At 41.3% G+C, this 72089-nt stretch overlaps 3 protein-coding genes across 3 annotated transcripts; all 3 read right to left on the minus strand.

Annotated features, from left to right (window-relative positions):
• Positions 1-14431: 14431 nt before the first annotated feature.
• LOC134846519 (GTPase HRas-like) lies at positions 14432-18071 on the minus strand. The gene is made up of 4 exons (XM_063863899.1): positions 17759-18071; positions 16646-17642; positions 15918-16141; positions 14432-15440 (listed from the first exon to the last, which is right to left on the minus strand). The coding sequence occupies exons 2-4, from the start codon at positions 16916-16918 to the stop codon at positions 15221-15223; spliced, it is 717 nt and encodes a 238-aa protein (XP_063719969.1). The 5' UTR covers positions 16919-17642; positions 17759-18071; the 3' UTR covers positions 14432-15220.
• Positions 18072-24873: 6802 nt separating this feature from the next.
• Positions 24874-29472, minus strand: LOC134845525 (ras-like protein 1). Its single transcript, XM_063862455.1, has 2 exons — positions 27960-29472; positions 24874-26816 (listed from the first exon to the last, which is right to left on the minus strand). The coding sequence occupies exons 1-2, from the start codon at positions 28170-28172 to the stop codon at positions 26460-26462; spliced, it is 570 nt and encodes a 189-aa protein (XP_063718525.1). The 5' UTR covers positions 28173-29472; the 3' UTR covers positions 24874-26459.
• Positions 29473-36514: 7042 nt separating this feature from the next.
• LOC134846070 (phosducin-like protein) lies at positions 36515-39546 on the minus strand. Its single transcript, XM_063863263.1, has 3 exons — positions 39205-39546; positions 37706-37838; positions 36515-37138 (listed from the first exon to the last, which is right to left on the minus strand). The coding sequence occupies exons 1-3, from the start codon at positions 39438-39440 to the stop codon at positions 36656-36658; spliced, it is 852 nt and encodes a 283-aa protein (XP_063719333.1). The 5' UTR covers positions 39441-39546; the 3' UTR covers positions 36515-36655.
• Between the last annotated feature and the right edge of the window lie 32543 nt (positions 39547-72089).

Genomic DNA, 72089 nt, shown 5'->3' on the forward strand with positions numbered 1-72089 from the left:
GGGATGATCGGGGGATTTTAATATTGATCCACGACGCCAGTCAGGCGGAGTGTGCCTAGTCTTTTAAATTTGAAAAAATAGATAAATATCCCACTGCTCTGAATATTAAAGTACCTAAAACAAGTAAGAATTATGAGGTTCCCCAGTGAAGCTAAATATTGATTGTTTAATATTTAAAAACATTGAAATCCAACGTCTACCTCCTGATCAAAATCCTCCACTCCTCTAATTAATCAATTAGAACTCCCTTCCCATTGGTAAAAAAATAACAATATATGAACCGTTGTGCATAACCTTTAAACAATTCTATTTAATCAAGCCTTTTAATTTATCTGTTTAGATAAATTAAATGTTAACTGTAGAACCAGATCGAAAAGGATCTATGATATAATCTAACCCGAAACTTAAAGCTTTACTTGCTAATTGAAACCAAAGGATCTATCAACGACCCAATGTTACTTTCAGTATAAGTGGCGCGACCGGTGAGGCTCGAATTCACCACCTGAAGACTTTGAGACTTACTGGTCGCACCAGTTTTACTTAAAGAGAAACATTGGGTTCTAGATGTTTCTAGAAGAAACATTGTACCTCTTGTTATTAGATAAAGCTTAAAGCAAACTCTCCATTTGCGAAAGGCACGTTCCCAATTTGTGGGCAGTTTACTATCATAAAATTTTGACAGAACGCGATATCTGTAAATTATGCCATACGTGCATAAACAACTGGAGAAGTAAATGCGCAAATTGTCAATCACAAGTTCAATTTTAGTAACTTATTTAGTAGCTAAAACAATTTTTTTTATTTAATAAAATGTTTGTATTAAGAAAAGTGCACTCAAAGAAAGGATCCGGTTGAAGGATGAAACAGACCCTTAACCTTAATCAACAAATTGTTTTTAGTATAGCGACCATATAATTGGCAAAAAGAGGAAAAAACTTCATTTTGATATCAGCCTCGAAGTTGAGTGTAACATAGTGCTACACACCTATGTTAGTTACTCTCGCCAAATTACCTTAATTGGAGCGAATTAGACGCTTAATAGTTTAAATTGTAAACTCCTATTATGCCAATTACGAAATGTTAAAGTATAATTGTTCAAAGTAAACAATAATTAGATCATTAGATCAGTACAAAAAGAGAGCCAGTAATACTGAGACAATTGAACTTTCAAAACTCACTTTATTCAATCTAAGAAAAAAGGGGGTAGCCTTCACACAGCGCATCCCTGAGTTCAGGATTCAAAAGCCTAGACCGCACATCCAACATACATACTTCAAACTTCATCACTCTAGAATACAAAGCAACACTTAACGCTCAATCAATGATTGCCATTAACTGTTCAAATTTGGCTGAAGCTCTCCCCTCTAGTGTCGTTCAGGTCAACCTGTGAGTCCCGTTTTCTGCTGACGTTCCCCATAGAGGAGCAGGCTGAAGTTAGTTGTGATCTGTCGGCTGGCGTTGTATGAGCATTCAATTCAATTTAAGTCACTACCATGTATTTTTCACGAAGTTTGGTCCCTTAATTTTGGAATTCCTCGCAGTAAGATGCTGCCACTGAGAGCGCCGGTCGAAGTGCGATGTTTCCATCCTGTCCTTTCAGAAATTTTGGGGTCAATTTTCTGAAGATGGCAAATCGGTGGTAGAGATACATGATGAGTGCGTGTAAGACTAGGTTGCCGAAGAAGACTACTGCTGTCAGTGTAAGGGAAAGTCGTGATGGTACGTACTGCTCCATTTTGTCCACAAGGCTAGGCTTTAGCAATCGCATATTGTGTGCAATGGGTTTGCGATCTCGTTCAGCTGATCGACTTTTGTCAGATGTGGACTGTCGATGAGTTTCGCCTTAACTTCTCTTAGTAGTTTCACTACGGCGTTAGTTTTGGATTCGTAGTATGGGAGGTCTGCCAAGTCCGGTAGCTCTGAGATCAAATGTGCTAACAGTTCCGGAAGCAATACGCTGATCCGTTTTGCAGGGATTTGGGCGTGTTCAGTTCATCGAGACTGTTACTCCCGTAAAGAGAGCGCAGCACTGGCTGAGGTGATTGGCCAAATTCCGTATCCAAGGTTGGTCGCTTTCTCAGGTGTTGTGAGAAGAAGTTTTTCAGTCTCGCATACCGTCAAGGCTGTCATTGTGGAGTGGAAGTATAACGTTGCCAGGCATGATGATTGTCACAAGTGTGTCTCCATTGTTTGGTGACAGATCCGGTACGTCGAGGTTTCCAAGCAGTTGGCGTAATGGTCTTCTGTCAGAATTGTTGTCTCCATGGAGTCCTCCGATATGGCCAGATAGGGTCCTTCAGTGACCCATTTTATGGCTTCGGTTGGATCAGCTTGAGGCATAGGTATCACCTGGGGCCGGTACACCTGGAAAGCTGTTTGAATCGACGCGTACGGTATTGCCAGGTTGACCAGAAGTCCTTCCTCAATTGTTGTGACATCGCGAGGCAGCTTCGCGTCATAATATGAGTGGATATCGCTTGGCGGTATCGCAAGGGTCAGTCGGTGGTTTTCCTCCTTTTGGCTTTTGTACACAGCGTCTATGACCGCCAACAAGGATTCTCGCGGTACAAGGGGTATCCGTAGTCGTTGGTCCAGCAGAGTTGGTATCGAGTTTAAGACGTTTGTCTTAAGGGCATAGAGTGCAGTTTTATAGCTTGTTATATCTGCATAGACAAAGTTTAGCAGTGATGCTGCTGTGTCGAAGTTGAAATTGATCTGTTGGTTTGAGAACAAGGTTTGTGTGCAATCTCGCAAGATGTGGAAATTTCCTTGAATTGTTGCGAATTGTTCTTCGAGTATTTTCCAGTTTCGGTTTTGATTTTCGATGGTTTGTTGTTGAATTGCTCTGATTTCAGACACCTCATTCGAAATCGCGAAGAACTTCTCGTTGATCGATGTTTCAATTTCTGATACATAGTCCTTAAATGCCATTGAGTACTGTTCCAATGTCTCGATGTTCTTTGCATTTGCTTGGGCCTGGTCCTGGCATGATCCAAAAAATCCCATAATTCCATATCCTCCTGAATTGCCCATCATTATACCGAATCCGAATAGACCAATGCCGGCGATGGCCGCTGCTGCAATTAGTTGAGCTCTCCTGTGGGTACGTGATGAGTCTAGCGGGTTTTTGTTGAGGAAGCGGGAAGTGTCGGTTCTAATGGCCTGGGCTTCTTGCTTAGCTGCTTCGGCCTTATCCTCGATCATGTCCAGCAGCCAGTTGAGATTGAATGGGTCTTTCGTTGAATTGAAGTTCTTGGAAAAATCTAGAGGGCACTCGATAGAGGCTGTTTGCCATTTCTCCGATATTCGTTGAGGTAATTCCTCATTGCTGTCTTCATCGTGAAATTGTACTTTGTGAAAGGGATAAGAAACTGGACATTTACAAACTTTTCTGCCAGGAGGATCTTTTTTCTTTGTGGAAAATTATCCCAGAGGAAAGAACATCGTCGTAGGATGCCAAAGTACGACCTATTTGTAGGATGAGTAGCAGTAATATCATTGTCCGTCCGTGCTTGAGAGTAATGCTCATGGTTGGTTTTGACAAATTATTGGGTGACCTCAGGCACTGGTGTCTCGTAGATGATTGAGTGGTCGTTGTCTTGGGAGTACGAACCAAACGTTCGACTGTAGTTCGTGGATCGTACTATTGAGAGAAAATTGTTGTAGAGGTTGCGTGGTTTTCGCAAGTCGTGGATCGTGAACTGTCGTTTTAATTTGTGATTGTGAGTTTGTGGGGCCGATGTGATATTTACTTTGAATCGGGTAAACGGGATGTTTACATTGCGTTCCAAATTGAGTGATCTTGGTACTTGATGAGTTGATATGACCAAATTTTCCATTTTCCATCTCCAGGATATTGTACTTTCTTTTGAGGACGTTTTGGTCGATTATGTGCCGCCTCTTGTGACCGCGGGGCTGCCAGTTGTGTCGTTCTTTGTCGTTTCGAATGCGGCCTTTGTTGATGTTGTTCGACATGGGGCTGCTCCCGAGCTAATGCTGCAGTTGGGTGTTTTCTTCGAACGGCAGAACAAAGATGCCGGCCTCATTGCTGAGATTTATGGTGTCCATTTGAGGCTAATTGTATGAATATTTAGATAATATTTAATCGTTTTATGAATAATCGTATTTAGTTTTGTAATGGAGCCGTTGAGCAATTGATCGGTAAAAGAATATTTTGAAAGGCTATAAGCCAGAAGCAACTTTTAGATTTTTCAAATAAAAGGCCATAAGCAAGTGCTAGAAGCAACTCTCTCGTTTTTTCACAAACACTCGATAAAATAGTAATTTCAATCTGTGTGTTTTAGCTTTTCCATTTCTGCTTTTCCTTGAGCTAGTACAACAGGTAACGTGACGAGTTGTGTTGCTTTTGAATGGATGTATGAATGTATATAATTTTTTCAGTTGAAAATGTGTTTGCCGAGGCTTTTGGCCGGTTTCTTGTGTTCTGCTGTCTCAACGGTAGCTATGTGTGGAGTTTAGTGGCCAGCGTGTGTGGTCAGAGTTGTCTGCGGCGTGCCCTCCTGTGGAGGACGTCTCTAGAGAGTGATGGGAGTTTTGTAGTCGGTCTCTGGGCCGGCCTGTTCGTGTGCCTGGGCTGTTGCCTCTTGCGACTGGTGGCTGCTGTCTTGATGAGTATCAAGAAGTGAATGAGCTTTGTTTGCTGATTGTTTTAGAACTGATCAGGATGTATTTTTAACTTTGTTTTAGATCTTGTACTTTTAAATTCAGACTGTTTACTTTTTCATAAGATCATTGGCGAGTGCTCAGACGAAAATGTCGTTTTAGATTTGCGGAGTTTAGGTATAGTACATCATGTATCGTACAAACTTATTCAGTTTCCGTGAATGGTATGCTTTTCAAAAGAAATTGTTCCGGTCCTTTTCGTCGCAATGTTAGGCAATTAGCCTGATTTGGATTCACAAGGATTTTTCACGTTTCAATGGGCTGATTAGTTTTTCAGTTGTGAAATTAAACGTGCTGCAAACATCAGCGGTGCTAATCTTCTAAACGGATCACGCGTTCTATAGACGTAGTTGATCAAACTGACATTCACTCGGTTGCTGAATTCGCCAAGAGCCTCCCCCAGGTGTTGACGTTGCGCTCTTATGATGGACTGAGACGCGACGAGCCTGCTCTACTTCAAGATTTCGTGGCCGTAGAGTACTCTGTGACATTTAGTACAAATGTCAGGAATTCGAACTTTGAATAAATGCTGAAGGCGTATAGTTGAACTGTGATGATTTGAATAAATTGTCATACGATTAATGTTTGTTCTATTTGTTCGCTTATTTTGAGATTACTGTATAAAGACAAAAAATCATTCCACCAACATCAAGATCAGTTGGTTGGTTTTGCAATAAAATTATAGTACTTATAATTATGTTTTTGTCATCGTAACACCAAGGGGACCCCAGCACGAGCCTAATATGCATCTGAAGTGATTAAAGTCTAAGTGACATATTACTAATAGAGGATAGCCTTAATAAGCTATCCGACATGGTGATACGAGTGGAATGTCACGAATTCGCGCAACACTTTCTAATCATGAGAGATCTTGTTTTTGATCGATGGAAATTCAAAAATCTGTGAGAAAATTTTGTATCTGGAAAAACCCAAAAGAGAAAAAGTTGGAGATTTATTCAGTAGTTGCTCGAAGGATGAGTGACCGGAACACCTAGCAGGCGAATATCTTTGGGAATGCGAATTAATTATTGATCGAAATCATGGACGCTCAGAACGAACAGTTATTTATATGCGAATTTTTGTTTGGGTTTGGTTTCTATAGATATGGCGATTGATTTCTAATGCCGTGGCAAATCAAAATCTCCGCTGTTCGAGGATAAACGAAAAGCTTTGAGAAAAAAGATGAATCAGTTAATAAATCTAGAATTGTCCTTATCAGTTGTTACTAGATGAACATGTTAACGAGAAGATCTGAGATTTTGAACACTGAAGCGTGAAAATGAAGTGATGCGCATTTTCTATGGAGACTCTGGAATACCTTAAAACAAAAAGCGGGAAATTTTCTTTAAGGGTGGTAGTGTGACATTTAGCACAAATGTCAGGAATTCGAACTTTGATTAAATGCTGAAGGCGTATAGTTGAACTGTGATGAATTAGATAAATTGTCATACGATTAATGTTTGTTCTAATTGTTCGCTTATTTTGAGATTACTGTATAACGACACAAAATCATTCCACCAACATCAAGATCAGTTGATTGGTTTTGCAATAAAATTATAGTACTAATAATTATGTTTTTGTCATCTTAACACCAAGGGGACCCCAGCACGAGCCTAATATGCATCTGAAGAGATTAAGTCTAAGTGACATATTACTAATAGAGGATAGCCTTAATAAGCTATCCGACATACTCAGATAAAAACCAACGAGTAAGTGAAATGGTCCTCATTCATTATTGGCATTCGTGAAGTGGGCTTCATAATTGTTTTTTTTTCAGCGCCTTCTAAATGGTTTTGTTTATGCTGATCGTGTCCTGCGTAGCTTCAATGTAATCGCGACTCGCATTGGTCCTGTGGGAGCGAGAACCCATATGGATGTTGTTCCCAAGAATGCCAAAGAGGTCGCAAAATTCCTCAACTGCTGGGCTCCTTCGAGGTCGCAGATATCCGAGCACTTATATGGATACCTTATGGTTACTGAAGGTGTAAACACTGGGGGAATTCACAATATCTCTAGGCCGGTCTCGCTCGCTATTTCACACCCTCGCAATATGTTCCCTTTGGTACTGAGGTCAGCGGGGCAACCGATTCCCAGTACTGTTTGGTGGTTGGCTGATCTGTACTGTACTATGCTGCTTGCCCCTCGTTTTCTGCTCCTTTGACTGTATCTCGCCCGTCAATCAATAGTCGATCGCAACAACAATCCAATAAAAAGAATGAATTAAGAAATGAATATAACCAGATACACAGTACCCTATAACTGGCTGAAATATAAATTAATCGTTCAATTGAGGAAAAGGGTCTGCGATTCTTATTAACCAACTAACTGCCTCCAACGGTTTATCAATATTCCACTCTTTACTTTCTTTCCAGAGTTATCCCTCTGAACTACACTTTATCCCCGAAAGTACCTAGAAAAATCACCTCACCCGATAAAATAACAACTTTTACGAAGTTGTTCCTTTAAGGCTTTTGTAACTTTTTCTAACCGACTTACTTAGTCTTCGTCAACTTTCGTTCTGACTCCATAAAGGTCGTCCGGATCGTTCGTACCTTAAGTCTATTTATCCTGAGTTTTAGTTAGAGATCCGACATTCCGTATAAGTCTGAACATTTACTTATGTGCCTCCTACGCAGCGTTCCAGTTCTTTAACCCAACAGGACTACATTAATTTAAATGCCAAGTTCCAAATGCCAATCAAAGCAATGCTAAACAAATAACAAGTGCAACTCCAACTTAATTTAAGCTATGTTTACATATCAAAAAGCCCAAGGACTTTATTTAATTTTCCCGTATCTTTTCCCTCAACCCGTGGCTAGGATAAAGTCCCAGTGAACTTTATTTCCCGTTCAACAATCCAAAAATTCCCATACGTAACCTATTCAAATTTCAACCTAATCGACCTTCGGGGTAAGCCGTTCCCTTAACTGGGGTACAACCCTTCGAAATAGGGGTCCGGCTTTTTGCATGCCCGGGTCAAATAATCTCCAGTATCACTCCACTAATTTTCGTAAAGTCCGCCCCGGTAGGTCCCGAGTTGGGAGGGACTATCCGGGGATATTCCACCACCTAATTTTACTAAGTGAGGGGGGGTTAATTCCCCACTGCTTGAGCAAATACAAGTTTAATTCGATTTACTTAGCTACTTGATTATTTACCGGTCGATCATCAAGTTGCGTACTAAACATTCAATTTACCTTATTACATATTAATCAATTCATCATAGCTACCATGGATTTTGAAACATATACCAAAATTTCCCAATACTTTCAAGCCGATTCCAAAGGGAAGGATGATATTGTCCGCCTGCTTTCCCGTAACCAACGGAAAGTTTTCCGCTTAAAGATAAAGAAATTTTCCATTCTCGATCGTACCCTATGCCGAGACGGGAAAATCGTTCTACACGGAATTAACGTTACTCCCGTGTTGCGAAATTTACATAAATCGGTGCCTTCATGGAACTTACTACGAATTACACCAGGAGGCACGTTCCAAGTATTATATAGAAGGAAACCTCCGTGCACTCTGCCGAGAAGTTTGTTTCGAGTGCTCCGAATGCACGAGCAGAAGAATGGTTTTATACGACGAGGTCCCCAAGCGGCACTTAACGGCCAAGACACGCGAACGAATATGCCGAACGATTATGCCGCCAGTGAAGAAAGCAAAGGGAAATCGTTCGCATAAACCTCGCGTCCCTGTCTTCGTAGGCGGGAAGAAGCCTATCGCCATCCAGGACGGCGATAGCGCTAACGTCCTTACCCACGAACCAATTACACTGCACGCTTTCTTCCTGTTTACTGGATTGCGTACATTACCTCATCACCGGGAGAAAGGTACAGTCGTACCGCCTGCAACGGGCCTTAGAGGATCGGCAATCGCGCGAACGAAAGCGGTTAGACTCCTTCTATTACCCTTTTCACGATCCCGGCAAAACGTTACTATCCCGGGGGTCGTCGATTCCGACATGCACCTGCTCGCCGAAACCCTTGGGTTACATATATACGAGTACCGGACCGACCTAAGTCCCCCTAAATGGAATTGCATCGCGGGGAATAAACACGGCCAAAACGGGGAGGAAGCTATCTACCTTCAATACTGGCTAGAGGGGATCCATAAGGGGGAGGGACATCTAGCCATCATTACTAGGATGCGTCCAAAAATGTCGTAATATCCACCTCATTTTCATCCTGTTATTTAATTTCGACCAATTTGGGTATCCGTTATACAGATGCTGCGATTCGTTCAACTCTTGCAAATATTAACTACGAATATTTACCAGCTTTTAGGACGTTCGAAATTGAGCTGTGCGAATCGTTCTAATCTTCGAATCATCGCTTAAATCAGCTAACTCAAAACGTAAGTAAACTTCCGATACAAACTATCAATAATTCGTTTTGAATATTTTGTAACCTGTATTTTAGCCCATCTTTTTACTTAACTTAGAAACAACCTTACTTGTCCTATTTAGAACCCCGATCAACATCAACATGCCGTATCGTCATATTTGGTCCTTAAACTTCGAGGGGGTCTGGCCGCGATCCGACCCATTCTTCTGGTTCAAACACCCCGAGAAGAACGAATTTCCTCTGCGCGTCCTAACTATCCGCGCGGCCGCTTACTTGGGGGACGTTCGGGGGGAATCCGATGTTTTTCCCCTATGGATAACTTACATCCACGAGGGAAAAGAAGACTACATGTCCCTGAATCCAGGAAGCCCCGTGGCGAGAGAGCTGATGAACCAGTTAAAGAAGTGGGCACGAAAACTCGGCCCGGGACAACAAAATTTGGCGGCCGACATCGGCGAGGTCGGGTCACTCGTTGACCTGGCCTCCGAATTCAACGACATATAGATGGACCCGAAAAACTGACTAAAACTCCCTATTGTGTGTATAGTCCCCTATTATAATAGTAATCGGATTTAAAATTTAAATTTAATCATGCGTTTTCCGGCTATATAAGCTTAGGTAGAAATACCTATTCTACAGAAGGGGAGAAATTTTGCCGTTTTTATTGCGACTATGATGAGACTCTGGACATTCTGATTACATTGTATGGCTGTGGAACAAAGATCTGGTTCTTTGTAAGGCTTGGGAAATTTGCCCGACAACTGGAGATGCAGTACACTTCACTCGGCAGCCTAATGGAGTGTCTTGCAGTGCATGGGCAGAATTTGCTTTGTTGCACCCAAGAGGTTGGCGACTCCGTATATCTTCCATACGGGCGAGCTCACTGCGTGGTGACCCTAGGTAATATCTCCCCTGTTGCGTCCCTGTTGTCGGTAGGTCTGAGAGTGCCAAAGGAAAGAACTGATCAAACATGGAAGGCTGTGGCGATGCTTTTGCCTTTAGCAGGTGAGAGGACAAAGAAGTGCAATGAAGGACCCAGATGCACAGATTTCGAACGATAAAGATTTGATGTGAGTTTAAATTGACTTGACTGATTTCATAAGGTTCTCGTAATTTTTCATTTGTTCGAATTCAGTATTTGATGTGCTCCATTTGTTTTTCGACTGTTGGCACTTTCTACGGGGGGATGGAAACTGGGTGATTCAGTGCACCTTTCCTATGAGAGCTATGCAGGGCATCCGCGGTGAAATTTTCGGCTGGTCCTTTCATGAAAAAATTTCGGGTCCCAAAATTGTGCTATCCCTGATCTTAATACGTGGGAGTTTTCTGCATTTTTCGAGATCTCTAGGAAGATGATTTATGCTAGTTAGCCGGCTTCGTATACTTGTCGAGTGGGCGTTGGAAAGGGGATCCGCGGTGAAATTTTCGGCCAGCCGACAGATCACGACTAACTTCAGCCTGCTCCTCTATGGGGAACGTCAGCAGAAAACAGGGCTCAAATGTTGACCTGAACGACACTAGAGAGGAGAGCTTCAGCCAAATTTGAACAGTCACAGACAATCATTGAATTCACAGTCATAAATCATCTTAATGACTGACTGAGTGGCTTACATTAAACATAAATGTATATATTTTGCTTTTCTCTAATAAGAGTCTAATAGTATCTTAAATTCTGGGACAACCCTTTGCGTATATTTGTGTCCCACTTTAATTTAATTGCAAATATAACCAACTTAGTTTAACATAAAAATTATTTTAAAAAACTTTCAAAGCAATGTTGTTTTCAAAAATTTGAAAGCAGCAAACTTCATTTAATAACCGCAGTAAACTTAATAAAGTGTCCAGTTAATTTATTGATATATCTATATAACCACTTGTGCCTTCCCACAATTATACCCGCCAGGAAAGAATCATTAAGTGTAGTTATGTAACAGTGCTAAACACCTATGTTAGTTACTCTGGCCAAATTACCTTAATTGGAGAGAATTAGACGCTTAATAGATTAAATTGTTAACTCCTATTATGCCAATTACGAAATGTTAAAGTATATTTGTTCAAAGTAAACAATAATTAGATCATTAGATCAGTACAAAAAGAGAGTCGGTAACGGTATATTACATTGAGGAAGTCCCAATCCAATTAAATACTATTTAACAAAGAAACTCCCGCGTTCAAACAAAGCTGTGAGAAAAAAATGACTACCGAGTGTCGTATCTGCTTTGAGCAGAAACCAAAATTGCAGATGAGAAATCTTCATGAAAAAGACCAAAACCAAACTTTTCACATAATCTGCATCCAATGCTACCTTTAACTGAGATCACGAGAAGATTTCAGTTGGACAAACTTGCCTGTCCACTGTGTCGAAAAAATGTCCATGTTATAAATTGGCAAAAACGGTATTGCCATCTGTGCATTGAAATATTTTAATGCCATTTGGAGCCCAAATCTTCTGTTTAGGCCAACATCTGATCAAAGGATTCCTCTTCAACCTTCCTTCAAAAATGGAATTGTCCCTTGTCGATGAACTCATTAAATTTGTATGCTTCCCGTTTAATCATTAACTTCATACCATTTGCAAAATTTTTCTGAAACCTAGCAAAAACAATCCCTCAACCAATATGCCAATTATGTTAAGAACACAAATCCACACAACCTCTCCTTCTTATTTGTACAGACTGCGACGAAATACAAAAGGAAAATTTCTTCCAACACGGAAACATTGTCTGCCTCAATTGCCGTACACCAGTCTACACATTGTCATCTTTCTATAAATCACCGTGCCAAATATGCCACGATTGGGCAAAAAATGTACAAGGCGAATCCTGAACTAATTACATCACAAGTTATCGACACTTGACGGATAATGATCCGTCTCACAAAAATTGCAATACATTCTTACCGCGCTCAAAAATAGAGTACCCCATCTGTAAAATCAACTATGACTTCTCCGACCCTTGGAGTTAAATTTTCCAAAAGCAAAGATCTAAAAAACTTTTATGTTTTTTACACAGTTTTGTACCTCTATAATTATTTTCCATTCCTTGTTTATGTTTCACATTAGTTCATTATATGGAAAACCTCTTCCAAGGAGGACCAACGCAACAGCCAACAGAAGAAAACTCTGTAAGCTATAGCTAATCGAAAGCCAAAAATCTTTCTTTTTTTCATCGTGGTGTCAGTTTGTAATACACAGATAATACGACTTAATTTGATACAAAATTAAACCAAAAAAATTGGAAAAGGTATATCCCTCCTTGTTTTTTTAGTCCCTTTTACCACCAAAAAACGGGACCCATGGTAAGCCTGTGGATGACCCCAGCTAGCCATAAAATTGAAATTGGGGGTTAATGATTGCCCAGCTTTCCATTTTTTTAATTTGAAAAACAAACTCTTTACTTTGATTTTATACAACCCTTTAGTATAAATGAATACGACCCAGTATCAAACTGAAATTGTCGAAATGCAGTCCCGGCACCAGAACCGTTAAAAAGATCCAGAACTAGAAGACGTAGAAAGAGCCACACAAATCCAGCCTGAGATTGGTTAATTAAAAATAACTCAGTTTGGAGGTGCAATTGGACTTGATATTTGCACAACTTAGTTAGAGATACCTATAATGAAATTGGAATTTAACACTACCGCCGTCAGAGGAAGAATTCAGTTAAGACGTTGCAAAATGGTTCCCAAAGAAAATGCCAATACTTGAGGGGACGACAGAACTCTAACTATAACTAAAACTCAAATAAACATTATAGAGAATAACAAGCGGCCTACCCTCAGGCAGAACAGTGTGAGCTACTATTAAGAGTAGTTTATTCTCATTAGTTAGAGAGCATTCGATACTGAATGAGAGTCTGGTTGGTTCTCCGAGTTAGAGAATCAGGAATCGCGAAGTTAGGAGATCAGTCAAAGTACCTCAAAGGAATAGTGATCCTTAGCGACACTATTAATTTTAGCAGTTCAGACTGAATGATTGAGCGGAATTACTGCGTCAATTGGTTAATTAGGATTCACTAGAGAGGAGAATTGTTAGCTACGTTAGTTAGAATTTGAATCGCAATTAGGCAATTGTGTTGATTGATCGCGGACCCCTTTCTTAATGATTACATTACCAGATTCTATTCTGGCCGCCTAAAGCCTCCTGTATTTGGGCTAATGTTTTATTTCAATTTCTATTACAGCTAGAATTTCTTGCGATCGGTGATAGCGGACGAGACAGCCACAGGAGAACTATCAAAAGGGGCAGGTAACAGAATACAGTACAGAATAGTTGCCACCAACTTAACTCTTTCGGGATTGTGGATAGTAGTGAATCTCGGTCGCCCCGCTGAAATCATTACCATAGGAACCACTTTGCGATGCCGTTAAGTTAGAGTGTGTGAACAAGCCTAGAGAAGCAATCCCCGAAATCTGCAACTGCAATAAAAATAGACACTGCCCGAAGTTCTACGATAGTACATATTTTCATTTTAATTTTTTATTTGAAAAAGAAATACTTGAATTGCAAAAAACTAGTGACACAACGCACAAGAACCTAAAATTTTCTAGGGGCGCCGTCAGCGCCAGTATATGCTTATTTTGAACGAGATCGCGCGCCGAAAAAAAAACAATTTTTTGGTCAAAATTTTCCAAAGTGCCAAAAACCAGCTGTTTTGACCTGTTTTGCCGCAAATTTTTGATCAAATAGGGTCTTTTATAGTGTTCTGGGAGCGCTCGGAAAAACCACGCGGTCGGCTTTAAAAAAAAGAAACAATATTTTTGAAATTTTCTTGATCATCTCCCCTCAAGAAACTCCTAGATCCGCCCCTAGTTGGTCGGATACTCTTTTTTGCTTTCGCAAAAGAAATCTCTTTACCTCGTGATAACTTTTTAAAAAGGTTCAACAATTCCATATGAAAAACATTTCGAGTCGGAAAAGAGTCAATGAACGCAAGTAATAAAAAAAATTGACTTTCGAATTTCAAATCAACAGGAAAAAATAGATGCCCTTCCCTTAAAGCGCTTTGAATTTCCATGACAATTTATGGTAGGCACATTTTAGATCAATTTACGTTTTTGGTGGCCTTTACTTTTTTCTTGCTGTTCGAAAGTGGAGTACACATTCCTTTTAATAAAGGAAATGAACTAAACTTAAAAAGAAATCAAAAAAATAACACCGCGAAAAAGTAAATTTGAGCCTGGAAAAATTTTCCCGAAAAAAATCATCGCGACCTATATAAGAGTCTCAGCTCCCTTTATCGACTCTTATATTTCACCATCGTACTGAAAGATCTTTTAAATAGCTTTGAGCTGCTACAAAACCCTCGCATATCGAACTTATGCTCTGATTTTTGTTGCCCCAAAACCGAATCGAGGCGCAAGCACGTGAGTACATCACATTTCAGAAATCCAATTAAAATTGATTTTATCATTCAGCTCAAATTGAATTCTGAAAAGATCACGTATATAAAAATAGAACTACAGGAAAGAATGCTTGAGCTATTTAAAATTGGATTTGGACATCACTCTTCTTTGCAAAGCCTCTCGGAGCTTCAGCACTTGGTGGGCGATAAATACTTTTTGATTCGATCGCTTTTCTTTCAACCAATCAACCAACCAACCACCTATCTTCTGATAACTTTCGTCTTCCTGTTTCTTGGGATATAGAGGCACAATCGACCAGTGTATTATGCAACATCTGATTTCACTGACTTGGCCGACACCAATCCTGCTACCAGAAAACAGAATATGGTCCGCCATTTCAAATTTCACGCCAAATCGGACTGCTTGGCTTTTGTTTGTACTATTCAACACGGGAAGCGAATAACCCATTTTTGGGTAATTCGAACTAAGGTTCCGATGAGAAAACCTTGTGATCTGTCAATCAAACACTGCTTATACGAACGACATTCTTTGTCTTCCGCTGTCGTAATCAAGTTCTCTGTCGTCAATATATCCACTGCATGTGTTTTTCTAGTTCCGGGATAATAAAGCTCTTTGGTAGAATTTGTCGAATGCCTCATTCAGAAATCTAGATCATGTTTTCAGTCTTTGTCCCTTCGAAAGTATAGATGGCTTGCTGAGCTGTGAGACTACGCGGTCTGGTCTTGGCGCGACGTTCGACTACTGAGTAATTTTTGTTGCTTTGTTGTATTTCTAGTTCTATTTAATAATATAGTATTAGGATTGATGAATTAATTGTGTGGATACGGTTATGAAATAGCACATTTGTTCGAAGCACCGCTCCTTCCGCCGTTGTGGTGGTGGTGACCCTTTTCCTTTCTGCTCTTCTTCTGAGGTCCTGAGGAGTCTGGGGTGGGCTGGCTGTGGAATATTTTCATCGACGTTTCTCTAATTAGTCGCTCGAATGCCTCTTCCACGTTCAAAGGAGTCTTGGCTGATGTCTCGAAGAAAGGAAACTCAAATTGTCGCCTGAAATAAAATTTAAATATTTTATTTTACGCTGCCTTAAATCACCAAAACGTTATATGAGCAAAAAAAAAACACCGTAAAATAGCTATTTTAACATAAACCTTAAGCTATTCTTTCGTACTAGGTTATTTCGACCAATCATTCATGCATTAAGCTACAATTTTTCAAAAATCTCAGATCAACTTTGGGTCGGATAAGTAACAGAAAAGACCCCAAAACTAACATAGCCAACACCGGACAGCTGGAAAAATGAAGCGAAGAAAAAGAAAAAAGCACCGTAAACCTAAGGGCTATCCGAAAAATTAATGGCTAATCGGTCATAAACGAAGTCATACTTTATTAAATGATTCTTTAAAAACGAGTCACAGTGAAACAAGAACCATGATTTGGTTATTTTGACTATCAGTAAGGAATTGCGACCGTTCTTAAGCAACAGTCCTAAAAAAAGTCGTGTGCTATGATATCGAATTTAGTTACGTGAATCTATCAATGTCGTTTTGCGTCACTTCAAACTGGTCGGCAGGGAGGTCGACTTTGTTGCCCACAATGACACATGCGATGTGAGGGTGGATGGGTTCGGCTGAGTTGTCCAACAGGTCCTTACTCCTCGCCACCCGCGTGAACATGGTCTGCAGTTCGTGTAGGGACTCCTTGTTGCACAAGTCAAACACAGCCAGGAAACCGTGTCCACTTTGGTAATACTGAAACAGACGACACGTCAACACTCATTTTTTGATCAGAATGATGGAATAGACCGATCATCAGAGAGTCACATTTTTGGATTTAAGGTGGGTCTGTTTTGAGTTCATAATCAGTCAACTTGTGACTATTTCTAGGGGCCGGAAAGATTTTGCTTCTGACTTCAATTGAGATACATTAGAAAAAACATATGCCTGGCATCACATCAAAAACCAACCATTTGAGTCAAGTTTCATACGTAAAAACCACTTTCTTTTATAGTTAATATCAAATTATTTTGCAATACCCTTGCTTATCGCAAGGGTGAAGAAATATCCTTCTGGGTCCTTACAAAGTTAATTACACTGACCACATTTGCTTAACGTCGGGCATCAAATTTTTCACACATTTAAGCACAAAAAACAGTGTCAAAATACTAATTAATCTAAAAAGCATCGGTTTGCGAACAATTGAGGTGCTCGAGGTCAGCGATTTCGCAAAACACCTGGTATTTTAAAAAATCCTACCTGTTCGACTAAATACTGGAACTCCTCCTGTCCAGCTGTATCTATGATCTGCAGTGCCCATGGCTTCCCATCTACCACTCTTTGTGTGAAACTTGTATCTTCTAGTGTCGGCTCGTGGTTCTCGTCAAAACTATGGCTGATGTACTGCATCATCAGACAACTCTTGCCCACTCCCTCTCGCCCGATCAGCACCAGTTTCATTTCCTGTTGTTTCTTCACGCCCCCACTAGCGCCACCAATCGCCCCATTGGCACTATTTTTGTGCTCCCCCATCGCAGGACGAGATTTCCTGATTCCGGGAAAACTTGAAAATTCCCTTGTTTTGATTATATTTTAGTTTATGTCCAAATCTTAGGTACGAGGATGTATTACTTTCAAAACTCGGTTCGAGTCCTGTAAAATTGATTTGCGACTCTTTTGTTGCGATATCGATTCTGATTCGTCAAGTTGTTTTAGGAGCTGTTTTCAGTGAAATGATTAAGTCACTTAGGCTATCAAATCAACTGGACTTCGATTGAACCTTTGTCTTGAGGCTGTACTTGCATGGGAGTCCAGATTCTAGGCACTGTTCAAACAAGATCTGAAGCTTCTAATCGTTCAGGGCATCAGCCAAATTAGGATATGAGGGTGCTTTCGAATTAGTGTGCGTCCTAAAATGGTTCGAGGCTTCTGAGTAGTATATGTAAGATATATGTATCTAGGCGTTACTTTTCAGTCTGGAAGGGTTGGCTTGTAACTCGAATGTCAAAGTCTGAACTCTGATGCAAATGACGAATCGTTGGTCACTTGGGTTTTGCCACGTCCAAAATGGAAACCAGGCAAATACAGAAATGATTGGGTTATTTTTGAACTGTTCTCAAAAGAGGTTTGAATTTTGACGATGTAGCTGCTTGCTATTGTGTCAATATTTCCGATGAAAGGGTCAACATCAAAACTGCTAGCAGCAATTGAGGCCTAATTTTGAGTGACTCATTTCTATATTTGCACACGCATTTATCTAAAAGCAAAACTCACAGTGAGGCAAGCAAAATTACCAAGCGCTTCAATCCACAATCAAGGTCTGACTCTATTTATATTAAATAGAGTTGGTATGAAAAAGTGAAAATGACTCACTAAATACTGGGGTTTGATTTGAGGACTTGTGGGTTTAATTTAGGGCTTCACAGTCAAGAAAAATCGGAACACATCTAGGCAAGTCAAGACACGATTGCTCCAAATAATGACGTTCGAATCCTTGAAATAAATAATCGGATTTGAAATAAAATTTATAATAATGTTTTTAGATGGCATGATCAAACAAGTAATCGTGACTTAACGATTTGTTTTAAATGCAAAGATTGTTCGAAGTATCAGCAATGCTTGCGTGTTCAAACCTGGATGAAAAACAAATTTAAGCGTTTTCTAGGCGCGCACAAAGTCTTCGTGAGTTCATTAATTACTATCTTCAGTTTCACAATACTGCAAACAATAGTTGAACTGTCTCAAAAATCACGAGGTCCCGTCAAAGTCAACACTAATTTGAAGCCACAATTGAAAGACAGAAACGACCTTTCAAAGTAAACATTGAAACGTGGCCTAAGACCGTTTGATCCAATCAACTAGTTAGAAGGGTCCACCTAGATACACCTAGAAAGTCATCTACTGACTGCGATCTTGATCATTAGGAACTCTGGGGTGATATGTCAAACTAGCAAAAACTGCAGAAAAGCATGAGATACCGAGAAATTACACTTTGATTGGCAGTTCTTATCATAAAGAAACCATAAAGAAACTATTGACCAACTAACTTTAACCCGGCGGCTAAATCATAACAAATTCAAGGGGAGAAAATTGGGACCTGTTCCATCACAGTCTCCTCTAGCCTAGTAACAAAAACCTGTAGTACCCCTCGGTGTATTGACGTATAACGAAAAAATCGTATAACGTATATTCCGACTATCGTATAACGTACATTTTTGCTTTCGAATAAAAAACGAACTATACATTTTTTATACGAAAGCCAAAGTTGAAGTCAAAATCCTAACTGAATTACAGCAAGTTTTTTTAGATTTGGCTGCTTTTATTGTTTTTGCTGCTCGGTTACATTTTTTTCCGGACAATCTTTGATTGTTATGAAAAAACATTTAATTTTGGACTTGAGCCGCCCCTAATATTAATCAATCTTACAGTATTCAATGAAAAAACCCTTGTCTCACAAAAAAATGGTTGCCAATTATCGTTTTTGTATAATCGCATAATTTATCGTATAATCCTATAATCTTATATCGTATACGGTTTTTTTTCGTATAATTTATTGTATATCGTATAACGATGCTATAATTTGATGGTGGATAGAATGGGATGACCCGAAAAATAAAGAGAGATCAAGGAAAGCGATGCAGAGAGGAAATAGAAATCAAAAACAATACAAAGCAAATAAACAAAATAACAAGGATACCCGGCTATTGTGCAAGTAGCACAGAATGTTCCGACCATAGACTAAGTACAAAAAAAAAAGTTTTTTTTTTTCAAATAAGTGTAGTTTTTTTCGGCGAGGTGTGAAGAAACGATCAAAACGAAAAAATGAAATTAGGAATATTCGACAGTCACAGTAAAAATGGCAAATTGGACAACACTTTTGATGAAAGATGACTAAAAAAAATTATTTAAAAAAAAATCAAATAATTTTCAATTTGTGAAGCTTTTAATTGCCAAATGGCGATTCAAAAATATTCCACAAACAACTTCACTTGAACAAAACTAAGATTTAACGGCCTGAAACAAGCAAAACCAAGCTATTGTAAGCCTACTCGATCGCATTATATGCTCGAATTTAGACTAAAAATCAAAAAATGTAAACCTGTTTCTCTCGATACTGGGACAACTTTTTGGAAAGTTATTTAGAGTAATTCGAAGCACGATTGAAAGGGCTTGAATATGATATATCACTCAATCCGTTCCCATAAATAATTATGGCACCTGATTATGCGAGGAAAACACACAAAAAAAACTATAACACACCCGAACTCGAGGTTCCTCCCCAAATTTCAATTGATCGGGAAAAAAAACCAGAAGGAATCATGCAGTTGATTCCATAAACCGGATTCATAAGCGCAAATTTGATTGGTCGGAACCGGTATAACCCGAGATAGTTTTTTCGGGAGAAGCAATAAATAACAGCTCAGAAAAAAAACAAAGAAAAAACAAGCCTGGTAAGTTGGTTTTTCACCGCAAAGATTGTTCTTTTCCTTCGCTCTACATTGCTATGAAAAAATTCCAGTTAAGTTTTAAACGAATCAGGAAACTTAAGAAAATATTGCAAATTTAAGCTCTTAACAAGATATCTCATTCGCACAAAAAAATCATCACCAACGAGCAGTAGCAAAAGTTTCGACGACCTCAAGAAACACACAAAAACATAGCCAAAACACAGTAGAAAAGAGTGATTGAACGCCACGAAAATAAAAAAAGGATGGATTATTTTTTGAAAAAAAAAACAACTTAAAAAATCAACTTAAAAATAAAACAACGAAATTTGGGACAACTGGAGAGTTAGGTAAATTCCATATTTCGCTAGAAATCTATGAAAAAAATTCCACTTTCGAAACCAGAAATCGACCACGTTTTTTTGCGCTATATTTTCGTAAATCAAGAGCGTATTTTGCCAGCCTTCCAGCAAATGAACTATAATTCTATAAAAAAAATTAAATTTAGTTTTTAATGACACTGAAAATTTTTTAAAAATTATTTAACAACTCGAATAGCAAACTTTAACGAGATATCTCATTCGACACTATAGAAGAGTCGACAAACTCAAGAAAACCAAAAAAGAAACAGATAGAAAGTGAATATAAAACACAGGAAAAGCAAGCCACTAAAACTTAAAAAATTCAAAATGTTGTCTGGAATCCTGTTCTTTTCTGTAAAATCGTCCAGAAACACAATCGACAGCAATTAGTAAAAAATGAAAAGTAAATAAGCAGAAATTGAATCGACAAAACTTAATTATTTTCCCGTAGAACCGGAAAAACAATTGTTGTCAAGCAAAACTTTGAACTATAAATTCTTTCTCTGAAAATTTTAGCATTTCTTTCGATCCGAAACAAAGCATTTAACTTACGCATCCCTTAAAACGACCCCAAATTAGGTCGCTAAGCCGATAAAATAAAAGCTGGAATCAATTAAATCGAATACTATTTTTAAGCGACAAAAAAACACCAAATTATATGAAGCCAAGACTAGTGAAATTACAAATTGCAAGAGTAATTCAAAACACTCAGAGCAACTGCATTAAAAATTGCGTATAAAAAATCAATTGGACAACGTGGCAAATAAGCCGACAAAGCATAACAAGAGAAACAATAAGCCGATATTTTCCGATAGTATTTTCCGAGTTTTTCCAGTTTGAAAATGAAGTTACTGGTCCGTTTCGAACCCACAAACTTTACCGTCCCAAGCGTACTCTCCCCCTCCGGGCTATGAACCAAGACAAAAAGGATTCAGTTAAACAAATTGTTAACCTGAAAAAGGTCTATAATCAGATTTGATAATGCTTGCTAATCGCAAGCGTAATAAATACAACTAGCGTTTAACGCACCTCCGGTGCTTCGAATTTTTTCGTCAACTCATGAAAAACCGCATATATTGGGAACAAGATCTGCAAACTTTTAGTGTACTCGGACTGCACTCAATTACAGAGTTGGTAATTTCAAAACTTTATTTTTTTTAATTACCATTTTGAAAAATTATAAACAAGAAATTGGCCTCTGGAGAAATTTTTAGGCCAGATTTGCAGCCACTGAGAGTCCTTGAGAGCACCCTACTATAGAGTTGAAAATTTATACCTGTTTCCCGTAAAAAATTGAAAAAAAAAATCATAAAAAACTTCTTATCTCGGAAACTAAAAGGATTTGAGCATACATATTTAGATGCAAGATTTGAGTCGCATGTAGCAAGATTTGTAACTCTGACAGCACTCAACTACAAAAATAGGTATTTCAAAATATTTTAAAAAAGCATTATTTAAATTTTCGAAATTTTTTCAAAAATAAACACAAAAAACGTGTATCTCGAAAACTACAAGGATTTGAACAGTCATATTTAGAGGCAAGATTTGCAACTCCTTAGAGTACTCTGACAGCACCCAATTACAGGGTCAGGAATTTCAAGATTTGTTTCCGAAAATTTTTTGAAATCACAAAAAAACGTCATATCTCGAAAACTACAAGGATTTGAGCAATCATATTTGGAGGCAAGGTTCGGAACCCCCTGAGAGTACTCCGATAGCCCCCAACAACAGGGTTGCGAATATCGAAGTTTGAAAACAAAAATTAATTTGAGTTTTTTGAAAAATTATCAAAAAAATCGCAAAAAAAACATATCTCGAAAACTACAAGAATTTGAGCTCTTAAAATTGGAGGCAAGGTTCGCCATACCTGAGAGTACTCTGATAGCCCCCAACTATAGGGTTAGGACTTCACAAAAAAACGTCATATCTCGAAAACTACGAGGATTTGAGCAGTCTTGTTTGGAGGCAAGACTTGCAATCCTTGAGAGTACTCTAACAGGACCCAACTACAGGGTTAGGAATTTCAGATTTTGATTTGAAAAAAAATTAATTTAAGTTTTCTGAATTTTTTATTTGAAAAAATCACAAAAAACGTCATATTTCGAAAATTACACGGATTTGAACAGTCATATTTGGAGGTAAGATTTGGAGCTCCTTTGAGAACCCTGACAGCACCCAACTACAGGGTTGGGAATTTCAAATTTTGAGAAATAATTATTTTATTTTTTCCAAAAAAAAATTGAAAAAATCACAAAAAACATATCTCAAAAACTACAAGCATTTGAGCAGTCGGATTTTGAGGCAAGATTCGTAATCCTTGATCGTACACTGACAGGATCTAACTTCAGGGTTGGGAATTTCAAATTTCGAAAAATAATTATTTTGAGTTTACTGAAAATTTTTGAAAAAAATCACAAGAAACGTCATATCTCCAAAACTACAAGGAATTGAGCAGTCATATTTGGAGGCAAGATTCGCAATCGTTGAGAGTACTCTGAAAAAGCTCAACTACCAGGTGGAGAATTTCAGGTTTTGCAAAAAAAATTAATATAAGTTTTCTGAAATTTTTTTTAAAAAAATCACAAAAAATCGTCATATCTCGAAAACTACGAAGATTTGAGCAGTTATATTTGGAGGCAAGATTCCTAATCATTGCGAGTACTCTGATAGGACCCAACTACCGGACTGACAATTTCAGATTTTGCTAAAGAAATTAATATAATTTTTCTAAAAAATTTTTGAAAAAATCACAAAAATCGTCTAATCTCGTTAACTAAAAGGATTTGGGCATTCAAAATTGGAGGCCAAATTTGCAACCTATTGGGGAATCCGGACAGCATCCCATTATTGGGCTGCTTATTTTAAACTCGATGGAATAACCACTGAATTCAAACTGGAAAATCGAAAAAAAAATCTTAAAAAATCAATATACGATATAGGTTAAACATGGAAAAATAATACGTTGAAAAAGCTCAAACATGGCGAGATAAGGAATCCCGCATTTAAATATATAATAGATAATATGTGTGAAAGCACTTTTATAGAATGTTAAAGCATTATATGACTTTTCCTAAAAAACGAAAAAAATCATCACAACCTATATGAGGGTCTGAACTACATACACCGACTCTAAGAATTTGAATGTTAAACAAGCATCGAAAAAAAACCTAAAAGAACAAAACCGACAGACGCACGTTCTTGAGCAGACATACACTGAGCCGAAAAAAAAAACATAGTATAAAAAAGAATCAGCTCGTGGCCGGTATTGAGCCCATTACATTTGTCCTCGCAAGCACGATCGTTACCTCCAAACTGAACAGGCCAAATTGATATCTCTAACCTGATTCACAAATGAAGTAAAGTTAGCAAATTAACACTCAAACCATATAATCTTATTTGCTAACGGTTGCTAATCGCAAGCGTAATAATCACAGCTGGTCGAACAAAAAATTAACAAAGGTTCCGACCTAAGTTAATGAACGAAGTTAAGCGCAGAAATATGATTTTTTTTTCAATTTTTATTTTGTGAAATTTATTTCTGAAAGCTTAAGAGGGTGAGTTAGATTTTTGAAAAAAAAATCTCATAAGAGTTCAACCGTTATCATTTAATGCCAACAAAACTTGAAAGAAAATACTGGGAAAAGAAGCCGACAGAAACATAGCCGACTGACCTCGGTGCCTATACAGAAAACTTTCTATACAAATAAAAAAATACTTTGCAATGATTAACGGTCACCGGCAACTATTACCGTCCAATAATACATATACAGTTAATGTACTCCATCAACTCTATCAACTCAGCGGTTATAAAATTTACCATTTGACCATTCTGTGAACAAAATTATTAACGGGAAAAATCTAGTACCAGTTTGCAATATTCTTGCTTATCGCAAGAGTAAAAATGCGAAAAATCAAATTGGAGCGTGACAAACTTTTAGAGTTTCCCTAAAAAACCATCACGAGCAATATAAAAGTCTTCTCTACACTATCGACTCTTGAACATTGAATCCATTTTCAAACCTAAAAATCACTCGCGTCGTTTCGAGCAATTTCCGCTTTCTTAATTTGCCCTCCTTTTGACCAAATTATTTGAATTTTAAAAAAGATTTTAGAAAGAAATTAGAAGATCGAATTCTGCGTGATCAAATTTTCAGCCTGATCGATTTCGGTGTAATCGAATTCGGCCTTAAAAATCATTGCGACCTATCTAAGTGTCTTCGCTACCTTCATTGACAACTTTAACATGATACCAAATTTTGCAAAGTTCCTTTCTTTCTCTATTAAGGCCAAGTTGGTCGCGTCGGGCTCGTCTGTCACCCTGCCCAGCAACCTTGCACTTTCCACAAGTGACAGCTAAAAAACTCAGGGCGGGTATTCGTGGAATTTCTAAGACTCGTTCCGAAAAAAGGGTACTCTTGCGAAATCGTTCGCCCTCGACATGAACTTCGTATATGTGAGGCAAAAATCAGATGACTTTCCTCTACGGAAGCTATGACATAGAAGCTGACAGAAAATACTTTTTTCATAACTGATACGGCCCTAAACTGTGTAAATTCGTTGCGCTGAATTCGTTTATAATCGAAAAATAACCGAGTGCCTGGTTCCAATTAACTTACTGATCGCAAATGTAAACAGTCTCAGTTTAACTGTATCAAACGCGTATCATTTTGTATTTGACAGGTAAGGTAAGACAGATAAATTAAGCTATACATATCATCAATTTATCTAAAACTAGAAGTTGTCAAATGAAATGATACCCTTCATTGCAAGGGAAATAAATTCAAATTACTCCATACAAATTATCCGCCTATAATTCATTATTCAAAACAATTGAGCAAATACTTGATTAGTGTCGACAGTAGCTGCTCTTTTCAGTCACATCAAGGAGTTAAGGCTCGTCGACGGGATATTATATTCCCTCACTCAGACAAATTTCAGCACCATTACTCTCACCAGTAAATCGCTGGAAGGCTGGCACTTTCCATAAAACTTCCACATCTGGATTCTACACCCGGCTCGATGTAGCGCCGAAAAAATGATCTGTTTAACAAATCGATTCGAAGCAGTTACAAATATAACCAATTACGAAACTATGAGTCCAAAATCTTGTTGCTATCAAAAAAAACACGTGGTGTTGGTGAAAAGTGCCACAGGATTTTTTCAGATCGGATAGATAGTTTAAACAAAGAAGCTGAGGTCTTTAATTGATATAATGTTCACTCATTCAGTGTGAAAAATGGTAGTTTTGATCAACTTAGCAGCAATCCATTAAAATTAAGCTCCGGTGAAACAACAGACCTTGAACTGGCATAAATTAATTAAATAAATTGATAAACTAATTCAAACCTTGATTCAATAACAGCTCGGATATGAGTAGAAACACTTTGAGAATTGATGTTTTTCAGAATTTCAAACTTCAAATTGAGAGTCGTGCTGATAAATTTGTAACGAGGGCAGCCAAAGTTCCAGAAATTGCACCAAAATTTCTATGTACAAAATTTAAAACAAAAAAAATAGATCGAAACTTCATCACAGATGCGAATCTCTGCTTCGCACAAACAAGCGAAACAAAATGCAGAGGAAACAAACTAAACACGAAAAAAAAACATTTTGCGTTTAACATTTAGAGGCTCAATCCCATTCAAAAAGCGTAAGACTGATGCTTCAAACATTGGTTTTTACCTCGAGAACTTGCATATTTTAATGACTTTTTTGAGAAATAGACAAAATAAGCACAGTGGCGATTCTTTTCCAAAGTTTTGTAATGACACATTTCGCAAAATTTTCAATGCTTAGCAAAATTCAGTTGCTCAAAAAATGCTTGAAAAATTCCCTCTTATTGAATTGCATCGCATCGCTTGTGAAAATAGCTCCAATAAAATCATGAAATAAGAACAGTAGAGTGATTGAAGTAACAATGGAAAAATTTCCCGTAATCCACATGCACAGTCGATGCTGGGTGCGTAGATACTTCCCTCGTTCAGTGGGTATTCTATGAATTAACAAAATCAGTCTTCTTTTCAGCTTACATCGCTGTTAAATTGATAAATCAACGTATCTATGAGCCCGGTAGTCGAATACTACACTTACAATTTCGTCATTGACGTTTTGATTTGAAAACTATTTTCTCTTTTTGATTTTTCGAACCAACCAAGCACGTGACTGATTCCCGCTTTTTTGCAGGTTGGCCACGTTCTCTTGCCATTTGCCTTGACTTCTTTTCTTCCCAGTAAAAAGGTAGCGGTTTTTTCTCTTCTTTAATGGCGTCTACAAGACAGTGCACTTGTGTTTGCGCGGTTCCCCCGTCCTGTTGCCTTTCGAATTGCGAGATGACTTTGCCTTTCTAATCTCCCTCACTAGTGTGTAGAAAGCATCGTCAACGCCCACTCTCGTTTTGGCAGATGTCTCCACGTAGGGTATTGAAAACTGCTTGGCCAACATTGAGGCCCTTTCATAGTCCACGTCTCTCGTGGGCAGGTCTTGTTTGTTGCCTACCAGCACTGTGGGCACGTCGTCTGCGTCCTTCACTCTCCGGATCTGATCCCGGTAGATTGAAACTGACTCAAACGAGGGGTAGTTGTCCAGGGCAAACATCACTAGGAAGCCCTCTCCTGTTCTCATGTACTAGACACGAAATAAAGAAATGCATGAAGCCAGCGAATTATTATGATTGAGTACTGATTGAGAAAAATCTGACTCCGTGAGTACAAGAAAACATTTGGCAGAATATTATAATAGAGAGGTAAAGCAGAGGCTCGAACAACTAGAGATACGACGCAAACTTAACAAAGCAAACTAGCCGACATAAGCCGAGACGAAAGCCCCGAAAGTCGAAAAAATATATCGAGAATTCGACGCAAACCCCAATTCTTAGAAGAAATAATTCGTCGCAATTATGAATAAGTGACAATTCGTCGCAAATCAAAAAAAATTTATCTGTTTACTAGTTCCGTTAAAACTTCAATAACGGATCCCTCGCCCGCTAGATCAAGGCCGTTTGATAGCTGAGCGCAATATTTCAAATCAATTTATTTCTATTTTCTATTTGTTAAGGTAAATTGATCTGCGACGAATGGTTGTTTCGAAATGCTAACAATGGTCATCTATGACCAATTGTCGCCACACGGAAAAATATTCAATAAGCTACCAAGCGCATCGGGGTATCTACCCAAGTGCGAGGAAGGTTGTCTCGATTTGTCTTGCGAAAAGTTAATTTAAAGAAAGACAAGTAAGAACATTTAAATGTTAAGATGGGATCGGAACAAAACTTTTGCAGCGGCAACAAAGCCGAAATTCTGTTATCAAAAATGTATTCTCAAAACAAACGAAACGCACGCACGCATAAAAATTCTCATCAAACAATGCAATACGAGGCCACTAAGCCAATTTAACAAAAGCTGAAACCTTGTACGCCAAAAAAAAAGAAATCAAATTACACCAAATTTGTCCGCTGGCTGACAAAATTACAGATTCAGAAAAATCAGATGATAAAGCGATTCCATGATTTAGTTAGACAAGTAGTTAGCCTGAAAATAGTCTATATTCCTTATAGTAAAACGTCTCTGCCTTGGCGCTTCTATGAAACCAATATCTCGGCCTCGAGAGCGACCAGAACTACCAGTGATTCAAAAAAATCTAATCGAGGTTTAACAAATCCAATCCAGGTTCAAGGAATTTAATTTCAGAAAAACTAAAAACCACTTGTTGGGAAATTTACATGAATACTTTTTGTCACTATATGGTGATTGGACTTGAACTTGAACAGACCTGATCTCGCATGGCCGAGTACTCCTCCTGACCGGCAGTGTCTAGAATATCGAGTACACACGTCTCCCCGTCAATCACTACTTGCTTGAGGTAGCTATCTTCTATCGTGGGGTCATACTCGTCCACGAAATGGTGCTGGATAAACTGGATAGTGAGGGCACTTTTGCCCACTCCTCCACTCCCAACCACCACTAACTTGTACTCCACTGTCATAGTATGCTACACTACACTACTATTGTAGCAATCACTCAAGGTCAACTAGATATTATAACTAATACAAGTTGAGAAAAGAATAGAAGTTCATAAAATATAGAGAGTCCAGGTAACAAGGGGAATCAAGATAATAGTGAGAGCCCAGGAAAGATAATATTCCACGAGTTCTAGATTGATTTCAAAGAGATCAAACACGAGATATAAGACAGACTATTTTAGGAGTGATAATAACTAATTATATGTCTATGTCTCCGTTCTGTAATAACTTTGAGATATGATTGAAGTTGACCCTGTTGAATAATGTTTGGATAGTACACCAAAGGCGATCCGCACTTTTTGCTACTTCTTGTGTATCAATAACACTTCAAACGTGTTCGTCTCTTTTCGGTTTTTTACGTAACTATATTGGGGCTAATTAATGAGCAACAGACGAGTGGATTGTAGATAGAGTATCTGTATTGCAAATAATATTCAAACTGTTTTGAAATCAACAGAATACTTTTGTCATTCTAAAACCAAAAAATAGCCATAAACCACTGTCCATTCTCAAGATTTAAATAGTAGCACACACATGGTTTTAGTTTGTTTTTAATATAGTATTATTGATTCCCTTAATACGATTTTCAAGTAGGGGGAAAAGTGAGTGCGCCTTCAAATTGAGTCTTCCTCCATCTGAGAGATATGAATGGTAGGAAAGAACATTGGTTGTTTGTTGTTCTTTCTCTTCAGACGCAATTTACAGCTAGCTTTTCTGTTTGCGTGTATTACCACCACCACCACAAGCCAGGCAAAAAAAGCGCAATAAGAGAGTTAATAAATGAATGGAGGATCTAAAAATAGTCTTGTTTTGCTACCATCTCATATCGCTACCAGAGCTACAAAAGTAGTCAAATTGAGCAGGAAATAGAAATAGACGTTAACAACGGCTCAACCAATTGCACGCTGCAGGTTTTGAAAGGTAACAGCAAAAACTGCGCGATATTAAACGCAACGCTGTCAGGGTTATATTGTTATTGGCGTATGGTTTTATTTTTTATAAACAATTCTTTGAAAAGGTAAACAATTTAGCAACATGTACCGCAGACACATGTACAATAAATAATTGGCATAGGAAAGAAACTCTTTTGAAACGAGGTATGCAAAAATTTTCAAAAAAAAAAAACACTTGATTGCACTTCTTTGATTATCGCAAGGGTAAAAAGTGGGAAACGAATGATGGTAACGTTCCTTGATAGGAGGTAATAGCAGGAACTATCGTTTTCAAATCAGAAATATGACGAAACCATTTTCATCTGAAACATTTATCGTAACAAGAATGACCTCCGACTCAAAAAAATTCCACAGAATATTCCGACAAATATCTTTGCAAAACATAAAAAAAAATCTTTTATGTCCAAAAAATGAAATTAGTCGCCTTGCTTTTTCTCGAAACTGAAATAGACCATGACAGCACATCGAAAGTTATTTAATTTGCTTAACAAACCAGATAAATTACAGGTTAATACACTAAAATTAAATACCAGTTAGCAATGAACGCGATTTAATCACGCAGAAAAAAGTTGGAAAAAAAAGACTTTAAGCAGTACGCAGAATCACCAGCTCACTTCGGGGGACCCCCCTCTGAGGAATTCAACCCCCTGCCGTACCAAAGGGTCCCCCTTTCTACTAGTTTGAGATGTCTTTTTTTGGCTGGCTGACTGACCCTAAAAATTTTTTTAATGGCGCCAAATATACTAACTTTGAGGGGGGAGCACGCGCCGAAAAAACGCGATTTATTGGTCAACATTTTCCAAAAAGTGCCTGAAAACGCCTTTTTTGGCCTGTTTTTTTTTCGATAATTTGCCTGCGGCGCAGGAAAATTTGATTAAATTGGGGTCTTTATAGTAATTTTGGAAAGCTCAAATCAATTTTTTTTTGAAAATCCGCCCCCGCCCCTTCGAGAAAATCCTAGATCCGCCCCTGCGCAGAATTACTGAAATAAAGTTGAACATAGAAATAGAACTCGCTTATATACCAACAGTTCACTTTACATGTAATAATTCTCATTTTTTTAAGAAGCCCCCGGCGCAGCTCCTACCATTCAATCTTGGGCCTTTGCTTTAAATGCCTCGCGCCTACCAACTCAGCCACGGCTGCTGTAATAACTCTCATTATGTCGTCTTAATGTCATGTCGTCTTAATGTCTTGTCGTCATATCAACTTAGCACCCATTAGTTGAGGTTGGAAAAATGAATTTAAAAAAAAATATAATTAAAGCGTTGGAAACTCGAAGAAACCGGCAAAAAATAAATCACATAATTGTGAACATTTTCCTCTGAATTTCAAAATTTTTAGCCTATTTCTCAGAAAGCCAAGTTTTGAGCAGATGTGAAGGTTGTCATTTTTTTCCGGAGCTAATTCGACTGATTTATAATTCGACTAAAAACTTTGAAGCAAAAATAAATTCAGTTTAAGATGTTGAACTAGAGATTTCTGAGCGGAATAAGTAAAAAAACCCAACTTTTATGAAAATTAAAATCTAATTTTGAAAAGTTAATCATGTTTTTTGCGCCATTTGCTATGAGATCGTGATTTATGGTCCCTATGGCAAATGAACTGAAAAACAACCGAAAGTCAAACCGCGAAAATGAAATTTCAATGTGAACAAAAAACTAAACAGAAACTAAACAAGGATAGGCGGTTACTGTGCAAAAAAAAAACAAAGTTCCGACCAGTCTTGAAATAAAAAAATGAACTTTTTTTTCAATTTAGTGTCGTTCTTTTCTTTGCGGTGTGAGAGATAAAAAGATCTGAAAAAAAAACAACTCAAATTAGACATATTCGACAATCATCGTCAAATAGGCTAATTGCAAAACAGTTTTTGAAGAAAAATGACTAGAAAAACGAAAAATCGTTTAAAAAAATCAACAATTTTGTAAAAACAATTTGATTTGAGTTTTTTCCTGAATTCTTTGGACTTTTCGATTCCCAAAGCGGCGCTAAAAAACTCCAAAAACTAAGTTAACTCGAGTAAAACTAAGTTTTCACGGCTTAAACTTATCTTAAATAAGCTAATGTAAGCCTGCACTCTAACCTTATTAGCTCGAAATCAGACCAAAAATCAAAACTTTTCGTACCGGTTTCTCTCAACACTCGGAAAAATGTTTATTATGACATATAAGGCCTTTAATATGATATATAACTCGACCCATATTGATGATTATTTGTGGTACCTGATTTTTCGCGGAAAGCGAAAAAAACTGAGACACCCGAATACGAACTTCCTCCACATTTTTCAAATGATCGCAACAATAAGTGTCTTAATTTAAATCATTACACTTAACAAATGACAAAGAACACCTCAAAAAACATTTGATTCGAATTTAGCTCAAACTATTAGCTCTAATAAACAATAAAAAAAAAATCGTTTAACTTTTTTAGAAAAATTCATTATTATTAGTGAATTACATCTATTCAATCTTGGGACCATGTTAACGTCTTCCCCCCAAGCTATTTAGGATGAAAGATATTAATGGTTCTGAGTTCAAAATTTTAGCCAATCAGAATTGAACATTTTACATGCAGCTCTAAATAAAATTAAATTATCAAATTGATCGCTGGGGGAGAGGAAGACCTTAACTTGGTCTATTTGGAGATGGGGGGGGGGGGGGGGTGGGGAGTTTGCAATCTTCCAACACACTTTTCAAATTGCCTTTTTTAAATTAACGAACCTAACAAAAAACGAAACCCTATTAGATCGAAATTAGACAAAAAATCAAAATTTTTCGTACCGGTTTTTCTCAACACTCAAAAAAATGTTGCAACATTTTAGTCTGCGCTAAAAAAACATATATACTTTGCACCCTATAGATGATGAGACTGAACCTAAAATATACCAAATTTTCACAAAAAAACCCAAATCTACAGCCTGAATTCTTCTCAGTGAAGCAAGAAGAACTCCAAGATTGAAATTTCACCTCAGTTTTAATGGAAATAATTTTTACATGTATAGTTAAATTATCTTATTTCAAAAAAAATCAATACAAAACTTATTGTGTTCAACCAAAACATAGCCAAAGGGCAGTTGGAAAATAGCCAATGAATGCAATTGAACAGCAGAAAAATAGCATTAACTTTCCAATTTCAAAGAAAAAATATCTGGCCTTAAAGCTCTTTAAATTTCAAGAAAAATTTATGATTGAATCTTTTTTGATAAATTCAACCCAATTTGAGACACAGACGCGAAGCTGCGCTTCACAAACACTAGCGAGAAAACGACAAAAATCAGCTCTATAAATTGCAAAAAATAGTAAAAACAAGCTTGAAGTAGTTAAAAATCGGTTAGGTCTCGGATTCGATCTGCGACCTACGGCGACCAAGAGAATATGAGTCTCACGCACTAAACACTCAGCCACGAACGCTTAAAAATCACAAACAATAGCCTCAAGTAAAGATTAAAGCAGAGAACATGCTATGAAATTTCCAATGATACAGATCGTGATTATAGAAAAAGTTCCGCCAAATAATTAAAAATTTGTCACCAAATAATGAACACTTTCACTTGCGAGTTATGTTAGGAATAATACACTCGCAAGTGTAAAAACTGGATCAATAACCTAATTTTTTTACATCGCTGATAAATCGGAAAACATAATTCCACATCGCTGGGAAATCAGAAAACTAAATTCCACTTTCGAACCTAGATTTCGGTCACGTTTAATATGACCTTTGCAATTTTGTTGTTCGTTTTAGAGTAGAAAATGAAGAAAATGTAAGAAAATGTAGTGAATTAAAAAGGAATCAAAAATCAAACCGCGAAAAAAATTAATTTAAGCTTGAACAAAATTGAAAACTTGCGAAAATGAAGAAAAAAATCACGACCTATGTAAAAGTCTGACTACGTTCATCGATTCTTAAAACAGAGTTTGAAAACATGCGGTCAACAACACTTAAGAACTTTGAGTAATGATTTGCTGGGGGGAAACTATGACAGGAACGAAAGTTCAAACACAAGCGCAACCGCACTTCGCAAAAAAAAATAAGATTCGTTTTTTGAGCGGCATATGAGTATTTGTTCCGGATAGGATAGTGTCAGTTTCAGGGGCGTATAAGTCAAGCAGCGAAGTTTGGATACTCCGAGGGGGGTGATGAGATAAATACCTAAGAAAATAGCTGATTTGATTGAACGAAAATTCGGAAGGCGAACTGCGACGCAGGCAGATTGTAGTGTTCCACATTTTAAACTTTACACTCTGAAAAAAGTGTTCTTTAACCCTCATCTTTGTACGCCCTGCTAACAGGTAAAGAGCGGCAATTTCAACTGGTTTGCTTGAAGATATTTATTTACTGGCAGCATGGGACTAGGCAGGGCTCGCATAATCTAAAACTGGTCTTAGGAAAGCTTTTAAAAGCATTCAAGCGTCTTTGAACTAGCCTGGATGTTCTTTTGCAATGTTCTGTGAAAATTAAGGACAGGTCAAAAAAGACACTAATATTTTTTGGGATACTTCTAGAGGAGCAGTCTAGCGTTGTTCAATTCCACATTCGGATCGGTGTTCAAATCATTATGAGGAAAAAAAAGCTGGCTGAGCCTTTAGAAGATTGAAAAACAAAGTACCTCGAAGTAAACAAAATTGTGTAACTGGATAAAAATGATGAGGTCGTTGAAATGTTGTTGGACTGGACAAAAGGGGTGAACGTGGTTTACATAAGACAGTTTTACATCGCGAGCGATAATGGAGCGTTATGGACGTAAGAAATTTAATGTGTCCGGGATAAGACTGAGTTTTGGATATTTGCCTCCACGAACAATCCTAGATTTTGACAAGGAACATAGTTTTTGATTGACGCCCACGCAGATAATTTGCTAGCCATTTAATTAGGCTTTCCAGTACGCTGGTGTCATAAAGGAGAGCCAGGATGGAGCAATGACTGACCAAGTCAAAAGCTTTTCATTAATTAAGTGTGACCAGGACTGACCATTTTGAGGACTTTGTTGGTTAAAAGCGTCTATGGTAAAAAATGGAAAGTGATGTGGTGTTTGAATGCATCGAGACAAAGCCTCTTTGATGTTCGGCCTCGGGTAGAAATTTGGTTAGTATGCTAAAACTTTAACAGCTGTCTTAAAATCGACACAGCAGTACGAGTTTGAAGATTAGATATAATCTCAATTTTCGTTAAAGGAAAGAGGAAGATTAGGACTGTTTAATTTAAAAAAACGCTTTTGCAATCGATCTAGTATGTTTGAGATGGACTGTCTATAGACCATGCGGTCCTATTTCTTTAGAGATTACGACTCACTGTGATTAGAAGTCTAAAGAATTCTCGTCAAATCTTTTCTCTGTCTTAAAAAGTTTTAACAACGATCTCTTTGTTTAAACAATTTAAAGAAAGGTCGAATGAGTGTCAAATTCAGATTTGAACTCTTTGCTGGATATTGGAGTAACAAAGAGGGGAATGGGCACTAGCGTCACCGATGATGATATTGGTTTCACCAGATAAAGGAGCTGTAAAAAGGCAAAAAAAGAGCTGTAAAAAGGAATTTGTGATACGAAGATTTTGGTTGCTGGCCTTCACTTGTACGCCTTGCTCCTATAAAACACCATCATCCACTATTTCTAGTGCCTCGCTCTACATCATAACCATAAAAGAAATTGAGGGATGTGACAATATCATCCTCTAAGAAATTGCCCTGGGATAGAGAAGTGTATGCACTCTGCCATTTTTCCGTGGAAAAATTTAGGGTTACAAAGAAGTCCTGTGGTTCCCTGAACCTTTTGAGGAAAAAATCCCTGCAAACAATGCGATCTGAAAAAAACCTCTCGGATACCAGACTTTTCTCGTTATTTGAAAAAATAATTTCTGCCTAACAAAATGCTCAATAATATCAAGCAATCTGAATAGAAACCTGACAGCAAAAAATTGAGATATGACAAGGAAATACGATTGGCATCAAGAAGTCCACCTCCCTCTTGAGTAAGGTCTTTCAATAAGTTTAAGAAATTGGGCCCAGCGAGTCAGTGCAATTTTTCAGGTTCAACATCTTATCTTGGAAAACCGCGATGGGGATCTGGTACCCACACAGTAAGGCTGCAATTTTGGGAGCTCCCATGACGCAAATTTGGAGTCATGACGAAAATTTGGAGTTTGATCGGTTACGAGGGGAGGTAAGATCACTGGGCGGGAATTAGCTGTTGAAGAGGGGCTATTGCGGACTGGCGAGTAAGGCTAATATAGTTAGTCACAAAAGGAAGAAGTGTATAATATTCAGTACAAGAGGGGTAATAAAAATCTCGGTTGTGCTCTTCAAACTTTTAAACTTAAAATGGATCCAACCACATACGTGGCACCAGACATTGGCTTGAGTTCGTAAAAATTTGTGTTTGCATAGGGAGCAGGAATAGTGACCAGGGTTAATGCCGGCAAAAAGGAGAGGGATTAAATTCTATAGACAAAGCGACCAAACTAGGAAGCTCTGAAAGTTAACACCCGGAAAGAGCATGCTTTCCGCGCTCCCCTTTGTGAGGAGGGTATGGTAGTGCCATTGGCGGCTTAATAAACAGCGCGTCGGGTCCACCACTTGATGGCGACACTTCTGGACCCGCACTGCCCTCCTGGTCTTGAACTTGCAATATACAAAATGTTAGCAAAGTTGAAAAGATGTTTAAGGGGAAAAAGTTCTAGCTCTCAATTAAATGACATTTGCACTTGCACAATTTAAAACATCAAAAAAATCAGACTTACCTAGAATTTTTATACGTTTGTCTCAAACAACGTTTATAGTGAGGGAAACGCAACACGAAAAAAAAGAAGTACTAGCCAGTGTTGAAATAGAACTGAAACAAAAATAACAAAGCCGATAACACTTAGCAGACACTCGTTGTGTCAAAATGTCATAAACAAAAATATTTTGACACAAAGTAAATGCGCTCATCAAAAACAGAAAACTGTTATCACCCATCAAATGATAAAATGGAAGGTGAATTAGCCGATATAACATCAGCCTAAAAGGCCTTTGAAGGAAAAAATTGAAAGTATACGAAATCGGAGTTGGTTAATTTACGAAAAACGTAATATAGAACACTCACGAATAAACTGTGAATAGAACTAGTGTTTAAAAATCAGACATGCTCAAAATACGTCTGTTGGCAGTTGAAGTCTCAGAAAGGATGTGTCCCGTGAAAACCTTTCAATGGAAAAAAAACTAGCACCCTTTGTTAATCAAAATGGTAACCAAGGCTAGATCGCGCTAATAATTCATTTAATAGCTAAGACTCCATAGCTATTACAACATTTAGTCTAACACTGATTCTCATTATATCATAGACCCAACTGACCACTTATGTTTTCGCTCAAAGAACAAATAAGAAAAAATTCTCGATAATTTTACTTCATTTACTCTATTTAATAATATTTAGGCTACCTACATAAAAAGACAATTTTTCAATGGCACGGAAAATTAATCATGCAACATTAAGGGGAGAAAAACCTTTAAACAAACACGATTAGTGATCAGAGACTTCGTTATTACCCAATGCTAACTTTGACTCAGTCGTAGGCAGCAACGAATGCTCAATTAAGAACCGTTCCACGTCTACTGCAAATATTTCCTCTCCAAGCTCGTGAATTAGTTGAACAAACGTGCCGATTTGCTCCTTATTTTTGTACACCAGCAAGGCAGGTGTGGCATCACTTCTGAACTTATCACTTAGCCCCGCCTCCAGACCCGATATTGCACAGAACTTCACTTTTACATACATGCTGGCTAGTATTTTCATACTATTATACATCATATCACATTCTTTGGAATTGACTGGGTCATGAACAAGAACAATTATTGTGGTCAGCTGATGCTCGTCATCGATGTTCGAAACGAAATCGTTTGCTACTAAATCAATTACTTTCCCAAAATTTGGCACACTCTGCAGCAACGTTTCCATTTCATTCATACGCTGTAATTTGTACTCCTCGAATATTGCATTCAGCTCCTGTAAATAGACAGCTTCTCAGATGATGGTTTAGCAGAATATTAAATCAGCTACCATTTAACTACTAGCGACTATTCTTCAAACGCATAGAGAGGTTAAACCCTTCAGTTACGCTGAAAACTCACAACAATAAACAGGAAATTCTTATATGATTGGTCAAACTGATCTCATCTGTGATAAATTATCCTCAAAAATTGACACGATGAGAGCATAAATTGTTCACGTGTTACAGTGAACCTGCTTATATTTCTAGGATTAATTTAATGCTGAGAACAAACTGATGTTAAAACTACCCTTAAAAAAGAATCGTTTTGGATCTACCAGACAGGAAGTTCAAGCCCGTTTCTTGAACCCCTCCCATACATTTTTTTCTTCAAACTTTGTAGAGCTTCTCTTGAAATCGCAGCTCCAAATTTGATTTCAAAAAAATTGAGCCAATGAAATTGTGTATCGTCGATTGCATCAATAACATCCTGTGAGTAATTTAACTTGGTTCATAGTAAACCCAAGTCTTCAAAATTGACCAAAACAAACAGATGGCGTGAATCTATCTGAACAACAACTCACTTGCATTTCTGGGTCCAACTCCTCCTCTACTGAGTCAACTCGTGGTGCACATGTCATTGCGATACGCTTACTCAACGACATCAGTTCGCGCTTCTGTTCTTCTCGCCGTTCGGTCTCCAGCTGTTTAAAACGCCTGAAAAGCGAATATAACTATTCGCTACAATTATTACATATGGGTCCAAAAATATAGATGCATGCCTTAAAATATATAGGACTTTCATTTTGGAGAGAAAAGCCCACTGCTATTTGCGTAAAGGGAAAATAATCAGAAAAATCTTTTCCAAAAAAAAACGTAATTTTATAACTAAAACTATCTATTCAACGGAGTGCGGTCAAAATGTAGACAACCTTTATTTGATGCCGGTCAAATACCATATTAATTAATCAGAAATGAGAACAGAACGCAAACTCCGGAAATGAATAATTTGTGACATTCGATCAGAATGGCGGTCAAAATGCATGACGAAATCGAAATTTTATTGGAACAGTTTAGTGGGAGGATTGGCTGTTCCAGAAGATTAACGGTCTTATTTGATAAACTGATCGAATTGAGAGGGTTCGGTTTTAACTGACATGTGAAAAATTCGATTGTAAAGACACGTGACCTTTTTTATTTTCGCGAATACAGAAAAAGCGCGAAAATCATCAGAACAACGATTTTCGCTAGTCGAGAACAGACCTACGACACTAATTGAAATCACGATCAATATTATTGTTGGAAGAACATTCGGAATGTACGGATTGTGCTGCTACAATCGTTACGGAGCAATTCCCGAGAATTCGGAGGGGTATCGGGAGAATTTTACTACCCTTCCCGAGTGACGATAGGACTGCTCTTCGTCTGGATTCAAGAATCCGGAAGGATCTCTGGAAGAAACTGTATTTTAACAACTTTTAGCTTCCTGGCATGTCCTGAGTTGAACTTAATTAACATCTAATTCACTTTTCAGAGTATGAGAAACTAGGAGTTGAGGGAAAGGGTTGATCCATCTCGGATGGATATGATGATTTTTATCTACTGAACAAAAACAATAGTGATATGATAATAAGTAGTAGCCCAGCCCTGTTTTTAGGAGTGACCTCGTGGTCTGGGGATACTGCGACCCAGCCATGAACTCACTATTTTTGCATGTAACTAAGTTAATTTGCGCGATCTGGCCGAAGCCTTAAATAGTAATGTCTTTGTCGACCCAATGTTAATGGACCACCCATAGATTTGGCTTTGGTAGAGACGGTTAAAAGCATTAGAAACTGTGTTCAGACGCTAGCCAGTCGTTTCATAACCTAGCTTTATTTTCCGTCGGTATGTACTTCCGGGCGAATGGTACAATTAATGTAAAAAAATCCTAAGTTTGCATCTGGTTCTCGTTTCTGATTGTTGTCTACTTTATGACTTTTATACTTTTTGCTGGCTAACCCTATTAACCTATATCCAAAGCACCTCCTGAAAACTGACGCATCCGTTATTAAACTGGAACCAATGAGCTCCAAACTGTTACCTGTAATCTTCGATGACTCCTTTTGGCCCAGTTGCTGATGTTCTACTGTAATCAACGGCGGGTTGCTCGGGTTGCATCACTTCTTGTTGCTGAACAGGACCTGAAGACCTTCCACCATAATTGTATTCAGGATGCTCGTCATCGTTGAATTTAGTCTCCTCTTCCTCATCTTCGCTACTACTTATGTAATTATTGACTTGCTCTCCCAGAAGTTTGTCGTCGAGATCTAAGGCCATTCTCGAGCGGTCGTTCAGTTTGGCAGTCTGAACTTTGTAAGCAAAGCGTCAACAACAAATTTTTGACATCTAGAAAACCCATATAGCTTGTTTTAAAGAGTTAACGTTGACAGCAAAAAATGCAAGATCTCTTCGTCAATACTGAAACCTCGCTTAAAACATGATACACGGAAGAAAATTTACAGGAGCAAGGCTATCGGTCACTCTTTTTTAGAAATTGATTTTGTTGAAAAATCTCATTAGTGTCAAATGAAGAACATGCATTCTAGATTCACGATCTTTTACAGAGCCCAATGTTCTTCCTTTATAAAATTTGGAGATAGAGGCAATGATAAGCTTTAAATTAACTTTCCTTCATCAAAAACTATTGGCAGGTAAAGCATCCAGTTTTCATTTTTTGTGGCCTCCTCATTTTCCACAATTAATTTTCTCATTTTAGTTATTTTTTTCTTTTTTACTGTTTTTTCTTTCATTCTATAAGGGTAATTGTGCGGCAGGAAAATATTGACAAAAAATTTAGGTCAGGACGCATTCCAACGTAATTGCATCGGTCAAATTTGGAAGACCATTTCGATAGCCATATTTAACCATTTTTATATAAATTTGGTGCTACTCTTGAAACATTCGTTGATTTGTGGTTGATTTGAAGGGCACTCGTGGAGTTGATTTTTGTTAACTATGAGAATTTATAGATATGCAGTCTGCAGACTCTCAAGCAAGATAAAAAATATCTCCAAATTTTAACATCCAATCGCTACGAAGAGCAAGGATGTGTTCGCTTCGAAGAACAAAATTTTACTACGCATAAAATTTTGTCGAACCGATGTTATGAGAACATTCAATTGGCTATAGTAGACTGTTAAAAGCACGTGTGAAGCTATATTTAGATGTTAGCCAATCGTTTTAAGATTCTAGCTTTACTTTCCGTCGATGTACTTCCGTGCGAAGGTTACATAAGTTAAAAACGCCCATATGTATATATAATTGCCGCTTCAGCGTTGTTGGTGGGGAGACTATTTAATTTGACGAGAGATGACATCAAACATAGGTAGTTTCGTTTCTATGAGCAGGTAGTCTATATGTTGGATCAGACCAACATATAGACTCTCAAGCAAGATAAAAAAATCTCCAAATTTTAACATCCAGTCGCTACGAAGAGCAAGGATGTGTTCGCTTCGAAGAACAAAATTTTATTACGCATAAAATTTTGTCGAACCGATGTTATGAGAACATTCAATTGGCTATAGTAGACTGTTAAAAGCACGTGTGAAGCTATATTTAGATGTTAGCCAATCGTTTTAAGATTCTAGCTTTACTTTCCGTCGAAGTACTTCCGTGCGAAGGTTACATAAGTTAAAAACGCCCATATGTATATATAATTGCCGCTTCAGCGTTGTTGGTGGGGAGACTATTTAATTTGACGAGAGATGACATCAAACATAGGTAGTTTCGTTTCTATGAGCATAGTCCTCTTCATAGCTCATTATGTTGACAGTTGGCTATGTCACTTGAATGTTGAGCACTCGGTTTTAATCGAAATTAATTATTCTGTAGCACGTGATCAGCAATAGGCCCAACCTCACTCTACGTATGGTAATTTTCAAACTATTTGACACTATTTCCCGCAGCCACAGAAATCAAACTTCCTAGGTACTGGGTGCCCTTTTTAGCAAGAAAAATTTTCGATGCTCTAACGTCACTTAAAAATTAGGAAAACTAAATTACAAAAGAGGCCCTTCCGTTTAGTTATGGCAAGTGCACAAGCTGGATAGGGCCATCACAGCGTTATAAAAATGCATATAAATCAGCAAACTGTATCATTTCATCAATGAAGTAATAAATCAGTCAGAGGGGAGCCGAGTTGTCTTCTCGATGCCGCCAATTCTCTTCATCCAAATTTGCAGTTCACTCTAGAGAAAACTAATTCGGAGGGGAATTTGCCGTTCCTGGATTTGAACATAAATGTATCGCAGGGTAGGCGTGAAACTTGCAGTTGGTATGAAAAACCAACAGATACAGGGACTATACTGAACTATAGAAGCTGCGCCCCAACTCAGTATAAGCGTAGTGTTACCCAAGGCACTGTACACAGGGTTTTTAGGAGTACATCTAGCTGGGAGCAATTTGATAAGGCTATGGAAACTAATAGGGCGCAATGGCTGACAAATCAGTACCCTGAAAATTGGTCCGCAAAGGTGCCTTCAGACGCCTTGTGCAAGATCATCGAAGGTAGAGGCAAGCCCCTGGATAGTGACAGGGGTTTGTCAGTTCAATCACCAAAGGATAGTGAGCCCCTAATGCTGATGGTGCAATATAGAGGTAACCAGAGCCAATATTTTGCTAACAGGTTACGAAAATTAACTAACGTTCAAGTGGTTTTCACCACAAGAAAACTACAATCATGTTTACCATCTATGAAGTCAGCATTTTCTTGTGCCATTCTGCCAGATGACACAGCATAACCTTCCCGCGACAGAAAAAAAAGTGACTAAAGGCCTTATGAACAAAAAAGTGTTGCGACGGAGGGTCAGAATGTTCTAGAATTTTTATTTTTAAAATTTCGATTGGAAGAAGAACATTTCTGAGAAATAGAAAAAAGACGGCCATTTTGAATTAAAAAGACGAAAATCAGAACCACGATATAGATTGTGAAGAACAGTTGTATCAGAGACAGAAAAACACGGAGCCTCTTATCGTGGCAAGAACACACGATAAGGACCTTAGCGACAGATATTTGTGGAGACGGAGGCTTCAGTGGGGGGAAGAGAAATACCACGGAACCCTCCCGGGACACGAAATATAGGAGATAAGAGTGTTATCTCAAGAAAATCACGGGAGCGGAGGCTTGGTCCCCCAGAGACTGTTATATGTGAAGGGACTGTGAAAACTGACTATAACAGCTGCTGTAATGTCCTAGATCTTAATTAACACCGTCATTATTTAATATTTCAGAGCATGAGTAGATAGAAAAAGGAAAGGGTCAATCCATCTCCAATGGATTTAATATAAAGCTGTCACACAAAAACATAATAAAATAGATTGTTCGAGCCGTGTTTTTAATGACAATCACGTAGTCTGAGGATCCGAGACTCAGCTATGTGGTTGTGTTCGCATGCAAACGAAAGCTGATCAAAAGTCGTTTGACTGATGGCCTAAAAATGGTAACTTTTTACTTTGCCCTAAACAGACCAGAAAATCAACTGGCAAGGTCGAGACGGTGAAAAACGAGTAGAATTAAGGTAACTGACGCCTGCCAGTCGTTGATAGGTACTTTTTCTACGCTCCGTCGCTGTGTGATATTTGGGCGAATGTTACATAGACGTTTTTATGGCGCTCCTGGGTGGGCCTGTTAGAGGCATGAAACCATCATGATTAGCAAGCGTTTCAGCGACGTACCCTCCGCTCCGGGCGTAAGCCCGAGTTAGAGGCCTTAATGACCGTTGTTGTACTAGGGGGAAGGTGCGTACTCTCCGTCTAGTGCAATTTTAGCTTTTTAACTTAGTTAACACCGAAAATTCCGGGGGCCGGAGGGTTAGGTGGGAAATCTAGAGCCCGCTTGTCCTGAGGTCCCAGGACCAAAAACAATTAAAGAGAAAGCGTAAAACCAAACAAAAATAGTGTATAACCAAGAAAAAGCCGAAAACAAATTTATTTAAAAACAAAAAAGTACAAAAAACAGTAAGAAAATCCAAAAAAGACCAAAAACAGTAAAAAAACATAAAGTGACAGTTTATATGTTATTTCCGGACGAGATGTGATCTGACCTTCCTATTTGTTGTTGTTTCAGATTGATTTATATCGTTTCTGATAGAGAGATTGTGTGTTTTGGTGAAGGGTTGGGTACCCTCCCTCGAGTGTAATTTGAGTGTTTAAGCACGTTAATGGTGATTTTGCCGGTGACCGGAGGGTAGAGTGGCAAGCTGATCAACGTGTTCCACACTCAACAGGGACATCAAGGACAACATCCACAACGACTGTTGGGTATCGTTGAAGCAATTTTAGTATCGTTCGGGTACTATTTCCTTAAAACTTAAGTGGTGGGGGGCACGATTGGCGCGGTCCGATTGTACCCTCCATCGATTACAAATTTCCGAGTTAAGGGTCTTAGTTCGGATATTTTGGTGCAAAGGAGGGTATAGTACTATTTATTAACGACTATTTATAGATTATTGTCCTTACTATATATTACTTATCTCCTATTTAGACCCAAGAAACACCCATTTTTTGTCGAAAATTACCAATTTTCGACCAAACTGTAGACCCCCAAATTTTCGGATATCCGAGCTTTTCCGATAGGCAAAAAGCTTTTATATAGAGAGTAGCCACGTAGTTCGATCCCCTTTATTAAAGAAACCGCGTGAGCAAAGATTCACTGGAAGTTAGAAAAACGAGAATTTTTCGACCAAAATTTTGATAATTTTCTGTATTTTGTCAATCTGTTTTGGGGATCGAGTTTTTGAGTTTTTAGAGTTAGAGCAATAAAATTTTTTGCGTTAGGAGCGTGCTAGCATAACGTGCTCGGTTACTAGAGAAATTTTTGGGTAACCCTCCGAGTAGCTCCGTGGATAGAGCTAACGACTTAAGGTTTGGAAAAGGAAGGAATCGGAGGGTCCAAATTTGATAGTTTTTGGCCAAATTTTTGATTCTAAACCAATTTTGGTCCGGTTTTTTGCATTATTCCAGTGCCGTACAGGGCTACTACGCTCATTTCAAGTATTTTTAGGCACTTTCGACCGGAATTGCGGAAAAAGTCTTTCAGATCCTATACAGGTGGTGAAAAAGGCCATTTTGACGAACGCGTTTTTGGCGATTTCTCAAAGACTAGTTATCCGATCGGGATAATTTTGGTACCATAAGTCGATGTTTTTGACCACTTTTCCGAATCGCAACCGTTTTTGGGTTGATTATTTCGGAAAAGAAATTTTTTTTAGAATTTGTTGGTTCGGAGGGTCCAAGTAACGAGCAACCCTCCGAGCGGCAGAAAATTTTATCAAAACATCTTTTTATTCAACTGGGAAGGTTGACCGTGTCAGCCAACCTAGTTTTAAGTCAGGTAGACCGCTTTCAGAGGCTTTACTGCGGTGATTTAACCCTTTTTCTTGATTTTGGGGGAACCCTCCGAAGTGACCCTCCGGAGTCAGCTAAACCCTTTAGCAACCCTCCTTAGTGGAAAATTTCCACGAGATCACCCTAAGAAGTTGAAACAGCTCCCCCTAGAACCCTTAGCTTATTTTGACGCTTTTTGAAGCTAGTAGGAGAACCTTCCAAGTGAGATCAGAAAATTTGAAAATTTTGGAGGTACCCTCCGAAGTGACCCTCCGGAGCGTATTAAGCATCTTATTGACCCTCCTTAGTAAATTTAGGGGGACCCTCCGAAGTAACTTGGGTGATTAAGATACCCTCCGAAGTAACTTGGGTGATTAAGATACCCTCCTAAGTAACTTGAGTGATTGAGGTACCCTCCGAGGTAACCCTCCGGAGTGTCTTAAACCTTCTAGCGACCCTCCTTGTAAGAGACTTGAGTAAACCTTCTGTGGCAATTTGGGAAACGGAAAATATCCATCTAATTAGGATCATATTAGGATATTAGGCGTGCTTATCAGGGTCATAAGAACCCATTCTGACCCGGAGATTCGTGATCAACTTTGGATTCTATATTGGGTGTATTAGAAGTACCCGAACAAGATTTTTTTTTTTTGATTGTGATTTTGGTTGAGTGGTTGCCTTGAGCTACTTAATAGGAAAGTTCGGGCAATCCGGGAACAAATAAGGGAAGACCTCGGTGGGTGTATTAAGCAAATACACACCCACTTGAGAAGAAGAATTGTTCCCTACTCTCGTGCACTTGGAGCAGTCCGAGTGTGGGAGAGCTTTTTCATAGATTTGACGAATTTTCGACCAAGAGGTTGCCTTGAGCTACTTAGTAGGACAGCTCGGGCAATCGCAGGACACCCAAAAGAATACCTCGGTGGGTGTATTAGGCAAATACACACCCACTTGAGAAGACTGTGTCCTGGGCTTCGTTCTTTCGGATCGTTCCGATTGGGGGAAGTCTTTTTCTTTAAGACTAAGTTTTATTTATCTATTTCTGAATCATCACTGCTTTTTATCGAAAATTGTTTAATTTTAACAAAGCAGTGACTTGATAAATTGTGTGGCGATAAATTGATACTGACAAAAGGTCGCTGTCACCTGTAGGATATTCTTATCTGATTATCGATTGTGTTTTGTGTGTCGATTATATCTTGTGGAAACTTAGTGATACTGTTATACTATACAACCGGGTTGAGTTAGCATTATATCAATACTGGGTAGACCCTGTGTGTAACTTTAGCTGAGTCACTAATTTAGTCGTGAGAGATCTAAGAGACATTTTGATACTGACGGAATCGAGTAGGCAGCGTTAAGTGATTTAACTAAATCTTGTTTGTGGTACGTTTGCATTGCCATCAAATTACGAATACTTTCATTTTGATAAAAACTATGAAGCGCAGGGACTCGCTAGGATCGACTACTAAAATTCCCAGGCTAAGCAAGGGAAGCACGCGGAAGTTTAGAACTAGGCGTAGCCAAACCTCGTTTAGCAGCGCTTCCGACGCGTTTGCTGAAGACGAATCGACTAAGGGTCAACCTGATCTTTCAGTGAGCGAAATGAAACTAAGGAGCGAGAAAGACCTCGATGGCAATCAAAGGCGGAGCACCGAGGCCGAGCCTGCGAGCGAAACGCTGGTGGATCCCTTTGACGAAGGGGAGCGAACGCTCATTCGACCCGACTTTGAGTCAGACGAGGTCCTCGAACGGGAGGAAGCCGAGAGGACAGAGGAGACCTCGGAGCGTCCCGAGGTCGAACCTCGGGAGGAAGTGTTGTACAGGGGAATGTCCAAATCAGAGACTAAGAGCTATAAATGGAGAAAGGAACCTTCACATCTGACAAGTGCACACTCATCCTTGGCCAAACAGAGTAACAACGCGATGATGTCGAGTATGAGTCCGGGTGAAGAGCAGACGTTCTCGAAGGCCAAGAAGAGTTGGAAGTCCTTGTACGACGAACGCATGGCGTCACTACCAACTGTAGGTTTGACTTCCAGTGATGACTACCCGGAGATAACCCATCCGGATGTGAACTTCACACCGTGCCCAAGGAACGACATGAGCAGGGAGGCGTCTTCTGCCTCGCCGACCAGGCCCATGTCAGATGGGATAACGATGGGAGCATCATCAACATTTGACAGACTGATGACGTCAATGCACAAGCAAAAGGGCGGTGCGTCATCAAGTACTAGGCTACAGCCACAGTTGACCTCGTCTTCTCTGGGGCTAACCCCGCCACTGGGGGCAGCTGGTGACATAAGTGATATGTTCGCTGGTGTGATGAATGGCCTGGATGAATTGAGGCGGGACATGACTAAGAAGATAGATCAAGTTGACGAGAGAGCTCACCATGGTCGGGAGAGTTTGAAAGATGAGCTAGCGCACGTGAAGTCGCAGGCGAGGTTTGATCAGGCTCAATTGATTCGTAACACCGATCAATGCCTGGCCGAGAGCCTGGCACAGGCAAACAAAGAGTCAGAGGAAAGAGAGGCTAGGATGACAAGAGAGATTGAGCGATTGTTGAATGATCATGATAAAACCTACGCCCAAACGATGACTGGCCTGGAAAGGAGGTTGGACGCCAAATCTGACTTGATGATGCGGAAGCTTGACGCGATCCTGAATGGGAATAGTTGGCAGGAGCATTCCAACTCAAGGGAGCGCTCACGCCATGCGAATGTTGGAGATGGTACGGGCAACAGTGCCAGAGCCCAGCAAGGCTCGAGAACCAACTACGAACATAGAAACAAGGAGCGGCCAAGGGCAGCCCCGCAGAGGCCTGGCTGGACAAGTCCAGTCCCACCGGAGGCAGATGCCACCCCGGAGACAAGATTGCCAACCGTGCCACAAGTCAGTTCAGTACCAGTTCTGACTACAGTCTCACAAGACACAACGATGTATGCCTCGATGTTTGAGCCTCTGAACAGATCTCTTGAAACATTCATCACCAAGCTCTCGAAGTCAACCGAGAGAGGAGAGAGGTCAAGAAGAACACTGAAAAAGCCAAAGTCATATAAAGACGAGTCGGACGGCTGCATTGATACTTGTATAGAGGTGATGAAGTTACACTTTGAGGAAGAGAATCTCTCCAAGAAACAAGAGTGCAGCGCGCTGACGAGCAACTTGGAGGGTACTGCACTAAATTGTGTAATGGCAAAAAGAGCCAATGAGAGAGACAGCGCTCGCAAGATATTCGACATCCTGCTGAATCGTTTCGGCTCTGGAGTACAAGGGCACCAGGCCATGGTGAAGTTCGAGAAGAGGCGACAGAGAGATGAAGAATCAATAGATAAATTCTTGGACGACCTTGAACTGCTCAGGAGGAGGAGCAACCCGGATGAGAGAATATCCGAACGAAACTTGGCGATCGCTTCGAAGTTCATGGATGGAGTAAGGAGTGAGGAGTTGAAGACGATGTTGGCCACTCACTTCACCCTATCGCTTGACCAGGTACCCACGCCCGACGACTTGCGTATGAAGTCACGCGAGTATTTACTCATAAAACCGAGGGCGCAAAACCGTTACAGCAATTATGGCAACTATAGCGGGACAAACACTGGTGCGAATTCCAGTTGGTACAAACCTCGCGATGACATGGACAAGAGGAGGTCGTGCGCGAATTGTGGTTCGATGGACGATCACGTTTCTGCGTGTTCTGCATACAAACAGAACATGAAGGCCATAGGCCACTTTCTTGAGGACGCCGACGCGACCGACGAGGATCATGAGGAGTACGTCAGGGGGCTCATCATGAAATATGGTCCGAGGTGTTTCTTCTGTAATTTGGAGGGACACTTCAAGTCGGATTGTACTCAATTTTGGGACGCAGTAGCGGACGCGAAACATCCCCGCCACGAAGAGGCGCTTTCGGGTGTCAAGGCCAGTCGAGCACGTCTGATGAACGAGGCTGAATCTCGGAGAAAGGAAACGACACCGAGCACCTTTGCGACCAAAAAGGTTAAGACATGGCCTGACGAGGTGGTAGCCTCGAACCTCGAAGCAGAGTCGTCTAGTCCACTCAAGGTGGATTACGGCCTGGCGGCAAGGACAGCGCTGCAGAATGTCAAACAGGACCTTGCCACGAAAGAAGTGGAGCAATGGGTAAGGTCGGAGCTGGAGAGCACAGATCTTCGGGAAAGTCTTAATGTCCTGAGTAAGACGACAAGAGCAGAAGATGAAAAAGAGCCCAAGAAACAGGGACTAAAACTGAACGTTATATCTGGCAAGACTTTCGGCATGACGAAGGCAGGGACCAAAATAATGTCTATCATCTCAGTTGCAGGGCACCAGGTGGTCAAGAACCTGAGCGAGCCATCCGAGATTACACTGGTCCACCTGGACATCTATGCCGACTACCTGAAGGAGAAGGATCCCAAACTGGACTCCAGGGCAGTGCGAGCGCTGCTCACAACGGGAGGTCCGAGGTTGACGAAAGTGGACGGACATTATATCGATGTCCATGGCCCTTACCCGATTCTGATGAACGTGGATGGCATCAATATCTACACGAAAGCTCACATAACTGATGCGAACGATCAGGTTGGCCGGATATACATTGGTCAAGAGGAGCTGAAGGTCAGACGAATCGGACACAACGCGATGCTCGAACAAGATGCTGTGCATATTGGTTGCGAGGCAGATCTGGCCGCACACGTTCTGGACGTGCAAGGCAGACAACTTTCAGTAAAGGGACTGCTAGACACGGGAGCAGTAGTTAGTGTCATGCCAGTCAATACTTGGACCGACATGGGTTTTGATAGGTCGGATCTCATACCGACAAAAATCAGGTTGGCAGCTGCCAATCAGGGAGCGATCTATGTCGCCGGACGAACTCCGATCATCTCACTGCAGCTCGGAGGGAGACATCTTTGGATGAGCTTCCTAGTAGTAGAGAATTTGGATGAATCCGACCAGTTCATCCTAGGAAGGGATTTCGTTCGCAACTTTGACGTCACGATCGATCTCAATGACGGATTGATTAGGATCAAGGATCCTGAAAGAAAGTATGAGAAAAGACCCCTTAATAAGATCTTAATTAATCAGGCCAAGGTGCCGATTTTCCTGGATCGAAAAGTTAGATTAAAACCGAACCAAGCCGTAATAGCAACGTTTAGGATGAGGAACTTGAATGAACTCAGCAATGACAGACAGGTGTGTCTGGTACCAAATCCAAACAGTAAAAGCTCGGCTATTTTAGGAAGAAGCTTCTCACTCACTCAGAGCGGACTGTGTGTGAGTGTGTTATTGAACACAGAAGCAACAACAGTGACAATACAGAGGGGAAAGAAACTTGGCTACGCTTTGCCTCTGAACACAGACTTTCTGAGTGTGGAGAACTTGAAGAAGTTTGACGTAACTAAATGTCCATTACATGCGAACCAAGAATGTATAATGAAAAGAGTAATTGAATTGAAATCTTCTAGGAAATTGTTTTCAATGAAGTCGGAAACAGATGATGGGCTGTCTAGTTGTTCCAACTTTCCTGAGAGGCCGACGGAAGCAGAGTTAGCAGCGAATAGGCCTGTCCTACCTGAGATAGAACATCTGAAGGGTAAAATATCTGACAAGGAACTAGATTCGCTCAGGGCGGTGCTAGATCGGAACGCAGACGTTTTTTCAAAGCATAAGGCCGATATAGGTTGTTGCAATTTTGTAGAGCACGAGATTGAGATAGAAGAGGGCTCGGTACCTCATAGGGAAGGGGCGAGAAGAATGACCCCAAATAAGTCAGAAGCGTGTAGGAAGGAAATTGAAATGTTAATGGAGTACGACATGATTGAGCCGTCGAAGTCCCCAAGGGCTTGTGGCGTGGTCATGGCGAAAAAGAAAGGGGGGCAACTCATGTTTTGTTGTGATTTCCGTTATCTGAACGCAGTGACTATAAAAGACGCATACCCCATTCCCCGCATCGATGAGAGCCTATCCAAGCTGGGAGACGCTAAGTTCTTCACGGCGTTGGATTTGGGCTCAGCATTCTGGCAAGTGCCACTCAGAAAGCAAGATCGAGAGAAAACAGGTTTCGCGTGTGAGCTGGGACTGTTCCAGTGGAAGAGGATGCCATTCGGATTGTGCAACGCGACGGCCACATTCCAGCGACTGATGGCTCAGGCACTCACGAGCGTCACTAAGAAATACGGGAATCTCATCATGTGTTATGTCGATGATGTTGTGATTGCAACACCAACCCTAGAAGACCACATAGAGAGGTTGGAGGAGGTGTTTTCTTGCATGAAGCAGGCGGGTCTGAAATGCTAACCCTCTAAGTGTGAAATCCTCAGGGATTCCATAAAGTATTTGGGCCGCCTGGTTGACAAACATGGAGTGAGACCAGATCCCGAAGCGGTTGAAGCGGTGTTGACCTGGAAGGCACCTAAAACAGATACACAGTTGATGAGTTTTCTGGGATTCGCCAATTATTATCGTGAGTTCATCAAGGGGTATGCTGACAAAATATACCCCATGCAGAGATTGATGAGAAACAAGGGCAAAAAGTTCACCTGGACTGATGAGGCACAAGTCTCATTTGAAAACATCAAACGTGAACTTTGCGAGGCACCGGTCCTCGGCATGCCAACGGAGAAGGGAATGTTCGTGCTGGACACGGATGCATCAGTGGTTGCGATATCAGGCATACTTCACCAAGAGCAGGAGTGGAACGGGAGAACGGTTCTTCGTCCGATAGCCTATGGAAGTAAAGTCCTGAGTGACACTGAGATGAAGTACGGCGCACCAAAAGCGGAGATGTTTGCTGTGATCACGTTCGTGGAAAAATACAGGGCCTACCTGGGGAGTGCTCCATTCAAGTTACGTGTGGACAATCGTGCCCTTGCCTGGCTGAAAACCTATTCGATGGATCAAAGCTACATTGGTCGTTGGATCGTGCGCTTGGATGGATACCACATGATCATAGAGCACCGTACCCGTGACAAGCACCAGAACGCAGATAGCCTCAGTAAAAAGACAGAATTTTATGAGCGCCTCGAGGAGAAGCAGGCTAACCAATCAGAGATCAAAGAGGGGTTTTTCTTTCTGGACAAAGAAACCTACGATAAGCTGCCACTTACTAGGTGGTTAGACAAATCAGGACATCCTATACCTGGACACCCTGACCTTCCAGTGGAGACGGCCGCGGAGATAAAGCTTTTAGCCAGAGGCGAACCCGTTCCGTTGGACCTGCTAGTCCGATCCAACTTGGTACAGCAAGAACTGACCAGGCTGGGTATAAACAGCATCGCTTTATTGAATAAGACGGTGAACGTGGCGCCGGACGTCATGGGAAAACTCCGTGACTTGTTGGATAGGGAAGTGAATAGGCATGATCGTGAATGGATGGAGACCATGCAGAGGTTGACTGTCACCGAGAGAACAGAGAAGAGGCCAGTGTCCATACGCAGCCGAGGCGTTGAACAGGAGTGCAGGTCGATCGTCAACCAGCTGGTGACCTCGATGCCGAAAGAAGTATTGTTGAGAACTTCGTTCACTGAATATGGAACATCAAATCAAAACCAAGCTACTGAGGAAGTCAGGATCAGGTCGAAATCCAGCTTCACAAGGAGAGTGCACTTCACGGATGCAAAAGAGGAATACGAGCCAAGCCCAGATTGTTCGTCCATGGACGAGACAATGTCCGGGGAGTCTGACACCTTCGAGCCAGTCAAGGACGTCTCCTCTGATGAGTCAGATATCTTTGAGCCCGTGCAGGACGACTTGTCCGGGGAGAGGTTGACTAGACCACCTAGGGGCAGAATTTTGTCCGGGGAGTCGGGTTCAAAGCGACCGATGGACAGAGTTTTGTCCGGGGAGTCAAGAAACATCTCAGACAACTTGGAATATGATGTTGAGGAATCAGTCGACTCAAGTGGTGACTCGAGACCCCAGTCCTGGGACAACACGTCTGAAACAACTTCCAATTCCGATGTGTCAGAGATCGCAATCCACTCCTTATTGGTAGACTGGAAGCAGCGTGGGCTGGACCGAGAAACACATCAGGATCCAGACAGGGACAGATACACCTCAGATGAAGAGGGCACTGTGGTAGACAATGCCGCAGACGAGCTCGAGCTGATAGCAGTTTCAAAACGCCCAACCAGATTGCTGCCACATGGTACGGTCGTCCGTACCAATCTGGAACCATCTGTGCAAGAAGCGACGCCTTTGAAAAAGATATGGTGTGTCAAGTTGATGGACGATGCTCATGCTCCGGAGATAATGAGTGGGCAAATGAACGTGGTGAAGACGTATTTGAAAGCCAGGTACAGGCTGTCGGATCTCCTGAGGGCTCAACGAAATGATAGAATGACGAGCAGTCTGAAAAGATGGATCGAGAATGGAGCACCTGACATGGGAGACTTGGAAGAAGACAGCTACAAAATCCTGAAGCAATTTTACCTGAAGAGGAAAGACTTGTTGTACCTGAATAAGGACGGAATCGTAGCCTGTAAGCGCAAGGAGGAGGACAAGGTCCTTTATAAATACAATTCAATAGTGTTACCACAGTTGTACCAGACCGAATTGCTCTTTCGCTCACATGATCAGATGGGACATCAAGGCGTGGACAAAGTGTATAACAGGATACAAAAACGATTCGAATGGCCGGGATTGAAGAAGGCTTGTGAGAAATGGATAGCCGCATGCCTGTCTTGTCAACAAGCAAAGGATCCCAGGAAACTAAGGTTCCCCCTACAGTCAATAGAATCGTCAGGTTTCAACGAAGTGGTGCAAATTGATCATCAGAAAATCTGCGTGACAGCAACGGGCTATAATCAGGTGCTGGTAATGATCGACCATTTTACGAAGTATGCGGAGGCAGCACCCTGCATGACAGCATCGGCAGAAGAAACATGCGATCATTTGATAAACGTGTGGATAGCAAGGCATGGCTGCCCCATCACGTTCCAATCGGACAATGGCAAAGCATTCGTAGGTGATCTCACAAAAGAGTTAATGAAAAGGTCGCAGGTAGCTCAGGCCCACTCGACCACTTATCACCCGCAAACGAATGGCCTAGTCGAGAGGCAGAATCGCACACTGGTATCCATGTTGAGAGTCTACTGCTCACGCTACATGGATGACTGGGACAAGCACTTGCCGCAAGTGATGGGTGCTTACAACAGCACGGAGCATTCCACCACGGGAATAAGTCCACATATGATGCTGACGGGTCACGAAAAAGCACTCCCATTAACGTTCTTCTACCCTGAATATGAAGGGAAGAGGACAACACCGCAAACGTACGTGCGGGACGTTATTAGAAGACAGCAGGACCTTAATGACTTATGCAGGAGGAATACGCAACAGGCGCAAATTAGACAAAAAAGCAGGTTTGATAAAAGAACAGCCGATGCAAAAGCCTACTCAGTTGGCGATTACGTCTGGGTGTTCCAGGAAGTGGTTCCACCAAAAGGAACCAAGAAACTATTAAAGAAATGGCGTGGTCCATTTCAGATAACAGAGGTGCATCAAGGAGGTCGTTTTTATCGGCTGAGCACAGGAAGAGCGGCTCATTACGAGAATATCAAACCACACAACGCCTCGTCCGAGGATTGGTGCATTCCAGCGGACATGCAAGAGGGAGACTATTTAATAGTGGATCCTGCTTGTGAAGTGAATGAAAGGGGTACTCGCGACAAGAACGACGGGAATGAGGTGGTGGACGATTGTGATCTACCACTGGATCTCGAGTTGACTGAGCGAGTAGAGGTGGACGATGAAACTCTACCCTATGCCGAAGAAGACTGGGATTGCCCGGAACAAACCGAAATTGACAAAGGAATACAGCCTGACTTTCCGCTCACTATGGAGACACGCCAAAGTAAGAGAGGAAAAAACCAGAAGAAATACAATCCGTATGGCGAGGACTTCGTTGTAGACCGGATAGTAGTGAGTGATGTCATAGACTCGCTGGTGGGGCTGGACGAGGTAGCGATGCTAGAAGAAATCGACCTTGTGAACGATATGGATCAAGATTGGATCGACGATCGATCAGAACCGGAAGTGGAGTTCGAACCAGAAGCGGAACAGACTCATGAGCAAGAACTAACAAACTTGCGCGTGCTCGAATGGCTCCATGATCTGCCGACAGATCCAAAAGAGACGATCCTGACGATTCAGGACGTCGATAGAGACGGCGTCAAATACTTCAGTCATGATAATACCGAGTCCAACTGGGTCGCCCCAGATGGTCCTCTACGTGTTCCACAATCCAACCTCGGTCTCCTAGACTTTGGGCGATCGACGGGGACGTCGATGGATATTTTTGTCCGGGGAGTGGGGGTAGGACTCACCCACACCGAAAATCTCATAATAAAAAAATTGAAATCGGCAAGGGAAACCGGAGAACTAGAGACAGAGGGCGAGAATGCTAAGAAACCACCTTTTGGACGAATCTTTGAATCGTATTTTGATCTCCCGAACCACTATTCGAACAATATCGTTATAACTGACAGCGATTTCATACTCACGGAACGCACTTGCGCCATAGCGATAACTGCGGACGTAAGCTTCAAAACAGCACTAGCGGCCGACTTTAAAAGAGAGTACAAGAATATCGAGTTTTTGTGGAAACAGAGGCCGGGTGTAGGAGGAATGATAGCGTTGCCCCCTGTTGCATCACAGATACCAGGGAAATATTTGTGTTTTTTGGTTACGAAAGCTACTGATAGGCAACACGTGAATCCGGAGAGCTTGGTATTGGCCTTGACTCGACTTAGGGATTTCCTGGTTGAGAGAGGTGTGACCTCTCTCTCGTTGCCAGTTTATGATCCCAATAGAGGGAAGCTACACCCGAGAGAGTTGTACGCTCTTGTGCATGTGATATTTTCAGAGACTGACATAGAGGTTTACTTACATAAAAAATACTATCTGAGCATATGCTAAGAATTGCGCTCGGCGATAAGTGGTTTTTATTAAGTTGCTCGATAAGAATTAGAGTCAAGTTTTAGGTTAGGTTTTAGGTACAGTATTAGGGATTAGGTTATTATATGATAGTATAGGTGTGTGATGTTTATGTGTTTATGTTATGTTATTGTTATGATATGTTTTATGTTTGTGTCATCAAGGTGACAGCGCTTATTCGTGCTACTCTGACAAAGATAAAGGTGGACGATCCACCTTGGTGCTAAATTTTAAATCAGAATTGTGAAGAGAATTTCAATGGAGAGTTTTAAAGAATTGATTGATGTTGCATCCAAAAATGATGGTTCTAAGTCGCGACCTGTTTTTTAGATCTTGATTGATCGAAAATTGTTTACTGAACACTGAATCAGAGGAGACAGAAAGAAATTACACGACACGACAACAAGAATCAACACGAAAAGAAATGGGTGACACGAACGAACTCATGGAATTCCTCTCAGCGAGTCTAGGAGCGACTCTAGACGAGATCTATCAGCGGCTGATCGATTGTGATTTTACACGAGAAGACCCGGGGTTGGCGATGTTTGTGGTCGCACTCCTCAATGCACTGGGAAGAGAGGGTCGAGGGAATCGCCCTACAGAAGTCGTGTTGATGTTGGCCTTCGGTGAGTCCGGGACCGCCGAGAGAGGCCGAAACCGATTGATGAGATGGAGGCGCGGAGAGATGTCTGGCCACGACCTGGCTCGTGAGCCAGGACTAGGTGAGCAAAGGGACCACCGGCTAGGTGAGATGCCCTTGCCCGTCCAACCTGCGCAGCCACTCATTGGAGCGAAGAGACAACGTGATGGGCCAGGCCCGTCACACTCTGTCGACTCTCCAACAGCTGCTCCTCCCCTAAAGAGAGTGAGAGTGAGCGAGATAGAGATCCAGACGTCGGAGACGATTGAGACACTGGAGAAGAAGGAGAGAGATCAGAGTGAGCTGTGTGCCAAACTTCAGGAGTACAGGGCCATAGCTCGGGAGAGAGACGAATGGAAAAAGAAATTTGAAGATCTGCAGGTGGCCTACAAGGAGGATGAGATAAAGCACCTGAAGGAGCTGTATATGGCGAAGGTGAGCCAAGTGTCACCGGAAATCCTGGCGAGCATGAGGTCCTCGGAGGGATCTAACGACACACGCCCCAGGACAACAGCGCAGGAGCTGTGCGCATCGAGAGGACCTGAGGTTCTGGATTTGCGTGCATCAAAGGGGCCCGAGGCTCCTCAGCAGACACGACCGTCTGCTTCGAGTCAGAGGTTTACGATACCAGACCCTTCTGACACCTATCTAGCTCCTCAATTTCAGGAATCATTTAACCAAGTGGCCAGAGCCGCGATGGATGAGATCAACAGAGGCACTGAGCGGACACTGGCTAGGATCGTTCCTGCCCAGCGTCGTGATCATTCATCAAATAGATCGGAGCGAGCAACCCGCACGATAGCGTGTTCTGCGCCTGGTGGAGTCTTTGAGAAGTCTCGCGTGGTAGACATCAGGAAGAATCTGATGGCACGTCATCAGTTCACGCAAGTGCCAGCCGAGCATCCTCGAGCCTGCCTGAATGACATGAGCTGGAACCCCGCCACGAACGACCAAGTAATTCCCCCAGGGAGTCGCCATTTGATCATTGGAGACAGTTTGGTGAGAGATCTGAATGAGATCTTCGTCTATGGTCATACTACCATTCTGTCCTTTGGAGGAGCCTCAGTGGCTCAAGTCATCAAAATGATGGAGTTCCAGAGCGAGGATCATTTGGATACATTAATAATAATGCTGGGGACCAATGACGTCTCGAGAGCCCCCGTGACTCCGGAGAACAAGTGGGAACCTCTATTGGTGTGCCTATTGAACGAATTGAAAGAAAAGTATAGACCCAAGCTCGTGATCCTGTGTACGATACCACCAAATCCTTTGGTGGGCACTATAGCTGCAGATTTCATGAATGGCAACGTGACGCGGTGGAATGAAATGACCCGCAGTCTGGTGAGAAACAACCCTGGCGAGTTGCGACTCCTGGATCTCGAAAATATGCTGCGCATGACTGACCACATCGCGCTCACTAAAGATGGAGTGCACTTCAATACCCAACGAGGGAGGCATTGGATTAATGATGTGTTTCAGACGCAATTGAGGGAAGCGGAGCAAGAGTCGAGGGCGACCGGTTCTTTGGCTCGGACCAATTCGACCGGAGGGAGTAGAATAAGGGCAACCGTGCCCGAATCCCTCGCCAACCGTCTAGGGCCCTTGGCAACGGAGACGGTTGGAGCCGCAACCGTCGCTCCGAGCTCGAACGTGAGAGACAGGCTAGGGACTGCTCCTCCTCCCAGGCCGCAATCGATTGGAAGCCGACTCGGCAGATCGGTGGAACAGAACAACAGGAATAACTCCCAGACCGCGTCTAGGAGGAACGATTCGCCTGCCACGACAAATCCTGATTCGACAGCAGGACCGTCTACAAGTACCGTGCCAGCGGAGGGAATTGAATCAGGCAGCAGGCTGCTTTGGAATAGATCAGATCCTAGCCATTGGGGTCAGTATAAGACGGACATGTCGGCGAAGTTGAATATGAATACCTTGACGTGTCGGGAGGATGCGATGAGAATGACTGGCGGTGAAAGTCCCACAGTGTCGCGACTTTATCGGATACCGGGTGTGGATTGGCTGCTAGCAGAGCAGGAGAAATTCAGCTCCTCGACCTCACTCCGACATGTAGACCTGGATGGATTACCTCATGACAATACCTTTGGACCTTTAAACACCCGGTCGCTCACCGACGTTCGAGATAGGACCCGGGAAAGGACACCACCTGTGCGCAAGGGCAAGTTCCAGACGGAGAACAAGCCCAATAACAAACATCACAAGATGTACAGACAATTCGCTAAACCACCCGGTCAGACGCCGGGCGAGTATTCGAGGGATTACCCCCGAACTACAACAGTGGTTGGAGACGATAAGAGATACGGGAACCTGAAGGCCCCAATAGGCGATGGCCTTTTTGCAGCTTATGACCCCTTGGACATGAAGGCTGCAAAATATCTGGTTGTGGCCGGCTCCGATTATCTCTACACGCCCCGTTCTCTATTCTGGCCCGATGTGATTTTCTTAACGGCGCCTAAATTGGACTGGGGACAGGCGATAGGCATGATGATAAGTGTACGGAGAGTGGTCAGCATGGAGCCGCAGGTAATAGTGGTCGCGGGCTCAAATGATCATCTACAAAGCAGAGGCTTATTGTCACGTCTAACGGATGGATCGATCCCGAGTAACGAAGTTATAGGGGAGGCGATAATGACACTGCTCTCGGCGATGGCCGAGGTAGAGGCAGCAGCAAGACAACGTTTCACCATGAATGTGGTGAAGGTGATCTTCGTATTGTCACCAGGCTACGCTGCGTTGCCAGAACCCCTTCAATTTGTGTACACAATGGTCACAACGATAGCAGAGGGGATATTCAACGTGATAATTCCCGCCCCAAACAGAGTGGTGGACCCGGACAATTACTATCCGTCCCGATCTGAGCTTGCCGCCGTTTGGGCTGACATCTCGAATGCCATACAGGGGCTCAGAGATTGTAGCACAACTCGGTTGGTGCTAGATGAAGTTCTGGGGTTGGAGCTGTCCAACTTCGCAAGATTACTGAAGCTAAGACCAGGGGTAGGTGACGATCATCTGTTAGTACAACAGGTGGCTGATGATCTCTGGTTCAGACAGATGGATCATGCAGAGAATGAGCAGGGAAGGATGATCAGAAAGAATATGACGTCAGCAGAGGAGGACCTCATGGCAATGGCTTTGCGTACGAAGCCACACAACAACATATGGTTGTATCTGTCACCGAGGCTGTGCACCTTGGGTGAGGACGCGTTTGAGCATGCGCCGGCAATAATTAAAGAGATACACGCGTATCTGAAGAATCTACTTAATGCCCGGGAGTTGGCTGGAGGCAAGATGTTGAAACTGATGCAAGACGTAAACACGATGTCGTTGGACAAGTTCCAAGCTGACGTGCTGGCCACGAAGGCACAGTATGAACGATCAGATGCTATCTTGGGTGGAATGGGAGTGGGATGGACGCCATCTTTCCTATCGACGTGCTATCCGAAGGCATCTAGGAACCTGATCGCGAGCTTCGTCAAAGACATCAGGAAGTTGTCGATTGGCCTGGTGCTAGCCTTATACGTGACATTTGGTCATGAAAATTTTGTGAAAGGACCGGCAAACCTCTTTACCCAAGCGTTGGCAGATTTGAGATTGGACGGACTCCTGACTCTGATTGCCATGACCTATGGTCGACTGGGAGATTTGCTTGTGCTATTGCGTTACCCTGAACAACTACAGGGACCCAGTCGTGAGTTCAATGCACAGTTGGAAACTGCCTCGCTCAAGAAGATGAAAGACTGGAGGACTCTCCTACTTCAATACCTCTTGCAACAAAACAGAAGCGTCACAGGAGAGGACAAAGTGGCGACGAACGCAAGCGAATGTAAGCAGTATTGTGGCATGCCCTTACTAACAGACTTAGCTGTCATGATGCGGATTGATCCGTTGGCTCTGGTCCACGGACTGAGGGAATTCGTCACAGTGGTGTATGGACCGGTGATGTCCTTTGCGTTCCCGGATGTGCAAGTTAAAGCGTACAGGAATTCAGTGTTGTACGTCAACCTGGTCTCAGTAGTGGATTGTTCCGTGCTGAATTGGGTAGAGCAGAGTGAACTGAGAAAGCTGGCTAGCGATGATAGGCTATTCGGAAGAATAGCAGAGCCAGGTTGGGTGTTGATGGACTTCAACAACCACTTCAAATGCCGAATGGGCCGTGAGGATCTTTCTCACATCCAGTTTAACCCAAAACTCTGGAATTTGAGACCAGTGGTGAAAGATACAGGAGAGGCTGTGGTAGTACCTCAATTGCCGGGAGCCTATGCCCATGCGAAAGAGAATCAACAAACATGGCTTCCTGGGTCCAGGCCGCTGCCGGACCAATGCCATCGATATCCACCGATAAGGAGGATGTTGTTGGGAGTCACATCTCCCATCATTGCCCCTCGTATCGGAGCAGCTCGTGACGCAGAGAAGAGAATGCTGAAGTGGAGTGGAGGGATGGAGCCGCGCTTCATCAGCTGGAACGCTGCCGCTGCGCATACGTTTGACTTCTCATTCCCCGATGTCTGGAGCAGGAAAAAGATCAAGGCACTACCCTCCAGGAGACCAGAGGTCTCGGCTGAAACGTGGAACGAAGTATATTCTTCCGCGGATGACTTATCGAGACTGAAATGGTCAGGAGAAGCGAAAGTGGTGATGCTGGAGGTGGCAAGGGAGAGCAGAGGAGGCTCATATATAACGATAGAAGATCTGGCCCCACATGGCGAGGAGTTGGTAGAATTCCTGGTCGATGATGAATTGTTTTATCACGCAGGAGACATGGCCGTACCGGCTCGGCCGGATTCGGGCACAGACGCGCGACAAGGACCTTCGGGACCTAGGCCGAAACCTGATGCGGACGACGATGAATTGATGGATCAGGACGATAACGATGATGGGACCGGAAGTAAGACGGAGAAACCGGGAGAGACCGATCTAGGAGCGTTGGAAAGGGACTTGCTAGAGTACCGGTTCAGTGAAGACGACGATGGGGAAGTCGATGGGAGTTTATTGCTAATGGCACCATCGTCCTTCATGTCTCCTACAAAAGATGCGTCGGCCGATCTATCTCCGATAGACCCAATAAGCCAGGCTAGAGAGTGCCGAAGCAGGGATCCGCAGAAACTGCTTTATGAATCACCAAGGAGGAGGAAAATCGAAGAGTCAATGAAGATATCGTTCCTCAGCACATTACCAGAAGAAGAATGGGAAAGATATCAAATGGAGTTGGAAGGCAAGACAGGAGCAATCTGGAGCCGAGTAAACTTCATGGAGAAATCTTGGGACGTGATAAGGCGATATGGGACGCAGTCCATAATGAAGGTGGGATTGAACCAACCCATCATGCGTGAGGTCCTGGAAAAAATAGTGAGCTCCATGGAGTCGGATGTTCTGACCGAGTCAGTAACAGAAGACAGTGCCGATGATCAGCATGTTGCAAAGAAATTACCTGTCAGACGAGCCAGGAAAGGGCTGAAGCGACTAAAAGGGAAGACAGGAAGTCGAGCCATGAATCCGAGAGTGGTGAAGTCAAGAGCCAACGCAGTGGTGACCTCTTTAACGAGCGCAGGTCGTTCAGGCGAGAGCGGGCAGGGAGATAGTACAACACTGACAGGGGGAGAAAAAGAGAATCTGATACCCCCTATGCTCTTGGCAGGTCTGACCGTAACCGCCACAAGGTCGAAGAAGACGGCGCGAACCCTGGCAGACACTAAGTTAGAAATGGAAGTAATCAGTCAATGTGGATCTGGAGGACTTGAAGATTACAGGCCCTCGCGAATCAACATGGCCAAGTTGAAACTGGAAGGACAACTCGACGTGGTCGAGTACAGTCGAATAACTGTGCCGGAATCGGTCCACATGGGAGATCCGGCAGGGGGTTATGTGGAGATGTTGAAAGCGAGGAACTCCGCGAGAGGGCACCTGATGGCTTGGAGCGAGAAGAGAGCCATGCAAGAATATTTGAAGGGGCTTACGGAGAACTCTAACTTCAATCGAAAAGAGTATGGCACAGTAATGTCATCAGAAGCGAACGAAATTGGATTGGAAAAACTGCTAGAGATTTCTTGGAGGGCGGCCCTCCAGAAATACTTCGATGAGACGATGAATGCACCTGCTACTGTGGCAGCATACCTGGCTCATCCTTGCGTGAGAACTGATCTGCAAGTACGACTGGCTTGGTGCTTTATGGGCATCAAAAAGGCGGAGTATGAAGCCAGTAATGACTCGAAATCACGAGAACAGGAGCTAGAGTTAATGGAAGCTCTACGAGCATTGATTTCGAAAGACAATTCAGCGATAGCATGGGCTAAGCGTAAGGATGCCCTTTGCTTTGTCAGGTTCGTGATGGATCGCATCCCCACTCCTGTGTTGGGAGAATGTATAAAGATCATTCGGCAAAAGGGAGTTGATTGCGAAAGGAACTTCCTTAGGGCACTCCTAGAGCTATATCAGGACATGCCATTGACCGTGCCAAGCAAGGAGTCGAATGATATGGAAAGCTATCGCAAGTTGGAAGAGGTGAGAAGATACTCCAACAAAGAATTGAGAGTGAGCAGAGACTTGATTGAAGCGGCCAGAGGACAAAAGGAGTTTGCAACGCTAGGGAAACTGAAGTCGTTCCAATACGTGTCTGGCATACCGGGGATGGCGTATAATCCCTTCGTGAACGAAGAAGCCAGGGAAGCATACTTCGACTACGAGCAAGTCACAGTGCTCAACTTCTGGGTTGAACGGATTAAGGAAATTGGAATGTTGATGGTGGAACAACCCAAGCTTGGAATTATTTTGGAAGAACGAGTAGTCGAGCCCTCGATTCCCGAGCTAAAAGGGCACGTGAGTTTTGATTGTGGTTCTTGGGACGGTCCCTTGAAAACCAGTCTAGTAGTGATGTGGGAACTCATGAAACCTTCCTGGTGTCCCCATCCTAACGCAGGCTTAATCTGGGACATGACCGCGGATATCATGTTAGACCGGGATGATGATGCGAGTCTACATGATCTGGCCATGATACAACACCTGCTGGCCATGAGATTGACGAAGAAGAAGAGCAACCCGTCCACGGAGCTGTCCGAGGAAGGTACATCGAGTAATTGGTTGAAGCAAGGCACATGCTTGGCTCAACACAGTGGGATGGAAGGACATGTTTGTAACATGGGACACTGCCTGATTACGCTGAGTGAGCAGCATCGACAACTGGCAGGATTGTACGGAAGATTGAGCATGTCAGATAAGAGTGCCATGGAGTTGGTCGCAGACTGCCATGGGGTGACGGACGTAAACCTGATCACAGCCTTGGGATTTTGCAGCATGACGAGTTCGATAGAATCGCTCGAGCGCTTGGAGCGTGCCCATGAGCTAGTGACGTCCCTCAGCGTGGAAATATTCCCTGGAGCATTACAGACGGAGCAAAAGATTGGAGGCTGGCGAGAAGCCCTAGAGAATGAAATGAATCTGAAGGATAGTGAAGCCTATCACAGACCTACTGGTTCAAAATATATGGTGGGTTCAAGCTCAGCGCCGTATTGTAATAGCAAGTATCCTACGCACATGGTGGTGATGGATGCGAGGACGCAACAAGTGTTAGTTGACCAACTTTTCTCTGTGCCAAAGTGCGTGAGGTTGGCCAGAATGTCAGAGAGGTCATATGACTTGTTGGCAAAGATCTTTCGGGCAGTCCCGAAGAGATCCGAAGGCGAGTTGCAAGACGTTGTGGGTGAAGAGTTCATGAGACTGAACGAAGGCAACGTGAGTGAGTTCCAGAAACAGAAAGCGAGTGGAGCGTTACCCACTGAATTCCCCACCATAGAAGAGAAAGACGATTTACATAGAATCCTGATGGAAGTGGAACCGTTATTGGGAGCCTCAGGGTATCGGATCCGAAGGAACATAGTGAGAACCCATGGGGAGTATCCTTGCCACTGCTTGGCGCAGACGTTGTGGTACCCTAAACGCGGGAATCTGATCCTAGTCTGGGACGTGGAGGAGTTGTACTCCACGGGGTTGCCCGATCAGAATCAACAAGTGTCAATCGTGGTGGTTAGCGCCATGCTAGCAGTGAGATGGTTGGAGGCTAACGCGGACACAAGTGAGCAGGAGACGGCCGTGCCGACTCCTGAACAGTTGAGCAACGTTAAAATGAGTCGTGAATTGGATCTTTTCAGAACCACCTGCAAGGTTCTGAGAATACCTAAAGCCATTGAAAGAATATGGTCAAGGCAAAGATTGATGCCTTGGTTTCGTGCAGTGATGACATCTTGGATGTATGAACGCGCGAAGCGTCACATGTCAAGGAATACGGAAGCCTATAATCTTTCCAGCTAGATATAGGACCAGGAGCCTATAAACGAGCATTCTTGACGCACAGAAACGCGGTCACCACAGCGGTGAAGCGGGTAGCTGGAACGCCTTGTGTTACTGAAGATGAGAAGAAAGAGGTCTTAAGAGCTGACCTAGAACGAAACGTGAGCCTGTGTCTTCACAACAGCTTTTGCAGGAACCGGGAGCAGAAGGTGAATGTGGACTTGCTACCTTGTTGCAAACCGAGGCTGTTGGAACAGGAGGGTTGGGGCACGGCCCGCAACTCTCTGGACATGTTAGAGAAAGTTCTGGAAGACAGTGACGCTGAACATCAGGATGGAGAAATGATGGAGTGAAGATGACCAAAGAAAAGAAGAGAAGGAGAGAAAAACTTGATTGTAATTGTGTGCTAAAACTTGAACAAATCAACCAAGTTTTGATTATTGAACTTGTTAAACTTTTTGTTTTGATCTAGTTTGGTCAGACCAAACTTTGAAAATGTTGCAATTGTTAAAATTGTTGAAATTGTTGATTTTAGTTACTACTATCTATGTATGTATATAAGGAGTATAGGTGAGTATATTTACCTATTTATTCCCGACTGAAGTTTTTAACCTGTGTAAGACACAAATTCACTGTGTGGCGACATGGTAAGTTTGAGTAAACTCGCTCGAGAAGGGTGGGTAACTCAATAACTTTCCTAGCCACAGAGTTTCTTAGTTTTAATATGGAAAGGACCGCATAAATGACTGATTATACTTGGTGAGTGAAGTTAAGTTAATTTTAACGGGTGCGTGGCCGTGCCACGTCCCACTTTTTAATCAGAGGCGAAAAGAAGTTTTATGGCGAGATGACGTAAGTAGTCAGAAAAGAAATTTTATCTAGGATCCTCCTCATGGTGCGAATTTTGTGAAAATGTTGAAAGGCAGTGAGATGTAGTACGATGCCATTTGTGAACACGTAGTGAGTTGAGTTGGAGTAGATAAATTTCAATTTCTTATGCGATTTGTAAGATTGGTTACAGAAAACTGGATACCTACTTGACGATAACCCGGTGTTGTGCGATCAATAGGGACATTGATGGAGACTTGTCCGGGGAGTATGTGCCATTCTGCCAGATGACACAGCATAACCTTCCCGCGACAGAAAAAAAAGTGACTAAAGGCCTTATGAACAAAAAAGTGTTGCGACGGAGGGTCAGAATGTTCTAGAATTTTTATTTTTAAAATTTCGATTGGAAGAAGAACATTTCTGAGAAATAGAAAAAAGACGGCCATTTTGAATAAAAAAGACGAAAATCAGAACCACGATATAGATTGTGAAGAACAGTTGTATCAGAGACAGAAAAACACGGAGCCTCTTATCGTGGCAAGAACACACGATAAGGACCTTAGCGACAGATATTTGTGGAGACGGAGGCTTCAGTGGGGGGAAGAGAAATACCACGGAACCCTCCCGGGACACGAAATATAGGAGATAAGAGTGTTATCTCAAGAAAATCACGGGAGCGGAAGCTTGGTCCCCCAGAGACTGTTATATGTGAAGGGACTGTGAAAACTGACTATAACAGCTGCTGTAATGTCCTAGATCTTAATTAACACCGTCATTATTTAATATTTCAGAGCATGAGTAGATAGAAAAAGGAAAGGGTCAATCCATCTCCAATGGATTTAATATAAAGCTGTCACACAAAAACATAATAAAATAGATTGTTCGAGCCGTGTTTTTAATGACAATCACGTAGTCTGAGGATCCGAGACTCAGCTATGTGGTTGTGTTCGCATGCAAACGAAAGCTGATCAAAAGTCGTTTGACTGATGGCCTAAAAATGGTAACTTTTTACTTTGCCCTAAGCAGACCAGAAAATCAACTGGCAAGGTCGAGACGGTGAAAAACGAGTAGAATTAAGGTAACTGACGCCTGCCAGTCGTTGATAGGTACTTTTTCTACGCTCCGTCGCTGTGTGATATTTGGGCGAATGTTACATAGACGTTTTTATGGCGCTCCTGGGTGGGCCTGTTAAAGGCATGAAACCATCATGATCAGCAAGCGTTTCAGCGACGTACCCTCCGCTCCGGGCGTAAGCCCGAGTTAGAGGCCTTAATGACCGTTGTTGTACTAGGGGGAAGGTGCGTACCCTCCGTCTAGTGCAATTTTAGCTTTTTAACTTAGTTAACACCGAAAATTCCGGGGGCCGGAGGGTTAGGTGGGAAATCTAGAGCCCGCTTGTCCTGAGGTCCCAGGACCAAAAACAATTAAAGAGAAAGCGTAAAACCAAACAAAAATAGTGTATAACCAAGAAAAAGCAAAAAACAAATTTATTTAAAAACAAAAAAGTACAAAAAACAGTAAGAAAATCCAAAAAAGACCAAAAACAGTAAAAAAACATAAAGTGACAGTTTATATGTTATTTCCGGACGAGATGTGATCTGACCTTCCTATTTGTTGTTGTTTCAGATTGATTTATATCGTTTCTGATAGAGAGATTGTGTGTTTTGGTGAAGGGTTGGGTACCCTCCCTCGAGTGTAATTTGAGTGTTTAAGCACGTTAATGGTGATTTTGCCGGTGACCGGAGGGTAGAGTGGCAAGCTGATCAACGTGTTCCACACTCAACAGGGACATCAAGGACAACATCCACAACGACTGTTGGGTATCGTTGAAGCAATTTTAGTATCGTTCGGGTACTATTTCCTTAAAACTTAAGTGGTGGGGGGCACGATTGGCGCGGTCCGATTGTACCCTCCATCGATTACAAATTTCCGAGTTAAGGGTCTTAGTTCGGATATTTTGGTGCAAAGGAGGGTATAGTACTATTTATTAACGACTATTTATAGATTATTGTCCTTACTATATATTACTTATCTCCTATTTAGACCCAAGAAACACCCATTTTTTGTCGAAAATTACCAATTTTCGACCAAACTGTAGACCCCCAAATTTTCGGATATCCGAGCTTTTCCGATAGGCAAAAAGCTTTTATATAGAGAGTAGCCACGTAGTTCGATCCCCTTTATTAAAGAAACCGCGTGAGCAAAGATTCACTGGAAGTTAGAAAAACGAGAATTTTTCGACCAAAATTTTGATAATTTTCTGTATTTTGTCAATCTGTTTTGGGGATCGAGTTTTTGAGTTTTTAGAGTTAGAGCAATAAAATTTTTTGCGTTAGGAGCGTGCTAGCATAACGTGCTCGGTTACTAGAGAAATTTTTGGGTAACCCTCCGAGTAGCTCCGTGGATAGAGCTAACGACTTAAGGTTTGGAAAAGGAAGGAATCGGAGGGTCCAAATTTGATAGTTTTTGGCCAAATTTTTGTTTCTAAACCAATTTTGGTCCGGTTTTTTGCATTATTCCAGTGCCGTACAGGGCTATTACGCTCATTTCAAGTATTTTTAGGCACTTTCGACCGGAATTGCGGAAAAAGTCTTTCAGATCCTATACAGGTGGTGAAAAAGGCCATTTTGACGAACGCGTTTTTGGCGATTTCTCAAAGACTAGTTATTCGCTCGAGAAGGGTGGGTAACTCAATAACTTTCCTAGCCACAGAGTTTCTTAGTTTTAATATGGAAAGGACCGCATAAATGACTGATTATACTTGGTGAGTGAAGTTAAGTTAATTTTAACGGGTGCGTGGCCGTGCCACGTCCCACTTTTTAATCAGAGGCGAAAAGAAGTTTTATGGCGAGATGACGTAAGTAGTCAGAAAAGAAATTTTATCTAGGATCCTCCTCATGGTGCGAATTTTGTGAAAATGTTGAAAGGCAGTGAGATGTAGTACGATGCCATTTGTGAACACGTAGTGAGTTGAGTTGGAGTAGATAAATTTCAATTTCTTATGCGATTTGTAAGATTGGTTACAGAAAACTGGATACCTACTTGACGATAACCCGGTGTTGTGCGATCAATAGGGACATTGATGGAGACTTGTCCGGGGAGTATGTGCCATTCTGCCAGATGACACAGCATAACCTTCCCGAGACAGAAAAAAAAGTGACTAAAGGCCTTATGAACAAAAAAGTGTTGCGACGGAGGGTCAGAATGTTCTAGAATTTTTATTTTTAAAATTTCGATTGGAAGAAGAACATTTCTGAGAAATAGAAAAAAGACGGCCATTTTGAATAAAAAAGACGAAAATCAGAACCACGATATAGATTGTGAAGAACAGTTGTATCAGAGACAGAAAAACACGGAGCCTCTTATCGTGGCAAGAACACACGATAAGGACCTTAGCGACAGATATTTGTGGAGACGGAGGCTTCAGTGGGGGGAAGAGAAATACCACGGAACCCTCCCGGGACACGAAATATAGGAGATAAGAGTGTTATCTCAAGAAAATCACGGGAGCGGAGGCTTGGTCCCCCAGAGACTGTTATATGTGAAGGGACTGTGAAAACTGACTATAACAGCTGCTGTAATGTCCTAGATCTTAATTAACACCGTCATTATTTAATATTTCAGAGCATGAGTAGATAGAAAAAGGAAAGGGTCAATCCATCTCCAATGGATTTAATATAAAGCTGTCACACAGAAACATAATAAAATAGATTGTTCGAGCCGTGTTTTTAATGACAATCACGTAGTCTGAGGATCCGAGACTCAGCTATGTGGTTGTGTTCGCATGCAAACGAAAGCTGATCAAAAGTCGTTTGACTGATGGCCTAAAAATGGTAACTTTTTACTTTGCCCTAAACAGACCAGAAAATCAACTGGCAAGGTCGAGACGGTGAAAAACGAGTAGAATTAAGGTAACTGACGCCTGCCAGTCGTTGATAGGTACTTTTTCTACGCTCCGTCGCTGTGTGATATTTGGGCGAATGTTACATCTAATGACCTCAAGTCAAGAGTGGTTTATAAACTGTCATGTAGTGGATGCACTTCCACCTATGTCGGACAAACTGTTCGACATTTGACCACTAGAATTGAGGAACATAAGAAAGCAGACTCATCGGTAGGCCTCCACCTTCAGCAATGCCAACTTGAGGGAAATAGCGAAGATCTTAGTTGGGAAATTATAGATAGGTCAAACAACCAAACAAAATTGCTAACACTAGAGGCAATACATATCAGGAAAGAGAAACCGGGCTTGAACACGCGCGATGAGTTTAGGAGCAGGGAGTTAACACTGAAAAATTAGTCCCAAAAAATTTTTGGTTTTTTATTCAAAACGTACATGTCTAAATCAAAATTATGACTCAGAAACTTCCAGACAAATTAATTTTAAAATGTTTAATTAATTTTAGAGGTTAAAAGTATTTTAATCTTAATAGTAATTTAGAGGTCAACTGTGATTGGCTAATTTTTTATCATGATGGTTTAGAACCAAAATGTATGTGATTTATTGTAAATAACATTTGTAAATTGATGTTTTATCGTCATTTAGAGTAGTTTATTGTAAAAATCCTGACGATGCACATAGTTGCGAAAACGTTTGAAATTTACTTTTTAGCAAAAATTTCTTAATAAATCAGCATTAAATGCATCGTCGTAATGTTAATTTATCTTAGCCGTCCTTCCTCTACAATAGCGCTTATGGATTTGTCAATAAATTGAACTTTGCGCAGCGATCTGCACCCCCTTAGACAAAATATAGAGCTCCTCAGCAGGGCGAAGCTTTTTTAAGTTCTTATGTAGTTTACTGATACTGGGTAGCCTTTCTGTCTTTTTTCACTTAATTTTTAGGCTAATCGCTGCATCGTCCGCGTGGCTATCGGAGCAGCGCCACCGGTGCATCCCAAAATAAGCGGGCAGAAGCTTCTTTGCTCTACGTTTAAATTCTTTGCCTATATTGTAGGATCAGACCAACACATGCTTTCTCGGAAGGAAACAAGGATTGAGTATAAGTTGAAATGAAAATTCGAAAAATCTTTAACTGATTTAATATTTATATTCAAAGTTACTCCCGCAGAGGAAGGATTTATCAAGGAAAGATTTATAAACCAACTTACTGCTCTGATTGTACAATTTTTTTTGATGTTCCGGGGTTGCCCCGTTTTTATCCTTAATCCGAGTAACTATGGATTTTACCCAGATTACTCATTATCGCACCTTTTGTCAGCTTTATCCGACACTGTATAAAACGAAGTTTTCTCCCGCCTGTCAAGGCGCTCTCCCATTTTTCAATGTTACTTAATGCGTTGATAGTTCTCAGACATCATAAATTAGCAATGACTTTTGTCAAACTAGTTCAATTTATGTTTTTTACAGTTTACTAACAAGGAAACTTTGTTTCCCCCCTTGAAATTGGAGTGCTTCACTCACGACGGAGCAATTATGGTGAAGTTTTTGCAAATCAGTTGGTTCCCCATGATTTACATTTACCTATTTTAGCCTGTTATAAGGGATTATATTTATTGAGAACATCGGAAACTTTGTCAAAGAGACATACTTCCAGTCTAAATGTCCATTTTATGGCTCAACACATCTTTTGCGGCATCTAGGCCTCTTTTATTGTAGACTTCAAGTAATAGTCGCCTACTTATGTCACATATGAGGTTAAGAAAAACAGGCCCTTTAACCATTGGCTCAAGGTTCAGGGACACTGTTTCTTGTGCTTTTATACCTCATTCAGTCGGAGCCAATTCGGTTGGTGTAAGACTTGAGACTACAAATCGTGTTACCACTTAAAGACCACTACCAAAATACCCACCACTCTTGAGATAAGAACACCCGCACGGCCAGGTCTCTGAGGACCTAAAACACGCGAACGCCATTAAAAACTGGGTTGGAAGCTCTAGTACACAATTAGTTTTTATTAGACAGTAGACCTTTGATCATTTTCAGATGGATGAACCTAAAACTGGCCACATTTAAACATAATCACAAAAAATGCACTCAAGAAATTAAAATCAGTACTCACATACGGACACGACTCTAGATTCAAGTGAAATAACGGAACTAAAATAACTCTAAAAAAAGTTTGAATTAAAAATGTTTAACTCAAGCAGTTTTTTTCTCCGGCCCATAGGGCTGCTTCAGCTGTCCACCTTCCCAGTCAAGGTTTACTCTGTCAACGATTGTACTTCTTTCCGAATTCTGTCGGGAACTAAACAGCTCTACTTCTACTGAAGATTCTGGTAAAATTGCGAGTAGCAATTTGATTCTAGTAATTTCTTTCAACTTTCCTGCAATTTATCTCGACTTTTCTGATGATCTTATCTTTCGATTTTCAGTTGTCTCGAGAGACTTGAGCATGACATGGTCGATTCGAATTTTTGAAAAATTATCTTCGTCCCCAAAATGGAGGTTAAACTTTCACACCAAGGTCAAACTTCCAAATATGACCGACTGGCAAATACTCCCCGGACTCAAGATCGATGTCAGTGAGCCTTTCATATCGAATGACTCCAGATACAGTGCCAGTGGTAATTTATAGAAATTTGCAGCAGATCAACGTTATCCACATCCTTAATTTTCTAAAAACTCTTTTTCTTCAACCCAATTAGAAAATTGTCATGCAAATTTTGTCATGCAGGTTTTGATAACAATACTCTTTATGTTAAAATTTATTCCCACTGCCCTCGGATTTCATCCAAGTTCACACTCAAAACCTCATTTCCTTCCCCACTCAAGTCTCAAGAGTTATCCCTTGCACCGTGCTCACTTTGTGACCCCTATCTTTGAAATACTGGGTCCAGATACACGCGACACCGTGATCTGCCTGGTCAATTCCTTCTCATCATCAGAACTGATCATGATATCCTCCCATGCCTTCAGTTGTTCATAGACCCGCATCT

The sequence above is a fragment of the Symsagittifera roscoffensis genome, chromosome 5 (genome assembly GCF_963678635.1).
Source record: "Symsagittifera roscoffensis chromosome 5, txSymRosc1.1, whole genome shotgun sequence".
NCBI lineage: Eukaryota > Metazoa > Xenacoelomorpha > Acoela > Convolutidae > Symsagittifera > Symsagittifera roscoffensis.

What these genes read in the sequence shown, in the direction of transcription:
- LOC134846519 (XM_063863899.1), bottom strand. Translation starts at nt 16,918, where the DNA reads ATGGGGGAGCACAAAAATAGTGCCAATGGGGCGATTGGTGGCGCTAGT. An exon ending in TCCAGTATTTAGTCGAACAG is followed by an intron (nt 16,142 to 16,645) that starts GTAGGATTTTTT and finishes CGTCTGTTTCAG; the next exon opens with TATTACCAAAGTGGACACGG. An exon ending in AACGACATTGATAGATTCAC is followed by an intron (nt 15,441 to 15,917) that starts GTAACTAAATTC and finishes ATTTTATTTCAG; the next exon opens with GCGACAATTTGAGTTTCCTT.
- LOC134845525 (XM_063862455.1), bottom strand. Translation starts at nt 28,172, where the DNA reads ATGACAGTGGAGTACAAGTTAGTGGTGGTTGGGAGTGGAGGAGTGGGC. An exon ending in ACTCGGCCATGCGAGATCAG is followed by an intron (nt 26,817 to 27,959) that starts GTCTGTTCAAGT and finishes TTTCGTGTCTAG; the next exon opens with TACATGAGAACAGGAGAGGG.
- LOC134846070 (XM_063863263.1), bottom strand. Translation starts at nt 39,440, where the DNA reads ATGGCCTTAGATCTCGACGACAAACTTCTGGGAGAGCAAGTCAATAAT. An exon ending in GGAGTCATCGAAGATTACAG is followed by an intron (nt 37,839 to 39,204) that starts GTAACAGTTTGG and finishes TTCGCTTTTCAG; the next exon opens with GCGTTTTAAACAGCTGGAGA. An exon ending in AGTTGGACCCAGAAATGCAA is followed by an intron (nt 37,139 to 37,705) that starts GTGAGTTGTTGT and finishes GTCTATTTACAG; the next exon opens with GAGCTGAATGCAATATTCGA.